Source organism: Falco cherrug, chromosome Z (genome assembly GCF_023634085.1).
Source record: "Falco cherrug isolate bFalChe1 chromosome Z, bFalChe1.pri, whole genome shotgun sequence".
Taxonomy (NCBI): Eukaryota; Metazoa; Chordata; class Aves; order Falconiformes; family Falconidae; genus Falco; species Falco cherrug.
The window spans coordinates 51,166,892-51,227,839 of NC_073720.1; the positions used below are offsets into that span (position 1 = coordinate 51,166,892).

General features: G+C 38.9%; 1 protein-coding gene across 5 annotated transcripts; it reads right to left on the reverse strand.

Annotated features, from left to right (window-relative positions):
* Positions 1-29,754: 29,754 nt before the first annotated feature.
* On the reverse strand, positions 29,755-60,542 carry PRRC1 (proline rich coiled-coil 1). 5 transcript variants are annotated; one of them, XM_055699199.1, is made up of 9 exons: positions 60,384-60,542; positions 53,313-53,429; positions 49,138-49,524; positions 47,702-47,859; positions 43,721-43,823; positions 38,981-39,144; positions 37,733-37,836; positions 35,034-35,136; positions 29,755-31,429 (listed from the first exon to the last, which is right to left on the reverse strand). In XM_055699199.1, the coding sequence occupies exons 2-9, from the start codon at positions 53,407-53,409 to the stop codon at positions 31,220-31,222; spliced, it is 1,326 nt and encodes a 441-aa protein (XP_055555174.1). In that variant the 5' UTR covers positions 53,410-53,429; positions 60,384-60,542; the 3' UTR covers positions 29,755-31,219. The 5 variants fall into 5 exon arrangements, with proteins under 5 accessions (XP_055555174.1, XP_055555175.1, XP_055555177.1 ...); XM_055699200.1 differs by having other exon boundaries at positions 60,272-60,399; XM_055699202.1 differs by lacking the exon at positions 60,384-60,542 and adding an exon at positions 60,074-60,208.
* Between the last annotated feature and the right edge of the window lie 406 nt (positions 60,543-60,948).

Consider the following 60,948-nt stretch of genomic DNA (forward strand, 5'->3'; position numbering starts at 1 on the left):
AATCCAGCAATGAGGGAACTCCCACAGAATGAGAAGTTTGCTCGTACCACTCCATATGCATTTTATATTAAGTAGCCATTGGATTAAAACAAAACAAAACAAAACAAAACAGAAACAATCCTGGGAGTCACCTGGTTAATGTATAAAAGCTGAACGCTGCTGCAACGCCATGTGAGTTGGACCCCAGAGGAGGCTATGTGGTGCTTTTGCTAGGATCTGGTCCCAACAAGGTTAGAGCAGGAACCAAAAATTAAGTAGAAAAGCTCTGGGATGTCTCTGACCAAGTCAATCAGAGAGATAAGACAAGAGGACAGCATAGTGAATTCAAGTAGTTATCAGCCAGGGAGTGTTTCGGATCTCAGTTTCAGAGTTAGGTTCCTGTAGTCCCCTTAATGCTGCTTTAGGTATCTAAAGATTTTGGGTGTTATGCTTGGGTTTAACAGGAGCTATAAGGTCAGTTCCTGTAGAGCTTGCAATAAGGGCATCATATCCTGGCTTCCAAACCCAGAGACTGCAAACTCCTAGATTCTTATTTGATTTGAAAATAGTATGCTTCACATATGCCTTTGAATGGAAATAATGTAGAATTCTGAAATAAATATCACAAATACATTGGTATTTCAGGTAATTTCCTGCAGCACTAGTAATGGCATTTGCATCCCCAGCTATTTAATAAGAAAGTTCCTTTAGTGCACTTCAAAGAAAGTTTTTCTGAGCCAATATCATTAAGATATTTTCCATGATGTGCTTTGCTATAAAGTTGTGTTTTACTCTTAACAACCTTCTGAAAAAGGAGACTTGAAGATAATTATATTTAATATTTAAATGTGCTTCAGTTCCAAAATCAATATCCATTTCAAGAAGTGTAAATAAAGGCAGCCTTTCAGGAAACAACCACATTTTGATTAAAAGCCATAAATGCAATCCTGAGACATTCACGGCAACTCAAGAGACACTCCTGCCAACATTTTAGTGTGCTTCTATTTTTGTCTGTGACTTACTTTTGAGAGGCAGAGGAGGGAGCCCTGAAGTGCTGCTTCTCACCTGTTGTACAAACAGTGACATGCCACATACTCAGTAGCAGGTGTCCCATTTGCAAGTCCTCCACCACCATACGTACAAAGAGGAGAAAGGACCATGCAAACTTGCTTTTTCTGCAGATGCTGCTCTCCCAGATGTTTTTACTGAGCCCCCTAGCCCTCCTAGCCAATGCCAAGACCCTACATTCTGTATTGGGATGGTGGAGATAAAGGAAGGAGAAAGATTTTGGCTGATTCACAGCATGCGCAGCTCAGCCCAGCCTTTCTCTTCTTCCCTGGGAAAGGGGGGTAGGGCAGGTGTGTTTGGCCCACAGGTCACCAGTTCAGTTGCTTAACATACTGGATCTTTCTTTTCCCCTGCATATGGCTTTAATTGCTACTAACATCTGGAGGCATCCTTCTCCGTGATGTGCATTTGGCTGGAAGTATGAGCCAGTTCCAGCAGGTGCTGTGAACAACCTGACTGCAGGCACAGAGTCGGATCAGGCATCTCTTGGAGAACACAGAGGTTCCCATCCCCACTTTTTCTCCCGGGCCCTGCAGTGCTACCACTAGCACTCTCTCTCAAAAAAAGACATTTTGCAAAATAAACCCAGTTGCTATATTCCTGCCCACTCTGAGTCAACTGCGCTTTGTTTTCAGGGTAACTCCATTGCTTTTCTCATTTTGTGCATGCCCGGGGAAGTTTTCTTTGGCAGGCACGTGAAGCTGTATGAATAACCTCCTTAGCATAGGTCATTCAAAATAACAACATAGTTTAGACATTTTCTGAGGGTAGTAGGCAAGCAACATGACTCCTAACTTCTTATTAGTAAAACTACCCGGAGTTTGCTCACAAGACCTGCCATGGCAAAACCTGTTTCCCTGCCTTGTCTATTCAGCACACTTTTACACTGGAATTTAATCTCTGTGATCCATATATTAGCCAGCGTTTTCTATAGCAATTGCTTGAGCTCTCCCACATAAGTTCAGTTTGGCACATCAAAAATATTTTTGTGGGACCAAGTAAAACTGAACACAATAAAAATGTGGAGCGTTTCTAAAGGGCGTGTCAGCCTGGGTGGCAAATATCTACAATTGCCAGGGCAAAATGGGAAGGATAAAATGTTGGAGGTAGTAAAATATAAGGAAAAGTCATATTAGAACTGATACTTACTTTGAAGGTTGTGTAGCTTTGCTGATCTCCTGTCCTAACATAAATGTTTATCTCATGTTTGCATCTACTGCTGTAATCTTTAGCATCAACCAGTGTGTGAAACAGTGAGCCTGGAATCCTGGCTTGGCCAAAGAAAGCCATGAGAGATCTAGTTTTTCATTCAGTGTTAAGTACCATGCACATACTGATGATCAACGTTGACACGTTTATACAATCCTAATCTACACACACTTCTGAAATCTGGCTAAGAACAAGGTGAAAACGGCAAACGTTTGGGCAGGGAGGAAGGTTGTATCTGAAAAAGGGAGGGGGAAAAGGGAACAGGGATTAACTCTGGAGTGACAGCACCTTCTTTGGAGGTATCTAAAGCATCACTATGATATAGATAGCTTGAAATCAAGCTCTCACTTTCCTATTTGTATGCTTCTTTCATGCAACTGTGCCCTGTGGTGCCCATTTCATCTTCCTAAGCATCTCCATTATGGTTTTGACACAGAAGCTGGCAAACCCTGTCCTGCTTCAAAATACTGCAAAATGAAAATCGAGTCACTCACCTCTGAGTGCCTTTGAAGGCTGGCACGAATGGGGATCAGCCACTGCAGAGTGCAGTGTGATACCTATAAAGTGCCATATGCCATCATCTTAAACCAGAGATGGTATTCAGTGCACTAACTCATGGCTCCCTAGTTCCTCAGAGGCTGTGTTTGCAATCTACGTCACACTAATATTGACTTATTTTTACTTCATTTGCATTCTTTAGTGTACACTGGAGCAATACCAAAAAAGAGCAAAATCCCTAACATCATTTACATAACTCATCACGAAAGCCAAGCTTTCAAAGTTAATTTACTTCCTTTGCATTTTTCTCTACTTCCCAATTTTGTCTTAATGCAGCCGAGAAGTGACACCTAACATAGCATGACAGCACTTCTGCTGCCAAAACATAAAGGTTTGCAAAAACTTCTCTTCCTATAGTTGATTTATGCAGGCAGCTGTGCAAAATTCAGATGGTGTCTGCACGTAAAAGACTACTAGGTATTTTGTGATTGGCAGCTCCGGAAAAACATTGATTTAAACTTATACCTTATATATAAAAGTTTACATATGGTTCTATCTTTAATCCATAGGCTTATTAGTCATTAAACAAGCTATGTGCAATTTTACTGTGAAAATGCTGATTAAGAGATTGGATTAAGATGCCATCCAAAAGACATCACTGGATTAAATAAGAATTGTGATTTGGTATAATGCAGTTCAGTAATGTCAGTCAAGGCACATTTTATGTCTAAGTCTTTAAAAAAAAAAACAGCAGAGTAACATCACTGAACAGATTTTATTGTTTAAAAAATTATAAATGCTACTTAACATTTCCATTCCCACATTAGCTAGCTTGCCTTAAAACTAACCTCAGCATAACATAAAGACCTTTGAAATAATGAGTATGAAAAGACATGTGAGAGCTTAATGAGCAGGATGCTGGGTTTCTTGCTGTTTGATTTTGTCCTGATTTTCAATAACTTTGCAGAACTGAGAGCTCTGCTGAGAAGCGAGACAGGATTGTCTCAGCAGAGAGGCTGAGTGTACCAGTGATATAACGGTTGACCTTTAGAGCAATTTGGGATGATGAGTATGTTTTTCTCTTACAAGAATCCTCCTTCCTTTACAAAAGCTGCCCCTTTTCACAGTGATGTCATCCTTTGAGAGTGTGTCATGAAAGGAAGAGGTAGATCTCTTAAATAAACCCAAACAGTTAAAATTTCTATACAATGTGCTACAGAATTCCAGTCAAGGAAGCTGGTAACGCCCAAGTCATTCTTATCCACTCTTTTGATTATATTAGGACCTTAAAGGAATGAAAGTCATCCTGCTGGCTAACCCAGAAATGCCAAAGTTGACTGTTTTTTGAGTAACAAACACAGAAGTTCCATAATGAATATTTTACACACCCAGTAGTGCAACAAGTCAGAGTGTCAAAATGGAACTTACTTCCCCACAGCTAAATGCTATCATTGATATAATGTTATACACAAATACTATGTATTTGCACCAGAAAACAACAGAATATATTAACAGGTAATCTAAGTAAATGTTCATAAAAGCTGTTACTTAATGTAAGAGAATACTTCTTGCGCAAAGGCTGAAAACAATATATTTCACATGTGGGAATAATGATTCCATGTCACTAAAGATTAGTTATGCAATTCCCTTTTCAAAATACCGTAATAACTAGCATATCATAATGCTACCTTTTACTATCCTGTCTCACAGTATTTATAATACTCCATAAATAAAATTAGTCTTCTTAATTAAAGTTAAAAGCATGTGAGCCCATATAAAGAGACATACAGACAGACAATACAGATATTTAACCTTGCAGTTAATTTACATTCACGGTACAGTCACATTTTTCATGACTGAGGCAACCGATTTAATTCTAATTTAAAATCTGGTAAAAAATGAAATTAGTTTCCTTTGAAAGGCCCTTAACACATTAATTAAAATTAACCTGAAGGATTCAGGTACAAAGGAAGCATGCTCCTGAACTGTGACAAGCAAGGGAAATGTATGCCAAGTCCTCAAGTGTACATTGGAAAAGATATTTCAAAAGCATGAAAGCTTTCCTATGTACTACTATATTTTTTCCTGTCAACAAATCTGTCATTTACTAACAGAAATACACCTAAAAATTTATAACCTTAAATCAGATTATAACTGCTAATACAACAATAAACCCCATTGACATTCCTGTTTTTAAGAGCTTTATTTCAAAAATCAACAATGAACTCAAATGATGCTATTCTTTCAGCCTTTTTCTTTTGCTTCAAAGCAGTTATGAAAAATTACTAAAATCACGAACAGAATCTAATCTATTGTAGACGGCTTTTGGACAGGCAGCAGTGAAAGGAAGTTAAGCCTCCTCTTGTCCACTTCCTCCTGCAATGTCTCACTTGGTGCTTTCTTCCACTGCAGCCACCAGGCACGAGGAACTGATGACCTTCTCTCCTGGGAAAATCTGTAGCCAGCCATTTATCTTGCAACTTCTTGCTTCAAGAGAGACTTTTGACACTGCAGCAAAGTCAGCGTATAAGCTACTCCCCAAAAGAGGCAAACTCTCCACCACCCCACCTTCCAGCCTTTAGGGTTGCCAGCATTCCTTTTGCATCAGACACAGCTGTTATGCAACTACAGCATAAATCAGGTTCGGAAAATTCATATGGGGAATAAAAAACGAAACAAAAAAAAAAAAGTCCTCATCAGATCAGTTAGCATCTCAAGACAGATGGGCACAGAGGGAAGAACCTGAAGACAGAGGAGCAGCCTCTTTCATCAGCAGCGTATTATTAGATTGGCTTAGCTGCAGCTTGAAACTGCATCCTAAGCCTTCCTGCCAATCTGGGGAGGAAAATGTGCAGTCACTCTCCTTAGAGATGGACAAAGGAAGAGATTAAAACAGATGGCAGGATCCACGAGTGTGCCACACCTGTGGTTATCTCCAGGACCAGCTACGCAGTAGGACTGTAATAGATCCAGGGTGAAAGGGAGCTGATGATAGACCAGGGTGATTTCAGCAGCTCACAGTTAGGCTGCGTGTGTGAAGAGGGCTGAAAAGCAGCTGTGGAAGGAGATAGGGAAAGAAGGCTGAAGAGGAAGGAGATTTGAAGGACAGTTAATTGCAAAACCATGGTTTCAGTTAAGCACACGTGAGAGCAAGAGAAGAGTCTAATGACTGTAAGGAAGGGACAGGAGTCTTACATGTATCGAAATACTGGGGAAGAAGCCACAAGAAAGCCCCAGCTAACAGGATGTGTGCATATATGCAAACACAGATGTATATTAAGGTTTTCAGGTTGTAATCATGGCATAAACCAAAGACATTTCTGTTAAAGGAGCAGAATCCTTACGGCAAACTGCAAGACTCCCAGACATCCATACCCATACTTCTCAACACGCTTTGTACACCCCCTGTCAGCACCAGCAGTCACATTGCCAGCTGTGAAGTGACCTGGCCCTGGTGGAGCTGTCTATGTTTGCTATCATGCAGAATAAGAAGATGGAAACTCACCTTTTCCTAGAGGCTCCATTTTCCTTATGTTCTTACTCTAAGGTCACAAGTACAAAACTGAGGGGAAAGATCCAGTGCCACAGTTTTTGGAGGTGCCTCCTCCATCACATACCAGCAGAGTGAAAAATGGGATTGTGGTGTTTTAAAATTTATTATGATATGCTAAATCTAAATCCCCAGAAGGTTGCTTAATACATTTAAAAAAAAATAAGAGGAGCATCCAAAGGTCTTCCTCATGCTCTCTATCCTTCTTAAATTACTTGCAATAAGAAATGTAAAAAATTTCATCTTGAAATAACAAAGATATTTTTTACATTGAGAACAATACCTCACAGAAACAACATTCCCAGGGATGTGGTGGAGTCCCCATTGCAGGAGGTTTTAAAGATGTGATTGGACAGGATAATCTCATCAATGGTCCCTTTCCTACAGAAGGCTGGGCCAGATGAGCTTTTGAGGTCCCTTTCAGCCTGGGCTATTCTGTGATTCTATGATTCACTTGATACAACTGATATGTTATAGATTTTTTAAAAAAAAGGTAAAAAGAGAGGGGCAACAAGCAATGTTCTGGGAGATCTCATTACTCATCATACAGCTGCAAAAATGTCCACAGTATTTTTAAAATCTTTTCAATACACTTAAATTGTTCTGATTAGTCTTAACCACTGCATGATAAAGTATTTTGAAAGCCAACTTCCAGCACCTTGACCTTCATCCTTGTAAAAGGCAGAGTGCAGGAAAGTACTGGGGCAATTTCTAACTGAAGCTTCCCGCAACGAACACCGAAAATGATACCAGAAGCGTGTTTCATTGCCCTCATTAGCAAAGCCTCCATAATGCACAAGCTTTTATCAAAAAAGCTTTCTGATTACCTTAGACCTTTGTAGTCCTTAAGTATTTCCAGATGATAAAACCACATTTAATGAATTGCATTTAAACCTAAGATAAAATAATATTGAAACAATTGTGAGACTTCTGGAAGAAGCTGGCTTAACAGAACTGGAGACTGTAAGCTTTTGTGTCTTAGGCTTTGCAGTGGTATCACAGTATCTGTCTCATGCTGCCTATTGAAGTGACTTTGATCTGGTTTGGTGGGACATCAGATGGGGATGAAAAAGGGTAATATTGATTCAATAACTCTTGTTCTCTCCTTTATTGCCAGCAAACAGCAAGACATATGATATATTCTGCAAAATCCTCATGCACCTTCAAACAAGAGATCTTCGGGTTTTTATTTAATGCCTTTGCAGCACTGACACTGCAGGTGACCTTACAGTGGTATTTGAGATTTCTCAGGGAAAGCTCTGAGGAAGCCAGTACAGTTACTGCACTGGTTGCACTTCCCCTGAACTAAGACTCTCTGCTTTTTAGCAAGGCAATGCCCTTACACCATGAAATACAACCTTGCTTTGCCATGGCTGCAATAACCATAAATATTAGAAACAGCTGCAAGATCATCTGTTTCTGTAGTTTATCCTGCCATGCTGCTTGCCTAATTGTCTTTCATTTCAGTGAAATCTAACTGCTTACACAAATACTTTCTCTTTGCTTTAAATTTAACATTTTTAAATTCCACCCAATTCCTTATCACAATTGCCAGAGCATATTATGACATTCTCTTTAATTGTTTTTCAATTCCAGTTCAGGAAAAACCTGCTGTGCAGGTTTCTTGGTAGACGAACTATTTTTTTTGCACATGTTCTTGTCAAAATATTACAGAGTGAAGGCCTCTTCAGTAAGAAGGGAAGGAGAATCTATTTTGACAGATATTTATAATGAGAAACTCTAAGATTGTGTATAAATAAATCAAATGTCCCTGAATTTACTTTTATTTCAGGAGAACTTGGTTTCCTGCAGGGAATTCTGATCCATCAGAAACTGTATTTTCTAGTGAAATTAATTTCTCTGAAAATTTTCAAAAAAGCTTTCACGCTTTTTCACTAAAAATACCAAAACGACATCTTCTGTAAAACACAAAAATAGGGATGCAAATGTCATTGTCCCATTCACAGCCTATTCCTGTAATTACAAACAAATCTCGAAACTGATGTCTTTTCAGCCCTCTTATTTGAAACCAGCATGAGATTCTCCTAAGGCAGAACGAATTACACTAACAAAAACACTAACACCAATTACACAAATTATTCTGGCAGATGTTTGTGTAACATTCAATGAAGAATGCTGCTTCTCATCCTCCTCCTTCGTTTTGTGAGCCAGTTGGATCCTGAGCATCTGGATCCTGCTTGCCCTGCTAATTTCTGCGTTTTGATGGCTAGAACTTTCATTTTTCTATAAGCGGAATCTGAAGTTCTCACATGGTGACATGCCAGTAGGAACTGAGCTTTAAGTAAAAGATCGAATAGCCATAATTAAATTGCTGGATTTGGCAGCGCTGTCTTAGCTTGCTGCGAAGGAAAAGCAGGTGAGTTTTTGAGTAGCTGGAGGCTCTCAAGTGGTGTTCTGACTCACACAGAGAGAAACCACATGACGTTATTTCGAGAGCTTCTCTTTGCACCTTAATCTAATTTGGCAGTCCTGGGGCTCAGCTGCTTTTCAGAAGAGCAGTATCATAAATCACTGTCATTGCTGTCCCTGTCCACCAAGAAACACAGACACTGTCTTACACCACTTCTTCAGAGACGTTTATTTGAAAGTGCTCTGAATTCCACATCAGATGTCCTATATAGTACAAATACAAGCTTCACACAAATATTTAAATAAGAACTGTGTACTACTTAGTATAAATCACTGAATCTGTGCCTCACTGACTGTAAGATGTAATTCTAATGCTCCAATGAGAAAGGCTGTGTTTTTTCTGCTAAGATATCTGCTGGGTATCTGTGGATATGTTCTCTGTTTTCCCAGTGTCCTTATGACCAGAAGTCATAAATATACTTTTGGATTCACCCAATATGGTTTTGAAAATGTACTTCCAGAAGAGTACTATCTTTACAGAACATGTCATAGTTTCTTGGGAGTTAGGGACAAAAACCAGTAAGGACTGCTAAGGCATCACAAGCCAAAGAGGTAAATGGACACAGATCCTGCAGGGCATAGGTCAACCTTAAGCAAGTACTTGATAAAACTGCTTTTCCATATAAGCATGTTGAAACTCATAGGCTCAGGTGTGACCTCAAATATAGTTGGAGAGAACAGTAAACTAGATATGGGCTTGAAGATGTGATGAAGAAAATGATGAAACTTAACTACAGATGCATCCTCTCATCTGCAGACAACTGTTGTTTCAGTGCACAGCAATAACAGAGAAAATAACTTTTGAGAGAAAACAGATCACAAAGCCAAAGAAAAGTAAAAGAACAAGCAAAGCCAGGAAACAGGTTTGCTGCTCATCTAAGACAGTAGCAGCAACTGACAGATAGCTATGCAACAAGGGAGAAAAGAAAGGAAGCAAATCTTGACAAAACAGAGATTAGGGCTCAAGAAAAGGGAACCGGGCAGACAAAGGCTCAAGAGAGATCTCAACACAGAATGGCTTTCTGAAAAATGATGTTGAAGCCCCAGTGCTGCCCCAGTGCTAGGGAAGAATGTGTCAAACACAAGTGTGTTGTGGAGGATGGACAAAGAAGATTCAGGTTATCTCCAAGGGAAGTCATTCTCTGCTTGGAGGAAAACAACAAAAGCAGGGCAACAGAACAAAGGTCAACAGGTTGCTCTGTGTTTGGATTCCTGAGAGGTGGATAGTATTAAGCTTTATCTTCTCGATGGATGAATTCTACCTGACTCCTTAAGTCACTTAAACTAAGCTGATGGATCTGAAAGAAGAACAATCTAAATTTATTTCCTGTTTTCAGCTTATGCCCTTTCCAAAGGCAAGTTTAAGTACAATGGCCTTTTGGTGGCATAACGTTTGATGAAGAATAAACCTGGATACTAGCCCTAGGAATAACTGAGCATGATAGTACTAGTAGCATTTCTTCTCCAGTCCATATACGAGAGACAGTAAGAACACAAAAATCTGAAATACACTTATAAAATAAAACTAATAGGAGAGGCAGAGCACAAAGATATTTGTGAAGAGAGAATATGATGTCCTAATAAGAAGTGAGAAAACTTGATGACACAAGTAGCTGAAATGGGATGCAATTGTAGAACAGAGACCCCTGCTATGCACACAGGGACAAATAAAAAACTTCTTGTTGGAAGCTGAGAATTGGCTAAGAAGTGAAAGGAAAGACCTGGGAGTAGGTATCTGATTACAGAATGAGTACAAGCACTCCAGATAATTACTTAAAGCATTTAAATTAGGTAGTCAGTGTCCCTGTATATGGTTATCCATCTCTAGAGATCACAGATGAGCCTCTGAGTCCCACAAGCCCTTTTTGGTTACGGGTGAGCCCAACATCAAAAGATAGTTCAGATGCTTACTTGAACAATAAAATCAACCAGTTAAATCTTCCTGATTATCTGTGGGGGGAAATGTTAAACAAGCTATCAGAAAAGGCTATGCAATAAGTCATGTTGGTTGCTATATTGATTTTTCATTGTTTGCTACTTCCTCAGAAAGTCCATGTAGCTCTGGAAAAACACCAGATGACTGGAGGAAAACATTGTTCTAATTTAATATAGAAATGTAAACAGAACTTTAGCATTAGGAGAGAGCCAACCTCTCTAGATCCCACAGTCGCATCTGCATCATAACCTGATTAGTCTCATTATTCTAGTTTTACCTATGAAATTGGTTGAAATTCAGATTGTCATAATTTTAATATGTTGAAAGCAAGCTAACATAAAATTTGAGTTGCTGATTAGTGCATCTGAATTTTATACTCATTATTGTAATCAATGAATGAGAGATCAAAAATTCTGCAATGTGAACATGTTAAATATAGATATTTGGGGTTAGATATATTGGTTCTTTTTGTTTTAAGATTCTGTTAGAACTATTTAATCTTCATATTTCTCTATTTCAAATTATTGGAGTACTATTACTTCCTTATTTAGCATTTCTTACCAGTACTTATATGAAGCCGCATTACCAATTTCTAATGACAAACTGAAGAAATGTGCTAAAGGGGGTAGGATGACTTCTTCATAAAATGGTTTCTGGGCTGAAAGTGTATGTGACAAGGCATACACAGATTTCTTAGTATAGATACATAACCAGCAGCAGAGTGAATCATTTAACTCATAGCACAAAATTCTGCTGGAATAGAAAATTTATAGCAAAATTAATCTCTCTTCATGTATTTTGATTACTTTTATTTTGGAATATTGCTGTGAAGTGTATTTTTCTCCCAAAACTTGCCTCTGTAGTGGATTTCAGACTCTGGTTTTTGTGCCTATTCAAGACAACATGAAAAACTGACTGGGGTAGAATGTGACTCCCATCCTCCCTGCAGGTCCCCTCCACTGTATGCCACCAGGGACACATGAATAGATTTATAAATAATAACAAACAAACCCTCCAGTTTGGCATGTAATGAAATTGTGTGTGTTGGGCATGGTGCTCCCTCTGGAGAGATCCCTTCTCAATGCATGATCACTGGCATTTTTCCCATAAGGATGGTGTTAGGAATAGGGTTTCCTCACAACCACTCAGGGATCAGGCAGCCTCCCAGCATTTGTCTGGAATGGACAAGAGCCACGTGTTTCCTTACTGGCTGTGCTTGGATCCAGGTGTTTCCTCTTGTTCAATGAGTGTATTGTGACTGTTTGTTAACCATAACTTATATTTCCACGGCAATGACAGGATGGGAGTAAATGCCACAGATAGCGTCTGAAATGCTCATTTTTATGCTGCTTCCCAAGAGTCCCAGCCCACACTGAAGGAAGTGGAAGTTTTGTATCAAAGTGTACATTCCTGAGCAGGAATAGGCATGGCATTAATACCAACAGAAAATAACCTGAAATTTACTTTTTGATTAACAGAGAAATAATTTGCCTAGGCTGATGACTAAGCTCTTAATAACATTACCAGATACATCTAGTTAAGTGAAATGAATGGACTATCTGTAAGCTAAATGCACACTCTATCTAGCTAAATGTCTTTGCAAACAGCCACAACACTGAGATACTAAATAGACCTGCCTTTTCCTATACATATTCCCTGAAAATACTGAAAGCTGATGATATTTTCTTCTCCATCTAGTTCAAAATCTAAGGAAAAAAAAGTGTTGTATAAGAGAGGGATGAGGTTTGCAAATTTTTTGCATATTATTTGACTGGCAGAAGAACTGAACCTAGCGAGGCTGATATTGTCACAGCAGTTTGGAGTCAGAGTTGGAAAAAAGAGAAGTGATACCTATAAATATAGTTAGTGGAAGAAATGGGCATGACTTTTATGTGCTAAAGCCTCTATTTAAGACCTTCCACTAAGTAAGCATTATTTCCAGTATTTTCTCCAGAAGTCTGAAACAGAGGGCTAAATACTCAGTTGTCATAGATTAGCTATACTTCCCTAATTTTATATGCATTTAAATTACCTAAAGATCTACAAGGTGGCACTTGGGAGTGCGTTAAATCTGAGATACAGAGAACTATTAAAACCAGCTGGTTTTCATTAATCTCTTTAATTTAAAAAATACCTGTCTACTGCTGTTGATCCAGTGTATTTTGATTTCTTTGGAAATACATGCTACAAAATCCCCTCCAAAATAAACAAAACAAAAAAAAATCCAAGGCGGCAAAAAGAAGCAAAAACTTCTTTGAGGCCTTGAAAAGCGCCAAATGTTTCAATTAAAGAAACATCTACAGAAAAAGATTCCCTCACAGAAGGAAGGATAAGAGAATTGGAGACATATCTTCCCTGCTAATGGGAAGTTATAACATCTTGGGGGTATGATCTGTTTGATTTTTTAATCATTTTTTTGGTTTGTTTAGCTATAAAGCAAAACTGACTAAAAGCCAGTTCTACCTGTAAGACCCCCACAGCCAGATTAAAACTATCTGCCCAAACACTTTCAAGTATTTCTGTGTCTCTTTCGACCAAAACTCACCCTCTGAGCGTTTCCAAACAATTTAAGAGAAATATTTATTAAATAGGATTTTACTACATTCCCCTCAAAAGGTAAAAGTACTTTGTACAAGTAGTTGACCTTGGTTCCAAGGCACAGGAGAGGGCATAGATAACTGGGCTGTCTTCAAGGTATTGTCTCAGGACCGACACATCCAGCAGGAAACAATTTTCGAAACACATCAGTCTTGGGCAGAAGTTACTGCACTGCTAACATTGAAAGAAGCTAAATGTACTTTTTTGTTACTGTTACTAAGCTCTTTTGTTCAGATTCATGACTGACTGGAAGATCTCAGGTTTTTAAAGCATGGTTAACATTTATTTGTCACATCGCAGACAGCTTATCTCCCTACAGCCAGTTAATGCAAGTCATTTACTCCTCACAGAACTAGACCCTGTGGTCCCCTGACTTCCAGTGCCATCATCTGGACGCATGAACCATTACCATCTGGATACCCAGAAGCATTGAGAACCATTTGCCCAAAGGCCCAGTGCTTTTGTTCTGCAGACACAGAGATCCTCAGGAAGGATATTTGTGTATGGCAGATCTCCCAGATTTATCCTTACCACCAGCCAAGACCTAAGGTCAAAGCAGTACATTTACTTTAAAACTTCTATTTGCAATAATGAAACCAACTTTGGGGGAAGAAAAAATTTACATTAATAAGATGCCTGGCCAATAATCTTCCTTGGCTATTAAGATCATCCTTGACACTAGAGACCTGTTCAGCTAGCTGCTACATCTTCACCCCTAGGTTGAACTATAAGAACCCCTTCTTAAACGAAGATGGAGTCTCTTTTGCTCTGTGTGACATGGTGTGAAAGCATCAGCCTCTAGACTTTACTGCGTACTACACTTTTCAGTGGTTTTCCTCAAGGACAAGGCTACAAACTGCCTCCTCAAGAAGGAAAAAAAAATAGATCTTTCATTAGTATATAAATATACACACACATATATATATGCACACGTACATCAACATGCACACAAAAAAAAGGGGTTAACTTTCAGAGAGAATTTGAGGGGGTGTTGGTCTTATTGTGGCCACCAGCCTTTTTGACTTTTCTGAGCCAGGATTTCAGCCTATGTGGGCTCCAGAGTGATGGTGGCCTAAAGAAATATCCATGTGAAGAAGCAGAAATAAAAGAGTAAAATAGTTTGTGCCCACTTGCAAATTGTCAGAAGTTTTAAGTTTTGAATGTTCAGGTGAAGGGGCTAGAAAAACAGGTGACAGTTAAGTGTCCTATGAGCAAATGTCAGGTACTGCTATGGACTGACTACATTTTGGCCCTTGTGTGTCCTGTCAGAGAACACACGCATTTGGCTTTTGCATAGCAAGTCTTCTAAGGAGATGAAAATTCAAACAAGCAGCGTACCAGTATTTCTTTAAAGCAGATCCACGATGGGTTTTCTTGTCAGAACGCATTATTGAGAACAGCAACAATGCATTAACTATATTCAAGCTGACAACCTGTGGTCTGCCTAATTACTATGGCTGAAACATTCAATTTGAAAATATAAACCAAAGATGATGAATGGTTATGTTTCATCAAGTGTCAAATGCACAGAAAGTAACCACAATTTGCCAGTGACTTTGGCAAGAGTTCTTTTAATTAACTAGATAATTAATTAGCATCAAATCCATATTTTGAGAAAAATGAAATCTCAAGATTCCTGCTGCAAAGCTTTCTGCTCCCTGAACACATATGGCCACTTTGTGGAATGTGCACAGAAACAAGCAGAAAAGAAGTAACTCTATGTTTGTCTTACTATATGTCTCCTCAGATATGGAAGCATTAACTATCTCTCGTGTCAGAAGTAATCATGTAAACAGGTTATCATCCCATTTAGCAGCATCTTAATCAAACCAGTGGGACACTTCAAGGATCAGTCTTTCTTGCAGTGCCAAAACACTGTTTGTATGTCCACGCTAGTCTGATTTAACAGAGGAAAAGTACAGCAAAGTCAGCTCTTCTTCCCATCTGCAGAAACCTTCCTTCTTCTGGAGCCCAAGGCACTATGAAAGGTTCTGTGTTACAGTTTAGAACTGTGCTTACAGTGCAATCCCTTCCACACAGCTCTCATAGTCTAAGAGGAAAAAATAGGTAAAGCATTCAGATTAGAAGGTTGATTTCCCCTCTTTACACATACATATTTTATATACTATAAGCAATCTGTGAAATATTTAATAATTATTACACATACACATGATCATATATATGTATATGTGTGTGTGTATATACAAAGTAACAGAAACAATCAGATTTCTTGATGAGATCACAATTCCTGCTCTGTTTTGGCTAAGCTCCTACAGGTTGGGCAGCTATAGCTTCTTCATTTGGTGGGGCAGTTTAAACCAGGCCAGTAACTACCAGGTACCCAGTGTTGTGTCAGTGAACAGATCAGGTGGATTCTTTGTTAAAAGAGGCATCAGTAAACTGGTCTTTCAGCAACATTTGTATTACAAATGAGGAGAATCAAGGAAGAGGCTCAAGCACATCCCTACAGCATGTTTAACTCCTAGCACACTCACAGGCATTGCTGGCTTACGCCATACTGCCTCATGATGCCTGGCACATGAGGGCCAAAACAAAAAGGTGTTTTTGATGTGACCGCTCTGTGGCCAGGAAAGCCTTGAAATGTTATTTTAGGGCTGAGCTTGACAAATGAACAGGCTTGTGTGGTATGACCAGAGAGGAAGGGAACTGACAGCTGCCATGCCACCCTCAGGCTACACGGTCCCATGTTGCAACAAACCGATGGCAATGCTCATCACACCAGCATCCCAGAGAGGGATGCCTGACTAGTTGTCCTGCTGTCTGTCATCTGTCCTCCTGCCTCTGCCTCCCTCTTTCCCACAGCTGTTCTGTGGGTTTGAGTCTACACACGCAAACAGGAGGTGTGTTACCAAACTTCAGTGGCTGTAAGAGTAGGCAATATATACTTTTCCTCTTCTTCTCCTAGTCTGTCCCTGAGCCGGTTTCTCACATCCAAGGTCACTTGACCCCTTTTCATGCCCTCCCTCAGCCCTTTCACATTTCTTTCTTCCACTACTAAGTCTCTTGTCAAGTCGCCAAACTCAGACCGCTTGCCTGTGCTTAGTATCAGCCCTGCATATATCCCAATTTTTTTTATACTATGCTTTATTTATCCTGATACATCCTGAATGCCTGCCAATACCTTTTAGCAGTCCTGTCTGATGGATATATTTCCATAAATATTTATTTTAGTGATAATTTACTAGGCCTGGACATCATTTCCCCCTGCTTACTGCCCAAGTAACTGACAGTACAAGACAAGTCTGTAATGACTGCAATTTTGGCTGGTTTAGGGAACTGGCACTGCTGAAAATCAAGGTCTGGATTTGCTGTACAACAGATGGGCTCAAATTATTCCCCTCCACAATAAAACTGAATAGAGCAGGATTGCCTCCTGGAGTTCATCCTCCAAAATCTCACTGAAAACGGGAACCATTTCTTTCCTTGATCCTCCTCTAACACGGCTACTTTCCAGTCCACCACTGAATCTCCATCCATAGTGCAACCCTGCAGGAATCTGAAATCCAAGAGGAATGAGGCACAACCTAGGGCACAGGTTTTGGGGTGCAGATTTCTTCTTTTACTTAAGTTGCTTTTTTGCTATCTCATCAGACAAGCATGAGAAGGCATGAATGGAAAGCACCAGGCTATTTGGTATGCAGTGATAAAACCCAAATATTTCAGGTGTGGGCAACTTGATACTAGCAGGCAAAAGGGTGAACATGAGAAAAAAAAACCCAGGAAGAAGCTAGGAGGCATTTTCATAAGAAAGGAGAGAAATAAATGGCACTACACCAGAGTTTGTGGTCACGCAGATAGAGATATTGCTCTATGGAGTGTGGTAAAGTTGAAGAAAACAAGTACCTATTAGCTTCTTAGTCACTCATGAATAAGAACTAGAATATAGGCTGGATGAATATTTGATTTCTAGTTTTTAAGAAACTTATGAAGAAATACTTGAAAACCCATTTTCTTATTCAACCTCTAGAGAGTCTTAAGAGGATTTTGTTAACAGCTCTCTTGCAACATAAGATCACAATAGCCATGCCAGGTCAGGTCAAAGATCCCTCTAGCTAAACATCTTATTTCTGACACTGGTCAAGAGCAGGCTCTTAGAAAAAATGAAAGAATCACTCAGCACACAGTGATGCGTCTCGTGCTACAGCCTCCTGTTTTCTAGCAGATGTAATTTAGAGATACAGTTGTATCGGCACCTTTGTGATTAATGGCATTTTGTGCTTCTCCGTTACTCTTTTTTGAACACATTTACACTTTTGGACTTAGCAGGATTCAGTTCACAAAAGGGTATTTGCTTTGACTGCAGCTGACATATACTACAGTATGTACAGCTGTTAGTTCTGCTGGCTGCTTAGTGGAGCTGTAACTTGACAGCAAAACAAAACCACAATTTGACCCTTTCTACCACCTTACTTTTCAAGAATGATACAAAATAAGTCAGAAAATATCATAAACATAAGCAGAAAAACTGATTTTTGGTAATTGAAATAATGACTATGGTTCAAAAGCCATCCAGCCAAAGATTTACATGCAACTGCTCTGGAAGTCCTCAGGTTTTACCTTCTGGCTCATTTGGCAGGCTTGAAGCATGGGAGACAAACACTAACAGGAAACGTGTGAACATAGTAGAAACTTTCCAAAAATGATGTTTTGAAATCAAAGACGTGTTTTGGACTAGAACCTCACACTGTCTCCTGTGCATACTCTGCTGTGGTGACCATTGCATGAACAACACTGTTCCCCTTTTCATGAAATCACTACTCCTTAGCTGCATGTCCCGCTCTCAGCGGTTCCTGGCTATATACGAAGACTTCCTCAAGTGCACAACAAAAAAAAAAATCACACAGGAAAACATCAGGTCAACCTGAAGCTGTAAGCCTCTGTCTGTGACTGTCAGATCAGCCTTTCTCGCTGGCGCTGTTGTACACTGGCACTAGATGCTGAAGGCAAAAGTAGAGGGCTGAAAGAGCACGGAGCTTTGACTGACATTTTGAGTTGTTCTTGAAAGACTAAGGGTAGGCTGAAACAGCGTCAAAGACTGGAGCAATCCACAGGTCCCTAACAGCATCCAGGGGGAGGAAGACAGGCCCACCATGGTGTCATGGTTGAACCCCAGCCAGCAACCAAGCCTCACACAGCCACTCGCTCACGCCCCGCTCACCCAGAGGGGTGGGGAGGAGAGTCGGAAAGCAATGTAAAATTCGAGGGTTGAGATAAGAACAACTTAATAATTTAAACAGAATAGAAAGGTAAGAATAACAACAATAATAATAATAATAATAATTATTATTATTATTATAATGGAAAGGTGGGGAAAAGGATAAAATACAAAGGAAAAGGGAGAAAGGAAAACAAGTGATGCACAGTACAGCTGCTCACCACCTGCTGACCAATGCCCAGCCAGCAACGATCCCTCCAGCTAACCCTCTGAGTTTATATACCAAGCACGACGCCCCATGGTATGGAATACCCCTTTGGCTAGTTCGGGCCAGCTGTCCTGGCTGTGTCCCCTCCATATGTCCTGTGCCCCTCCAGCCCTCTCGCTGGCAGGGACCAAGTAACTGAGAAGTCCTTGACTTAGTATAAACATCACCCAGCAACAACCAAACCCATCAGTGTGCTGTCAATGTCGTTCTCACATCAGATCCAAAACACAGCACTGCACCAGCTACTAGGAAGAAAGTTAACTCCATCCCAGCCAAAACCAGGACACACAGCAGCAGGACTTCCCCGAAAATGGAAGAAAGCCAATTAAACTAGGTGAAGAGAATTAAAGAAATGGAGGTGAGCTAAGGGAACGTCAGTGAATCAGACTAGGTTGAGGAGAAGTTAACAGCAAGATAAACTTGTTCGGCTGAAATAATACAAATTGGGAAACTACAGAAGCACAATTATTTTTTCCTTGTGCTCTGCTGCTTGTTGAAGATGTTTTCATACAGGTAACAAGAGTTTGAAACTAAATAAAACACAGAACCATAGAAGTGTCCTGGTTAAAAGAAAAAACAACAGAACCAACCCTGAAAAACAACAAAACCAGCAGTGCTGCATTCTGAGACAGAACAACTAGTGCGAGAAATTAGGAGCCACAAAGACTGCATTCACATAATAGTCATATGTATCACATGCCTCACGTAATCTTTATTTTGAAGCTTTCATCAGCTGTGTTTGCAAAATAAAATCAACATCCACCCAGAAGAAGCCATTATAAAACCTTCTGCCCTTGGCTTTGGCTGGAGCAGACCATGGCAGGTTTATGCAAGCATTCATGTTCAGCAGAGACACACCAGGTACATGCAGCTGCACTGGCTGAAAACCCCGACACAGGGGTCTGGCACCTCTTGTGTTTTCCCTTGCTTTCTTCGAATTGGTTTTCCTGGAGTGGATAATTACAGGCCTGATTTCGGAGTAGCTCATCTCCCCTTCATACAGAAGGAAATACACAGTAAGGGATTACACTTCCAAAATTTAAAATGCCGAATGCTTTCAGCCCAGTTACACAGCATGGGCAACCCCGAAAATTCATACAGAAGCCCAGCACCAAGGCTGTCATATGAATAGTGCTAAATGCATGCAAAGAAGGAAGGAAGTGAACACAAGCATTTGCTCCATGGGAACCTGCCATTACCAAAACACGCACAGTCAAACTGAAAGGGATTGCTGTTGCATGTACAGTGATCTGGCTTGCTCAGCAAACAGCCCCATATCCCATTAGAGGAATGTCAAACATTTGGATTCTTTCAGTGGTAACCTCTCACGAACATTACATCTTCACTGAACAAAGTAAGAGATAAAAAAATAAAATCTCTAATGTGTTCGGGTACTTGAACACAACGGGATGACTGTAAAATACATGGACAGAAACACTTCTCTTTTGCAAGCAACAGTCACTTTGTAGTGATACCTTTTATGTAGATACCTACATAAAGTGTGCAAAACCATATAGTGTTTGTGTTTGCTTACGGATGACTGTTAGGTTTTCTGCCTCTGAGTGTTTTCCTAACAGTGCCTGTGGCACTGCACCATTACATTCTTTATTGAGAATTTTTTTCCCCACTGTACAAACCTAAGTAAATAAAAAAATAAGCACTGAACCTATATTATTTTAAGAGTTTTATTCATACTAAGATATGAGGAATTTGCCAGAATTTCCTCTACAAGTAGGAATTTTCTGAGTAGATGCTTTGAAAGGCTTCAAACTTCAGCAAAAATATGCCTTGCTTTTATAAACTAAATTTAAAGGTAATTAGGCAATTCCACAGTTAGAAGGATGCTGTGTTGGCAGATGCAGGATGTTCTGCTCAACTTCATCCTGAAAACATGTGTCAACACTGACTGGAGGGATCGTCTCTCACAAAACAGTGTCTATTCAGCTCTTCTTTTTAATGCCAGATGAGTTCAGCTAGCACTAACTAGAAGGGTGGTTTTGATCACAGCCAATGAGTAGCCAGATTCGTTTCTGAGGCTACAGCATAGTGGGCAGCATCTGAACTCTCTTCATTTCTGTGGGAAAATCACCTTGAGGAGGGGGAGAATTAGAGAAAATTGGGTCCTACTAGAAGTGTAGTATTACAGAAAGCTGTTCTAGGGTAGAATACAGCTATCGCCTTCAGGATGGTTGGCATGCACAGAGTCTACATCCCCACGGCTCCCTGAGCAGCACACCCTGCCAGCTCAGCACCTGCTGATGGGAGTGACGGAGGCTGGAGCGGAGTGGAGACCCCGTGGCCGGGCTCTGCTGTGCTCCTGCAGGAATGGGAACTGGATGGCACCACACAGCTGATAAGCTGCACAGCAGTTGTCGCATGAAGAATCCATAAGATGTCTGTTGCTGAGCCAAACATTGTGGAGAAGTTACTTTCCTCAGATGAAATAATGTCATTGCAATACTAACACACACCTCCATCCCAAAGTTACATGAACAAGTCAGTCAAATCACCCTCCGATCCAGCGGGACTGTTCGGTGAAGGGTCTCTGTAATGGGACGCTGACAGACCGGTCGGGTACAAGGGTCTCAGCTTTCCTGGGGTGCTGATAGACAGACCAAACACCCAGGGTTGAGGGAATCTACACACACACGCATGCACCCACTTCCATGTGACAATTTCCTAAAACGGTAAGACATTTGCAAATTTACGTTCCTGTAGTTTTTTATCTGTGGATTCAAACCCATTTTGTTTTGGTTTTGCCAAAAAGTCAGAATAAACTGCAAAGAGAGCATCTTCTTCCATTCAATTAATTGTATGGGAGCAATGGTTTGGAATTACCCAGTTCTGCAGAACTCTGAAAAAGTACCTTATGACCTGTTGACTTCAAATGAAACCAGATCAAAATCATGAAAACATGGGGCTACCTCTTCAATCTGCATGAACTGCTGTTTCCACTTACATTGATAAAACAACACTGATTTAAGCTAGCGAAGGACCGAGAGTTTGGCTAAATTCAGTCATGTTTCATTCAACAGAAATGGGACAGAGAGGTGGGCTTCCGCATCAAGAAAACAGAGAACAAATTGTAGGTAATATAAATACGCTGCAGTGAGAAGTAACTAAGATTAGCAAAGAAAATCAAATAGATCACTCAAAAATGTTAGAGGTCTTTCACGGGCAAAATGACAAAACCTTCCCTTTCATACTAGGAGGAACTTTACTACTAGAAATGAACCTAAAAATAGGTAGCACTGTTTCTGTTCCTTTTGCACAAAACTGTGTGCATTCACACACATGACTTTATGCAAGGATTGTATGGACTTTGCTAATACTGCTTCATGTGTGTCAGATAACAGCTAGTCTTCATTCTGTTTCAGTGTACCAACCTAATCTGTAAATGCATATGTTCAACCATTTCCATCCCAGTATCAGATAGTCCTTCAAGAATAAGTAAGAAAAGCAAAGTTGCTCATGTGGTGGCTTCCGAAGTTATTTTGGATAGTTAACAGTGGCAAGATACGATACAGCGGCACATACCATCATTGAGTGACTGGATTTCGCACCAGCTCTGATCCACATACTTCTACCCACCTTTACTTCACACTCTGAGTCCCCAAAATACAGTCTGAATGCCTCAACCTTATCATTTTACTGTATACCATCTTAAATTAGGTTTATATCCCTCCGTGCCTCCTCAGCTTCGTGCTACACACTTCGTCATGGGATAGGTCTTCCATAGCTTGCTATGGCAAAAGTACTTTTCCCACCACAGGTAGACTCCTATACAGCTGATGGGAACTAGAAACAAGGTCTGAAATCCACCTGAAGTCAGCCATGGCATCTGCAGGCATCAGGCTTTTGTTTCTTGCCTGCACTTACGAACTCAGCAAGCAAGAAGAAATTGGGAGCTCACTCCCAAATTTACAGTGGTTCAAAGTTGCTCACTTAGTAATTTGGCTATCACTGGTGGTAAGAGAACCCGCCCTCATAGATTCATGGGATTTGTAGCACTTCAAAAAAATGAAACCAAATACTTCCTCCCTAGTCATAATTTTCTTAGCTTTTTTATGAATCTAAACCCAAATTTTGTATCTCTGGTATTACTGAGTTGCAATGTCCAAGAAAATAAGCTCTGCAGATCCAAAGGACTGCATCTACATAGGACAGAGAGAGTTTATAAAACTTACATTGTCATGCTTACAACCTTTAAGTAGTGGGATATGCATTTTTATAAATAAACTGCAATCTACAGATGAAAAAAACCCACGTAATAGTGTGATTATTGATTACAGTAGATTCCATTACATTAAAAACAAATATTCTCCTGTCCTTTCCTCTTCAGAGACAAGTTTGTTGATTTTGGTTGGGTTTGAATACATTTTATCAAAACCCAAACTGCAGTATCTGCCTTGCATAGTGTATAAATATACTTCTTCATCCCACAGCGACATCTCAAGTATACTGCTGACTGCAGGATAACTATCTGACCAGCCCGGAATGACTTTCTACACCTGTTGCTCTACAAGATAGTGTTTTTTTACCTCTTGTTGGATGGCATAGCTATTTCAGAATCCCACTACCGGTCCAAATACTCTTTCTTACACAAAATACAACTTCCTGCACTTTTCCAAGAACTTACGGAACGATCATCACTTATTTGCAATAGATGTTCCTGCAACTAGAAGAATTAGATCATGAAAATGATTCTTAAGTACTATCCATTCATGTGTGGTCTATTCTAAAAGCAGATAGAACAAGTCTCCTGTTTGATACTCGAGGGAAAAATAAACCAGGGTGCTCCTCACTGCAGTTTAGCACCGTTCTTCTCACAGCCTATCCCAAGTTGGTAAATACAGGCAGTCAAGAGAGTTTAATTAAGCCTGTACCTCTTATCTACTCATTTTCTCAGCAGAAGACATAATTACTCCATTTTTAGCATAAAATCAGGGCAACAGCTATATTCTTTTGTTCCTGAGATGAAGAAACACCCAAGTTCCCTCTAGTATCCTGTTAAGTGTTTGCTTCCATTAGGAAATAGTCCTATAACATTCAGAGCAGAATTGACTCAACTGCACAAGATGTAAGGCATGAACATACACATAAACTATAAGCCTTTTCAAGTGAAAACCTTGAGAAGTTTTGATGAAATACAAGAGAAAAGTGAGAGGCATTTGACTCAGTGGTGCAATGCATTGTTCACAAGAAAGCGACTGCATGAGTTAATTTCAAGTTTGATCTTTAGCAAATACATGCTGTTTGCACTGAACTGGCAAAAACAGATTAAAAGAAGTTTGAAAGTCTCGATGCATAATTTCTAGCACCAGATCTTAAAAAAATTAATACAATTCACACTCACTCCTGTTGCAGAATATGCTTTTACAGGAAGCATGTTTTTGTGATTAATACCACAAAACCCTGACATAACACAGAAGTGTCTGTAATTTTGTACTAATGAAAGCCAACATAACCTTGGAACTTACACTCTCTCCTCTACTGTATGAGGTACTTCCCTATTTTATAGGGAAGTCCATGGCTACATTCACTCATGCTTGAAGAATGCGAAGACAGTTGGAAATCACCTTCTCAACACAAAATATTTTAAAATTGCCTGTAACCTTTTTAAAGCTGTATCTGTTTTGATTCTAGTACATGAAAAATCACTGCAGTAGCTCAGGAGCAGCAGCTGAGTGTTTTGGATCTGTTATTCCTCTGCAGCACTGTGTATTCACAATTTAATTGCCAGGTCACAGCCTGGCTGCTTTACAAGTTCAATTGGCTGGAATATCTAAAGCTTTTGACAGAATTCTGCACAATAAGACTATAAATCAAACCAATTGGCATTTTTTCCTTTTAGGAACTGTAGCTCTATACACCATTACTTTTATGCAAATAGTTTTTCCTTAATTGTATAACTGTGGATGGAACAGAGCCATGAAGTCAAAGCCAAATGGCTCCAAGATGCAGGATGTCAAAATGTGAGTCCTTGGTAAATTAGACATACTTAATTGTTGAAGTTAGAATCCACATTGAAAAATTAACCAAGTTCAAAGCTATTTTATTCTGGTTTTCAAGTCTGTTAACAACTTTTGATGGGATACAGAATGTTCTCATTTGCTACTCATTCCAGTGTCTGCTAACAGTAGAAAATTAAGAAAGTTGCTTTTTTTAAAAAAATTTGCTCGGTCAAAAATTATTAAATGAAATTCTAAACTAGACCCACAAAGTTCTATCTTTCAGAGTGAAACTGTTCAGTGATAAACTCATGTTCCATCTGCAAAATTTACGTTACATCATACTGTTATGAAAAAAGGCTACTTTTACAAATATCCTTAAGAATTTTTATTAAAATTCTCGTTTTCACACATTTATACTTACAGAAGTTCTTCAAAAACCTGCCACTTGAAAAACTAAAAAACCTACCCTAAGCTGCATGCAAGGTTAAACATCAAAGGCGACTTGTAAACTTATTAAACACAGATACTGAATCACTATTATGTTAAGGGTCTCTACTGCAAGACGTGTGTATGTTTTGGTGCTCTTCTAAAGCTGGCCAAAACCAGCAGTAGCAAACATACCCAGGTTATTCCATGTTCCCACCTGATTTTTCAATGACCCTCTACTATCTCCTGCATCCAGGGCATCGAATAAAAGATAATTAAGCTGCTGTACCTTTTCCTCCACTACCCACTAGACATTCCTACTTCTCTGATACTCCCCTGATCACTTTCATATCCTTTCATCTTAAATTCTTTTGTCCTTTTCTGCCATGGCTCACTATCTTACCCAAAGTGAACAGGTGTCTAAAAAAAAAAGACTAGTACTGGCAGGCATTTCTAAAAACCTTTTCTTAAAGGAAAACATTCTGGAAAGTGTATGAGCAGTCATCAAGGCTGTTTTGCCTCTGATTTTGGATAAAGATGTTCCAACAAACTATATTTGCTGTCTCAGCAGGCCCCACGTGCCCCATCCTTTCATCACAGACGTTTATGGCAAATTTTGAGAGGGGTAGCTGGATGAAGCTTATCAGATTAGTTTCAACAAATGTGTGGGGAATCTATAACCAGGATTTTTCTAACAGAGCCAGCATGCTGTTCTGAATGGTGCCGTGATAAGAAACTGAGGTCAGGCCCAGAGCAGTAACATTTCAAGTCATCCTAGGTACAGCCAAAACAGAGCGTAAGAGCAGCCCCACGTAACTTCAGCTGACTGAGTAGAGAGAGCTTATTCTGTTAGGCAATCTGCAGGGGCAGAAACCTCCACCAACAAAACTGTAACATCTTAACCCACTACAGCTGCCTGTATAGTCAGTATCTGATTAAGGGGTAAGAGATGGGATAACCGTATACCAAGGCAAGAGGTTGTTCAGGCTGCTGACTCTGCACATGAAGTCCAGAAAAATGTTTCATCTGAGCAAAGCAGTTTTTGCACTTAAATTTTCAGACCTTCTATACCAATAACCTAGTCGCGCCTTCCTTCAAAATCCTTATTTCTGACATGATACCTACAATTCTTCTATCTAACCCCACAGAGAAGGCATGCCAGTGTATTTGTTTTAAACATTAAAGAGTTGAAAAGAGTAATAGTTACTTGCTCTTATTCACGGCTGTTGTATCTTCAGTGAAATCAAATCAATTGCAACTGGACTGAATTTGACCCTGGCATGTATTTGCACCTTACATCTCATTTTAACCTTTGTTGTTCTATGCTATGTATCCTTAGGGCAGGGCACTTGGATCTCTGTTGGATAACTTTTAAGCAGGCCACAGGTATTTTGAAAAAATACGGAGTATCCTTTTTCTGTACCGAATGGATATACTAACCATGGGATAGTGGGAGTACTGGGAAAAAAAAAAAACCAAACCTATGTCTAAACATTTCATTCTCATCTGAACACTCATTTTTGAACCAGACAGGCGGGCAAACAGTGCTTGCAGCAAGCCTCTGAGAATCCTCCTTTCTCAGTTCTGGCCTCCCAGCTTCCTAGTCATGCAGTCTGGTCCAATGTTCACCATTCACTCATTCCGCTTCTGGGAACCTCTCAGCCCATTTCAGTTTTCAGCCTCATCACTGCATGGGAGTATTTGCAGGGATACTTCTTAGCTGAGCCATCCTTTTATATTTTCTGCTTATTTTCTTTAAATGTTATACTTTCATGGAGGGTTACTTGTGAAGCTGGACCAAATGGACAGAAGACATTTATTTAAAAAAACATATCAGAATTTCCTACTACCCAAAACTCCTGCTACAAATGGGAAAGCTTGATAGTGGCCACTAGGAGTAACTGGTCACAGAAAGTGTGTGACACAGAACATCTTTTTCAGAATGGCTGTTGCCATAGCAGGTTTACTCCCCTTCAAGTAAACCAATTAGAATAAAAAAGCTGAAAAAACACCTTCAGCTTCTCTGTGATTTACTAAAATGTCACTTGCAGAAACCAACAAAAATTCTTTCACTGACTCTTACGAGTTGGTATCACATACATATAATAAAGGAATTTCAGAGGGTTCTACACTCACCAGCAGGTGCTAGCTCTCACTTCTTTACACTGCTTTCTTAAGTCCTGAAACTATTGTTCAGCCTCAGAATAAAAATCCAGTATCCTTCCTACATATAAAACCCTTGTGTGCTGATTTTTCTGAAGCTCCATCTCTTACTAGCCTAGATCTTAAGTTCAACCTGAATTTCTCACAGCTCTGTTAAACACTACTTTTACCTCTGCTAAATACTACTTTGAATAACAGCTAAAATCCTCCCAATGTGCAACACACAAGTGAGTTAAAAGTCACTACCTTAACGTGTATAAAACACTGCACTTGAACACTTAGCGTAAGGAGCTGCACAAAAGCAGCAAGGACTGCCGCTTAGGGTACCAGGCAACAGCAGAGCTAATGAGCCATCTTCAACATCTTAAAGACTCTGTCTCAGTTTAAAGATCATGTAGATCTGCTTCCATTTAACGCAAGCTGAAGAGTTTAGCTGCATCTAACTGAAACACACCTTAAAATAAGTAGTGTAATGGACATATTTTAACGTGCATGCAGGCATGTAAAGGTTTTTAATCAGGACATCTTTGTCAGTCATGAAATAGCGATTAGGCAGTGCCTGAGAAGCAGTGCTGCAATCACCTGTCACAGTCTGGCCCCAAGGAACTGAACTGACCATGTGCTGGCAGCGAATGAAATTACCGTACCATTAGAAAGAAGTGCGGCAATAACAATCAATGCACCACCACCACAGCAGTGTGCGCTTTTCACTACATTTTGGCTTACCTGCAGATGCAGACCATCTCTTGCAGTCTGGCCTTCTGCTCCCTGCTGACTACGGTGCAGCAAGGCAAGCGTTTCAACAGAAGCTGGTCAGGCCAAATTATATTCTTTTCACAATGTTATTTATCAACATGATCTCCTTGCTGAGGCAAGTACATCCAAAATGTCGTAACAGTACTGAACAAGCCCATGGTCATGGAAAAATTGTTTTAGTACCACTTGCTACAAAAGATACAGTAAACAAAACAATTAGAACAGCAATTACAAATGTGGAATAAATATACCACAATTAACATAGCTAGTCTTCCTTTCTGGATGTATCCCCAGGATGATTTTCAGCAGTCCTCTATATCCTCCATCTTCAAATGTGGGAGCTTTTCCAGAGCTTTTGTTTATGACACCCATATTTGAGCAAACTTACCCATTCACAAAGCAGAAGAAATGGCTTCTGCAGCTGTATCTACACTGATGACTAGCAGTTTAGAACTGTCTTTACATGTCCAAATGTTTCCTGCTATCTGTTTTTCTAAGTTTGTTTCAATATAAATCCAACACAGGATGCCAGTTGAGTTTCCTCGCCTATTATAGCCCACAACACAATCCAGCAGATGGTAAAAAGCTGAATGTTAACTTCCTCCAGGATTCATAGAATGGTTTGGGTTGGAAGGGGCTCTAAAGATGATTTAGTTACAACCCTCCGGCCAGAGGTAGGGACACCTTCCACTAGACCAATGGAAATCATCCATGCCAACTGCAACTCAGACCCTAAAAAGGGTCTTCACTCAGACATGGAGTCATTTCAAATTTTGTTAGCTTTCCAGAGCATACTGCTGACATTTTTCCTTTCCTTGGCTTCTCAAGGAAGAAGCTGAGCTCCTGGCTTTTATGTGAGGATGTTATTTTTTATACATAAACAAGCAATGCTCAGTAAAAGGACGGAACTCATCAAAAGTTATCAAGTTGAGCCATTTTAGTGCTTGGGTGAACAGTCAAAACTACATAAGACCTTCACTGAGCCAGAGAATCTGAATGGAGAAAGACCAATTCACTTGACCACATCATACCCCAGCACTCAACCATGAGGAGGAAAGCGTACAGACAGAAGATCAGGTGAGGCAGCTGCTCTCATTTTGGCATAAAGCAAGCATTTTTCTACATGAGAATAGAGACCTAAAAATTCTCTAAGGCAGGCCATGGCAGCTTTGGAGTATGCCACATTGGCACTCCTCATGAAATAGCTGGAATGCTGGGCCAGTGTCAACACAATGAACCTCGTGCTGCAAAATGAGAAGCTGCCTTCTGCCTCTACTCTTTCCACCTCTGAGAAACAGTGAAGGCCAGGAAAGGAAGAAAGAAAATAGAAATTCCTCTCCAGTTTTAATTGTAACTCATGCTGGGACACAAACCTACTGATGATTTCATGTCCTCTTCTTTTACATCATGGTGGATGCTGTAAGCAGGGGATAAAAGGGAAGCATTCAACATATATACACTGCAAACTGAAATTACAATAAAAGCAAAGATGCCTTTACTTGATAATGTAAATGTACTTTACAATGATAAAGGAAAGTCCCCATATCATCCTTCAGTTTATGACACAAAGAAGTGATCCCAGAAAGAGACCTCAAGACCACAAGAGTCAGGTTATGTTTGTTTCGTTTTTTTCCCATGCAAGACAGGCATTTAATTTGCCAAATTTGTAATCTGGCCGTGAAAACGTAATTTCAATAACAGATGTTCGTCAGCTATATTAAAAAAAAAACCCTTTAAATTAGATATAGTCCTCCATGAAAAACATTTATTCAACTAATTTACAGAGTAAGCCAATTAAGGCAAAATATATTACTTGGAAATGGGCTTTCACTGGGTACAAATATGAGCTGGCTTAACAGTATATTGCATATAAAAATTCCTTTGAAAGCATCTAAGAAAGGTAAAAGCACAGCAATATAAGCTGAAAAACTGCTTCTTTAAGGCAAACAAAAAGTATTTGTTTATTCTTCATTTCTTAAAAAAAGGATTATTACCAAAATATGTTCTTCACAACTACTTCCGTATTTCTAAATAAAGATATAAGATTGTGTGAGTATGGATAGAGGGTATTTATAGGCATGAAAAAATCAGACACCACTGAAGACTTATATGAAAAGCAATGAGCTCATGACATCAAAAAGGCATTTAACACTTAAAAATGTTTAGAAATCTCAGGATAGCAAAGCAAGTGATACACATTGCACCATTTTCCACATCAAATTGCTGACAACCATAACTTGACAGAAAAAAATTATAGAATTCCATATAAAGTTTTTTGACAGAAAAAAATTAAAGAATTCCATGAAGTTTGGAATCAGTGGAGTAAATTATGCTGTTGAAATTACTGAGAAAATTTCATGGGTATGTGGTATGTGATCTAAAACCCATTGAAGCTACTCAAAATTTGTCTGGTGTTTTACCTGGACATGAATTTCACTACTGTTACATAAGAATACAGATGCAGCATGGAAAATGAGATTTCAGAATTATTTAGCAACAACTTTAACTAATGGAGCATGGATTTGTGCTCTTCTTCAGCAGCTCACTGTTATGTATTGTAAAAGTTACTCAGCATCACTTCTGAGAACTTTATATATACCGACATCAAACCTATGATGTGTTTAGGTATCACCTAAGCACAGGCCCCAAGAAAACATCTAATACAGAAAGCAGTCTCTCTGGATAGAAATGCATGTATAACATAGATGTTATGCAGTCAGCATGTTTATATTACTAATAGAATTGAAATAGCTGAACAATTAACTTCTTCTTTGAAAAAGTATGCTAACTAAAATATCCCCACAAATGCCTAGTATGCAGTCAGCATGTTTATATTACTAATAGAATTGGAATAGCTGAACAATTAACCCCTTCTTTGAAAAAGTATGCTAACTAAAATATCCCCACAAATGCCTAGTAAGATGTCAAATAATAGCACATTCCACTTTACAAACTGTAATGCTATTTGTCCCAGTTGTAAATACGTCTTTGTTCTGATTTCCTGTTTTGTGAATCATATGGGAAATCTTATAGTAATTAAAAACTGCAACTGCTCATTTCCACTATTGGAAATCACTTTCGCTTCTTAAAAAGCTTTACAGTTAGATTACAGATCTGTGCTGTATCCACTAAGATTCAGAGTATGTAGCTTTCACTTCAATTCTAGAATCAAAACCAGTACTGCTTAGCGTCACGGATCAGCCTTCTTTCAAATGGTCCTGGGTGGTAAGTGTTGTTTGTACATTCCTGCTAGAGCCTTAGCTGCACTGTAGATCATCTGCCGACGGGACATGCCAGTGAATACCATGTGCCAATCAGTCCTGTTGACGTTCAGTATATTCCTCTCAAGCACTTCACCCACGGTCACCAACAGGCCCGACCATCTCAGATTGTAGTCCTGAGGAGTGAGACTCTTAGCCTGTGTAACATTGTGAGAAGTGATTATTGAAAGAGTTTGAAATGAGTAGTTTTCTTTCTGTCTTCACCATTACTAACTTTCGTACGTAAACATCTTACAACAGTAGGACTACACAGGAAATTAAGAGTATTAGAATCCAAATTTCAGACTGTCCCATAATATGCCTAGCCAATTATACTTTTTGTATTTATTTGCATGTACCATGATCCAAATAACACCTGCACAGTATAAAACTAAAATATTATGCTTAAGAGAGTAAAGACATTCTGCCATTATAGGAAGTAGTTTTCTCTTTTAAAGTAGCCAACAGATAGAATCAATAATGATACATATTTATACAATGACTCTTACCCTCCAAAGGTTTTAAAAATCATGAAAATGTCCCTCTGAAGCAGTGAAGCAGCCAAATACAGGAAGATAGCTCAGCCTGGCAGAAACAGAGGCCTGAGCTATTTACGTGGGATCACAGAGGGACTGCATACTGCAGTTGGAAGCTGAAGGAAACAGTGCAGGAAGTATCACTGCATTTATCTGATCTGGCGTTCATCCTAGGCAACCACCTCTGGACAATGTGGTATACAGTGAAGGGAAGACTGTTCTTAGTTCTCAGTTCTTTATAGCATTGCACATTGGTTTTAACTCTTCATACAGATTTTAATTTGACAAATATTGGAGTTAGTCTACTTCCATTGCATGTACGGCGGATCAAAGTTCATTAGTATGTTCCAGCCTTCCTAAAACTACTGTCTTGCAACAATAACATAAATAAATGTGTTTAGAATATGCAGTCTGCTCCAATATTAAAATAACTTGTTATTATCAAGAGGTACATAAAAAGGCAGATTTCTTAAGCAAAGGAACAGGAAATTTTCCTTATTAGTCAGAACATGTTGGCAGCAAAAGCAACTAAGAGTACAGTTAGTTGCAAGCAGGGACTGAATATCTGCTTATGATATCTCATGATCCACAATTGCATGTAACTTCATAAATCACTTGTTATTTTTACTGCTGAAAACCAGTAAACTTCAAATAAAATTTAAAAAAGCCAACCAACAACCTTGCAGTAGCTTCCCTTTATGTTTACAATTTCTGGCTCAGCAATAAATGAGGTGACACCTGGTCTCTCAACAGAAAAAGGTTCTCAGAACAAGCCCTCAAATCCACCTTTTCACCTCCTCAAATCAAGCTGTATTTAGCTACAAGTAGCCAAGAGTCTCATATTATGTGCTCAGAAAATCCATGCCATTGGTAAAGACATTAACAAAAGAATTATCTATTCTATACAGTTTTACCACGATTTCCACTACACAGAACAACAAAACACATAGCTAAATGTGTCTCAAAGAATTTTGAGAAGCATAATTGTTTTTAATGTTGCCTCTATTAAATAGTTAGTACTATGAATAACAAATAACATCACCTGTCCAAAACGTATTTCTTTTCTGTTCTCAGTCTGAAATACAACTATATAATTGCTGGGTTTTTTCCTGCCATAATCTAGATTTTGCTTAAAGGTATTGGATAGGATATATACAAACACGTATTTCTTGCACACCCCTGAGAGAAATCCACCTTGATTCTAAAACAGACACAACAGGAACAAAGGTAACAACTGGCATGTACACAATCAAGAGCCCAGTAATTCACCACCACACATTTTGTGTAAGTTAACTGAAATATGTAATAACAAGACTAGGAAAAAATTAACTGTCTGCTGTTGATGATAAGAACAGTTTTCTTTAAACAGGAGAGTAGAATTTGACCTCACTCAATTTAAAGGTTTATAGTTCCACAGAATCTCTGCTATACGCCAAGCTATGCAGTAAATGGGTTGCATAAAAGTTAAGAATTTTTTCTATTACAAGGTAAACACTACCTCTCAAAGTTACAAAGTATGCTTACTCAAGATAAAAAAAAAATCAAAAAGTTAAGCTATTCACTGTGGTTTTTAAATGATGAAATAGAGAATTCTGTGAAACAAAAATTGAAGATACCTGTTGTACTTTATGTTTTTTTAAAAAAAAATTACTTCATATCAATGCTCCATAGAGAATGTGACAATTATTTAAGTAGTAACCTCACATTGCTCTGCCTGTTTTCATAGCATCCTAGAATGGTTTGGGTTGGAAGGGACCTTTAAAGATCATCTAATCAATGAAGTTGTATCTGCTTAGTATTTTTTTCCTGCAGCTTCACGTCTTTCTCCAATCTTTTTGAAAAGTATTCTGGAAAACTTCAGAAAGACAGAGCAATATTTCTCCTTTGTCATCATCAGCTTTTCAAAATGGTAAGAACTCTGAAAAATAAGAACTAAAACCAATCCCACAAACACTCATTCTATTGGAATTGGTACTATAAAAAAAAAAAAAATCAAAACAAAACAACTAAACAGTTACTATTTGTTTTCTCAAAACAACTCCTTGAGGGTCAAACCCCAAACAGTTTTGTTTTGAAATTCTTCATGGAAACACTTATTTACAATGACTTTTCAGACCAGAGTTAACTAATACGTGACTCATATCTGCTGTCAGGCAACAAGCAGTGACTGGAGTTTAGAGTAATTCCTAGTGTGTGAGCAAAGAAATGTAAACAATCTTATGAAAAACTTCTATTGGTGATATTTAAGAACTGCACACTACTGTGTTATTTTCAATGGGATGAACTATGATATTTTCAAGATTTAAATCTTTCCTTTTCAGAAATTTTACACTCTTGTCAGAATAGCACAGTCAGAAGAATATCAGCCTTGCCTTTTAAGTTCATGGCGGAATTAAGTCCAAGCACAGATCTGAAGAAGGGGTACCCTTTATTTATTTACTTATTAGGAATGAGTTTTTAGAATACTAATCAGTACAGTATGCTGCCTGATTGCTGGTAATCAACAACTTTATAAGCTTTATTAAAAACTGAGTGGTTAAGATCTCAATTTATAAACTTGTGCCTAAATTAAGTGTAACTTGACTGAATTGCTAACACACACACGCTTCATCATTACATAGTTTTGTTGGCATTAGATGAAACTACAATACATATGTATAGCAAGTTAAGGAAAGGAAACCAAGCCTTCAGATGGGTAAGAATGCTTACTGCACTTCCTTGGTGCAACGTTTAGTGCACTACTTAAGCTGCAAAGAACTCCTTCTACACCTGAGGAAGAATAACTATTCTTACTTCATCCATGTCAAGATTCATGAGGGTTAATTTTGAGTCACTGAAGCAGACTGATGACAATATTTCAATGATTAAAGTTTTACTTCCTTTTTAGGCGAGCACGTCTTTGTGATTAGTTTCTTCTGGGTTAGTATTTCCTCTTGGTTAATTTCTTCTTGGAATATTTCTTCCTCATTAATAGAAAAGTAAAACTAGTATTTCCAAGTGCCATGTACTATAGAGTAAGACTCATGGATCAAGAATTGCTTTGCCACAAATGCCTGAATATTTTTACGTAACACATAAACATGAATCAAAACTAGTTTTTATCCTCATTTCATAAATTAAAACATTCAAGTGGAGCAATTGTCATTAAAAACTGACATCACAAATGAAATTAAAACCTAAGTCTTATGTCTCAACTGCTAATCCAGTAAGAAAACAGAAAACTCACCTGCTGAACATATTGTAAAGGCACTGGTGTTGCTTGAGTAAAAGCTTCCAGATGAATTCCATGAATTGGATCCTCAATAATCAGACATCCAATGTCAAACCACCTGCAATGACATGACTTTTGAGTACTGAGTATCGCTCAATTAAAAACAACATGTTAGCAGTTGAATTATGACCATTTTACAAACCCTACTAGCAGATATAATAATAATGTAATAATAAATTTCATTACTGTTCTAGGTCAAGTAAAAATCGAGTATCGTGTTATATATATATAAAATTATAGTCCACGTGTATGCATGCAAATAAACAATATACATAAAAATATGTAAAATACATGAAACTTACAGATCAAAGAAACAAAGAAAGCTGGTGGGGTTGGCACGTGTGCAGATACATTCTCTTGACCCTATTTATTATGCTACAGTTCCCATTCAACCTTTGAAAGAATGTTCCTCTTTCCCTAACAATTAAAAAAAATAACCTATGTCTCACTCATGCTCTATATTGAGAAGACTTTTGGGTATGTCTAATTCTGTTAGAATATTTTAAATTATTTATTCAGAGAAACACTTCTGCGCATTTCAGAAGAGTGCCTGCTGTAGCAGACAGAGTAAAGGCTACTGAAGCAGTACCCAAAATGACTCCCCATCTAGCTTGCAAGAACATTAAATCATTTCTCCCTATCAACAAACTAGTAACACTGACATGATGCAAATAAAACCAAGGGCAATGCATCATCACCACTTCACTGTATTCAATTTCTGTTACAGTTTTACAGTTGAGCTGCCACAGGAGAAACATACTCCAGGGAAAGCATAAACACAAAAGCCAAGGCCAAGAACTGTGAAAGATTTTTAAAAGGAAAACATTATTTTAGTTGTTGTTTCAGATGTCGTATATATGTGTCTACATATAAATTGTATTTTATTCTTTAAAGCATGGGAAGCAGGGTGGTTGTTATAAAAAAATGCAAGACTTCAGTTTCAAGGAACAACTGGCTGGGCCACATAAGCATGTTAAAGAGTTCAGTGGAGCAAGACAGGAAGAAATAATTTCACTTGCATCATCTTCATAGCAGGGAACAGAGCACTGCTATGTTCTGTAGTACAGGACTACCTCACTTGCACTTATGGAAGACTGTTAAAGTTTCATGGTTAAATGTAACTTGCTTCTAATTAATAAAAGAGTCAGAGTCTAACGGATAAAATATACATAAAAGAGTTTGCAACCTTTTCAGCAAACGGTATTCAGGACATGCAATTGGAAGGGGAAGTAATATCCTTAAGCTGTCTGATGGACAACTGAGTTGGTTCAGCTAAACAGTGTCTGATGCTAAGTATTAGTTGCAGAGCTCTTAGTATTGGTGGGTGGTTACTTGGAAAGTCCTCTCCTTTGGACAGGCAACAATGCATCCCCCATATTAGAACTGTAACACCATAATGGTCACTTCAGAAAAGTAAGTAATCAGTTACTAGCACCATGACCTATCATTTCATTGCAGAAAAAAACAAGGGCCAAAAATAGTTTTCTGTAACAAATGTTTTCTAATTTCTACTTAAATGTTTTCTGTAACACCACAAGTTTTCAATGCAAGGAGGCTGTCAATGTTGCCTACTGGATAAAAATTAAAGCATGCATTAAGTTAGTATTTGGTTCTACTCTAATATGGAAGATTAAGACATTCTTGAGGCCTGTAATGTGTGGACAGAAGAGCTAGCATTCCTTTCCATAACACTGGTCCTGGGTGAGCTCTTTCATGTCAAGTACTTTAAGCAACATTTTCAAATTTAGGAATGAGTAAATGCAAAGGACAAGAACAGCAATTACTGTGAAAAAGAAATCTCATTGTCATAGTTTGACCTTTATGGAAATAGAAAAAAACATCTAAATCAGATAAATAAACACTAAACAAAAATTGAAGCATTTCTGAAGTCTATTTACTTTAGAAAATTCACCAAACCATCTTCCACTAAAGGATACTAAATGTAGCTTTAAAAATGGAGCAAGAGTAGAGGATGTGTCAAAAAAATAAATCAGTCCATCACATGAACAAAAATGCAAACATTAGGGAAAAAAAAATGAGTTTGCATTAAGAAAAACGTAACATTGTCCTTAATGTTTTGGAACCTAATTATAAAGCTACTTCAAGAACTGTCTGTCAAAATGCATGTTACAAAATGAAGTTGTAATGTATTTGAGAACACCATTGCTATGTCTGTGCAGTGCAAATTAAAAGTAGCAAGTACATTCTTGGTGAAAGGAAAATGAATAATACATTATCTGATAAAACTGTATTACTATAAATACCAGAACATCTCCCAATATACTTTCTGAACTGAATACAATTTCAGAGAAAGAGAAGAGAGAGTGCGCACACAAGTGTGAGCAAACTGCTAGCCAAATTCCAACTTTTACAGCTTCTTAATTTGGTTATTTCAGTATAACTTCATTGTGGTTTTATCCTGTGAATCTTGAAAAACTTGACAAGAATTTTGTATATTAAAGTCTCAAGATGTCTGGACAAACAGCTGAACATCATCACCAAAATCAAGTCTGCCAAAGCAAAATGGAAAATACTCTCTCCTTTCTTCTGCTCAGTGATACTGCCAGCAACTTCTTAGTGGCCCCTCTGAGTCAACAAAGAATATTCCTGTTTGGTTTTTTTTCCCCTCCCAGGCATATATTCAAAGTTCTCACTTGTCAGGAAGCAATTCCTCAATGAAGCTTTCTACTGATACAGCAGGCTGTTTTTCATGTATTACTCCTGTCCGACGCAAGCTGTCTATCCTTTCTTGGGCTCCCTAAACAGTAACATAAGCTGTTAGACAACATTCTCTTAGAATGACAACATATTACAACGCTTACAGAAGAATGTGAAACGAACTCCAAAATATACTTTTCATGTTAATCAGAAAATATAAAAGATTTTTTTAAATTACTCTTATTTCAGCATTAGAAAAACAAAAAAAGCAAGAAAAACCATAATGGAATCCCAAACTAACAAAAACTATGGTTAAATGAATCAAATATTTTTAGCTTGTTAGCTTTCTATGAAAGAAACCTAGATTAGCATGCAAAGAATTCCTAACCTGTAACTGTACCAAGTTTCATTATTACTTAAAGCATCAGTGTATTTTTCTGTTACTCACACCGGCATTTTTGCCACTTAAGATTTGTTGCATTTAGATCCTTTAAGAGCTTTGGACCAACTTTGTAAGATCAAAGGAGAAAATCTTTGCTTTGGCACCTATCCAACTAAAATGTAGGAGTCATTCACTCCAAACCTGTTCTCTCTGAAGTTGTAATAGAAATACTACTACTACTACACTGCAGTAGCTAAACTTGTAAATGTAAGGTTTGCTTACATTTAAGGAACAGAACACTAAATAATTGTTTTCAGGGGTTTTAGTTATTGACCAAGGTGGCGGCTACACCTAGATACACCTGATGAACATACACATTTTTAATTGCAAAGCTGCACAGCAAATTCTTACTTTTTAAACATAACACAGACCTGTTCAGGAAGATCCCTGACAATCATTATCAAACTGTCTTTAATCTACAGAATTAATGGGGAGACAATTCAGTCTCAAAGAGTCTCTTAATTTCTAACATTCTCAACATGGCATGCTACTAATAGACTAAGAAGAAATGCCTGATATACTCTGCAATTATAGTAATATCACAATGTATGCTAGATGTGATGGTAATCTATGACAGTATAAGAAAATTTACATAAATGTTCTTCATTCATTATGAATGCGTTTGCTAAAAAACCCAAAAACTATTTCAAAAAGCTGCTTTAAACTTACCTAATGATCCAGATGGCAATTAAGAAAAAAAAAATCACCTTCCCTTTATGGAAAATCAGATCACTCTGGGTGAATGTTTCCACACTCTCTCTTTGCACTGGAGGTACCTTAGTACTGTTATGTATCAACTTACTTTTAAACCTGCAGCATAGCCCACAGGTTGGGGCGCGATGTTAGATTGTGCAGCCTCTCCAGTAACAACAGCCATTCCAAAGACTTCTTGAAAGGCATCTCGGATTGCTGCGACTTTTACCTCCTTATTGGAAGTAACAACTATGTCCAGTTCTCCCCCAGTTTCTGTAAAATACATACAAATAAATATATCTGCACATGTATTTTTCCTCATTCTCATTATAAGCTAGTTCAAATACACTCTACATCTTAAAAGTATGCTTCAGATGGTCTTCTTTTTCTCGTGCACTGTACCAAAGTTCTTTTGTGAAGCAGAAGTAACTTAAGTTAGCAAGTAAAAGTTAGATGATCAGCTAAATGGTTCACGGATGAAAGACGGATAACAGGAACTGACAGTTGTTCAGCACTTGAAAAAAAGCAAACCACTTATTTATGGTGACAATTCATGGGTGCAGGCGAATAACACAGACATCTGTTTCTAAGGATGTTCTGGTATTCTGGGAAGTGGTAAGGAACGTTGGTGTGACACAGAAACTCCTCCTTATGAGAGGGACCAAGAACACAGATGCAGTCCATAAACCCCAGTGAACAGCTGTCAAATTACATGAGCTTTAAATGAAAGGATCGCATTACGTTCTAGATGTCCATGGACTGTGAATTTCAGTGTAATTTTATTTTTATTGCTTGTCTGCCTCCCTACAGCTTTACTTTGGTTTTTTAGATATTAAATATCTATGGAACCAAAAAGTATTTTTGTACATTTCCATATGGCAGTATCTCTATAAAGAATGATGAGTCTCCACTAAGCTTTTTTAGAATAAAACAGAACAGTTAATTAATTAAAAGAAATCTAAAACTACTACAAAAGATTGATGAGCTTAATTATATCTCACATCTGCTTTTATCACAGCTGGATCATTTTTATTGTCAGAATTTATGCAAAAAACCCTCATCAAACTTGCCCCTGCTGTGACAAGCTTTCTTACAAACAGCTTAAGCTTTTTTCAAAAATGGAATATGACATTTGAGAAAGCTGCATAAGTAAATTGCATCAGCAAGTGTAAAGGACAAATTAATGGACATGTCCACAAACAGGCACTACAAGCAATAGGTACGGTACATGCCTCTTGCCACCCTTAGGCCAGTGGCTGTGGATGATGGAGGAGTACAAGGAGAAAGCACTACAGAAGTCAGGAGATCTACTGTCATTTACCATACAGCATCTCCTACCGCTTCTGCTGAAGACAGAATATTAGGCTAGATGAACCACTGGCACTAGAGCATCTCTTCTATGACTAAAAACTGACAGAGTTGGGAATGTCCAGCCTAGAGAAGAACAGGCTCAGGGGAATCTTACTGATGTGTACAAATACCTGAAGGGAGGCTGCAGAGGATAGAGCCAGATTCTTTCATGTGGTGCCCAGTGACAGGACCAGAGGAACAGGCACAAACTGAAATACAGGAGGTTCCATAAGAGAATCTGGAAAAAATTTTTTATTGTGAGGGTGACAGAGCACTGGCACAGGTAGCCCAGAGAGGTGGTTGAGTCTCCATCCTTGGAGATACTAAAAAGCTGCTTTGACACAGCCCTAGGCAACTGGCTCTAGGTGGCCTCACTGAAGGAGGGGGATTGGACAAGATGACCTTCAGAGGTCCCTTCCAACCCACGCCACATGATTTTGTGAACCAGAAAGGCATTTATTAGGACAACAGTAGCAAACTAGTGAAGAAACAGCCTTTTTAGCCTGTCATTTCCCAAGCCAACTGACTGTAGAAAAATGTTAAGCTACCTCTTAAAATTAAAAAGTCCAGTGGTTTTGCTTCTAAACACTAACACTCCACTAATTACAGATGCTGACAAAATCAGTATTTATCCTGATGTAACAAAAATTCCTCCATTGATAATAATAAGTCTGAAGCTTAAATTTCAAAGAAAAAACGTTTATTATTTTGCTTGTATTACTTAGCAGACCTCAGTTACAGGAAACATCATCCTTTTATGAAGACTCACCAGAGACAGACTAGAAGAGTAGTAAAACAATCTATTTGGGATTTAGGCTATTTTGTAGCTTCTTATTTATTAATTGCTTTACTAAATGGAAATGGGTGTATACTGAACTTTAGGCAATTGTTTTAAACACTGGGTAACAACCGGGCTAAAAAAATTATTGAGAGTATCTTTTTTCATTGATTCTTTCTTGATAGAAATCAAGTAAACAAGTAAAAATACAAGTAAATAAGTAAACAAGTGCTGAAAACTGACTGCAGGTTTTTGCTTAAGTTAGCCTTGTTTGAATGCCCAGGGCCAGAAAAACCATTAAAGAGATTTTTAATGCAACTGAAAAGTAACCTGTAACACACCTAGTAAATTACTGCATGGGCACTTAAGAATGGTAACTGTGCCCCATGCTTGTGTACTGCAAGAGCAGGATACAGATTATGTTCTTTTGTATTAAGGATTATCATGTATCAAAAGCTTATCTTTGTTCATTACAGATACTACAGAGGGGAAACAAAGATATTACATGCATTAAAAGAAAAAAATTCTGACAAGATCTGTCACACGCTATGGTAATAGTAAAACCTAAAATACAAGAAATTAGATATACCCTGGTAAATTCAGAGCACTGTCACATTAAGTTAAGCTCTGGCACTCGAACATGGAATTGCATTGTATCTTGTGTAGTATAAACTTAAATGACAGTTCCCCATACAATTCAAGATTCCCTGCTGCCTTGCGTTACAAAAGCATTGATGATTATGCTTAATAAGGTGACCATTTTCCTGTGCAGACAAGAATTTTCTATTCCAGGTGCCTGCCTCAGATGACATCTTCACAATATGCTAATGAAAACAGTTCAGCTCTTTTCAAGAAAGAGATTACAGAAATACATTTTCTCACATGACCAAAAAAAAAAAAATCAACCACCTCATCCAGAAGTTTTGGTAATTGCAGGCTTTGCTGTGAGGAATCTGAAAAGTGTCTGGAATTGCAGCAGTGGAGATAGAGAGAGCAGAGAGAAGTGGGGCCACTTGTTGAGGATGTGGCTTTTGTTGATCCCAGAAAACATTTCTAGAAGGAGGTGAATACTAAGTTTACAAATCTCTGCCCTATTTTCACCATCTGCAACTACAAAACAAATGCAATATATTAACAGCCAAGATGTATATAGATACTTCCCCTTTTAACATAACTTTAGAGAACTTTGAGATAAACACTGAATTTTCTTACACTAATTGAACCTTACATTTTATTAGAATTACTTCCTCCTCTAGGTAATGTTCTCTCCAACGAATACCATGGCAAACTATCCAAACTGTTACTGGATACTGACAGATCCTATTTTAAAAAGGGACAGTCACGACTGCAATATAAACCTTAAATACAGCTCTCCAAATTGTGCATAATCAACATTTACTGAAGCTTTGTGTTGCATCCTGCTACTCCTCTCAAATACTTTCTTAGCTGCTGGCTGGCCTTCTCACTGATTTCATATCCCACTATCTCCTCACTGATCAGCTGCTGGAGTATCTTCCCTTAAATGTAAGAGAATTAACTACTAGTCAATAATTAGGTCAACTTCCCCTTTTATTCCACACACTGTCCACTGAATTAGTACAACAGTGCAGCAATGTGGTTAGCTGGATCACAGAATAGCTCCAGCTGAAAAACAGCCCAGAAAAACAAAATGCAAAAACATTTTAATAGTTTCTCCTCAGCCTTACCAGTTTCCTGAATAGCTTCACCTACATTCAGACAAAGTGAAGTACTGGCACAACTAAGAAGGATGACTGCTTACCAGACTGCTGGAAGGAAAAAAGAAACTAACCAAAAAACCACCAAACAAATAACCTCCACCTCCCCCCAAAAAAAACCCAAACCAAGCCATCACCTTAATTACATCTTTTGCTTCCCTATTTTAATGAAGTAGAAATCTCAGGTCAGTTATATGTGACATGCAATGTACTCTAGTAAAACAAAAAATGGTGAATACCACAATGCTTCTCCTTCCTATTAATTTTCAAGTTGTAATTGAAATGCTGTGCTCTTCTTTCCAGGTTCAATCCTCAGCAATACTTCAGACTTCAATAGCCCATTTTAGAAGTTTAATGTTACTACTAACTGATTCAGGAACTGCTTCAAGTTTGCCAAATTTCCTAAAAATAGTATAAATACTATTAGGCTAGAAAGGTGGAACAGCTGGAAGTCAGAAGAAAGCCTCAAAAGCTATGTAAATATCTCTGTCCTATGCCTCTCTGAGTATGTCTACCTTTTGGGTTGTTTTAACTTTAATGTCATGGCTTACACAATAGTATTTAAGCATGTGATCCAACAGAACACATAAAGTGTATTTTAAACTCAATTCTGTAAGGCTTAAATACAGACAGTGGGAGAAAACAGTACACAACTTAGAGATTATAGACAAGATCTCATCATCTTTTTTTTTTTTTTTAATAATGTCCTCATATTTCACAATCTGAATTAAAGGGTATTACTATGCCACTATCTGAACTATAGCAAAATACAAAGTCAAATGAACCTCAAGACACACTAAAAAGTCATCCTACAGAGTAAGAGTTTGTTTCACTGGACAATACACTTCAGAAATCAGTACGGCGTTGTCAGTTTGAATTAACACACTGCAAATGCAAACTGTTAAAGTGTACAACTAGTGTGCCAATATATTAACCTCTCTAACATTTACATGTATTACTCTAATGGTTTGTCACAAATACTTACTGATATATGGAACCATGCCAGGATCCAGTGTTGTGATCATGGTCTCCACTGAATGTTTGGTTTTATCAAGAACAGACTTCACCATGGGATTCTCAGCTACACCCTAAATTTAAGCAAATAGATTTCCATGTTATCTTCTGGGGTTTTTTTCCCCTAGAGACTCAAAATGTTACAGTTAAAAAACAAACAAAACCCAAATATTAAGCTACTTTGTGTTTTTACCACATTTACACTTTGTAACACTTACTGTATCTCAGTCCTCAGCAAAAATGCTACAGGATATGGCTATCTGTGCTTAACTTTTCAGTTACAATGAAGTTCAAATCTCATCTTTACCATCTTCAGCATTAACGCAGAAGCAACCCCACCAGTGATGATGGGCAACACACTTGATGTAGTCCTATTCTGGGACCAGAAGTATTTAGCAAAGTTGTAGATTCCCAATGCTAATTATAGGTATCATCAGACTAGGTAGCTAGATTTAGACAGTGATAATTCAAGCTGAAGAGTCTTTCTTTTCTAACATTCTTAAAGACAGTGGGATCTATTTTTGAAAGGCCCATTACTAACAAATGTTTCTAGTGCAACTGAGCTGAAAGTCCTCAGTTTATAAATAGATTCTAAACACTGCTGGAAAAATGTTCCACAACCTCCAGCCAAATCACAGGTGGAACTGCTAACAGACCTAAATGTTCATTAAATATAAACACAAACACTGTACTATGTCTTGCAAATAGTCTTAAAGAATGTATCTTGTCAAAATTTTGTTTACATTCAGATAAGATCACAGGGTAGAAGAGGAAAAATACCAGTGCTGAATCATTGAGAGACCAAGCACTGGAAACTATTTAAGAGAAACCTTCTTCAGTAAACAGACTGCTTTCAGTCTAATATTAAAACTGCACATGCTTGTATTTGTTCCACTAAATGACAAGCATTACACAGGACAGCACTGTTCACACACATTTTTCCAGACAGTTCTTACTTGCTACACCTACACAGTATTTCAGAGAACTGCAGAATCAGATTAGTTTTAATTATCTCAGAATCTCTTGCTCAGTAAAGCTTCTTTCCCACAAATCATAGAATGGTCTGGGTTCTAAGGGACTTCAAAGATCCTCCGGTTCCACCCCCCACTGCTATGGGCTGGGATACCTTCCACTAGATCAGGTTGCTCAGAGCCCCATCCAACCTTTGAATGCTTTCTATTTCTTCATAGCAAACTTAACAAATAAAAAAAAAAAAAAAAAAAAAACCAAAAAAACCAAACCACACACAAAAAAACCCACAAATTCCACACCTCAATTCCTGGGATATTGTATGGCTACTAAAAAAGGATTATCTTATTCCATGCCTCACACTGAAATAATTCACTACTGGGTTCAGGTACTCTTCTCACCACTATGCAGAACACTAAGTCTGACTGTAGAATTCAGTAAGGAAAACAAAACAATTACAACTAAGCTTTTTCAAGCCAGAGACCACTGTACCTACTTGCTTCTTATGAATATAACACAAGACTTCTCTGAATGGTAGCATTCACCAAGTAATACATATACTCTTGTGACTAGTCATGCACCCACAGAATGCTATCAAGAACAGGAAAATTAATATTCCTCCCTCAGCTCTCTCACAATTTGAAGTTTGTCTATTGTTTTAACAAAAAATGAGTAAATGCTATGAGATCCTTAGAAAATTTTAAGTAGGCATTTCCAGTTCTAGCATCTCTCCAGTAATGCAAAGCCAAGCAGCACTTCTCCAATCAGCAGACTGGTTGCCTAACTAACATGAAGTCATTATCCATTTCCAGCAGATATTCAGGTTCCTAAGCAGCAAGAAGCTGCTGCTTCTACCTGTGTAAGATGCCTTTACTTTCATCAGCCCAGCACAAGCACGGAGAAATAATCCATAGTTATAAACCAATGAAAAACATGAAGTTATCACAACACTGTGAACCATAATGCACCTAAGTTTAGAATTTCTACCAAGTCAACTCTAAGTCAACAAAAACCTGAATTGCTCAAATGCAGAATCTTCCACGTCGGTAGAACACAAACACAAATCTTTTGAAAATTCAGCTCATGGCTGTCTTGCTCAAACAGTCGAATATGCAAGCTGTAAGGTGCAATGAATGCAATAGTATCCAACTTTGCCTCTCATGTATTACAAAGAAACTGACCTTGGAACTTCTATGAAACTCTCAGCCACCTTTGACATATCAAGGAACTGAAACAGTCTCATTCGATTCTAGACCATTAATATGCCAATTTTAGATTGTCACAACCTTGGATATTCTCTAGCTTGAAGGAAATTTGGAAGAAAGGTGCATGATTTCTCAGGAACACCAGTGGGAAAAGGGTAGTTCAAACTACTTCAAGAACAGAAATAAAGATAACAGCTGCAACTACTGTGTAAGCTTTTCAACAGGGACTCCAGGATGCACTTCTGTAATAAGTACCAGTTTATCTCCCAGATTCTGGCTGATTTTTAAATAACCCAGACTCTGATGTGTGCTTATAAACATCAGGAACTTGATGGCTTCAGTATTAATGAATGATTCCTCATCCTTCCACCTAGGAAATTCTCAAAAACAGGTCACTGAACACACAGAGCACATGTAATGCTTAATAGTTCAAACAAAATCTAGATTTTATTAATGAAGTCAATGACACAGACTTTCTCCATAAATAGAAAGAGGACACCTTTTGCATCTTACTGGTACAAAGGCAACAGTAATGTGCATGAGACCACCTTTAAAACTAATTTGCCATTATAAGCTCTGGTACTTCAAAGCAGCTACAGAATCATGTTACAAGAAAAATGTTCTCTTCTGGAACATTACTATCTACTGCAAATAGTAAAAGGAATAACATCTTCCGAGAGAAGAACAGTATTATCTGAAGGAAGAAGTGTTTGTATGATCATGAGAAGACATCTCTCTTTGAAAAGGGCAACTCTGCTCTCACGGTACTGATGGAGGATCCATCTTGCTCTTTAAGCCTGTATCACTGTCAAGATACATATCCCTGGAATAAGTGAGGGTTCAGTCTGTTGTGTCACATAAATATTTTTTCCCCAGCTTTTCACTTCAAAAGGACTTGAAAGTCCCTCTAAAACTCTGCAATCCCATTGGGACATCAAAATTACCAATTCTTTCTTCACACTTATAGTATGAGACAATACAGAAAATGTTACTCACGTAGCAACTTTCACAGCTCTGAAAAGGGTACAGGTTAATGAAATTCTGTTACTTGATGTTGCTGCTTATTTCCTCTGTATGATTAAATCACACCACAAGGAGCATCTGTTCTGCACTGTATACTCCATGCCTTCTAGCAGAATAGAAAAATCCTACAAAATATCTTACACACTACTTAGGCAAACTGTTCTTTGATTGAAGAAACATGTATTTGTCTCTTCTTGAAGAGACTTGTTTGTTATAGAACAGGTAGGATTTGCATCCCATAGAAATCAAACTTAGTTCATCTGGAAATGATAAAGAAATGGGATGTGCAAAGAATTCTGGCGAGGAAAAACAAGACTTTTTCTGCATCCAGTGGCTGTGAAGTAAAAATTAGCATTCAAGTCTTTAAGAGGTTCTAAAGCTTCAACTGATTTAAGAAGACGTGATAGAACCTGTTCGGTACGCATATCTTTCTATCACAAGCACTATTTGTTATAATAAATTAATTTTTTTATTTATATTACAATATTTATTTATAATATTATAAAATATAATATATTATAAATATTTTTAAAAAAATTAACCTAGACACCTGCATTAGTGTACTCTTCGCTCTCTATAAAGAGGAAGAGCAAAAGCATAGTTTCAGCAAACACCACTATTAAAAAGAGCCACCATGCACGAGGCTGGTGAAAAGAGGATTTATAGCAACGTGCATTTAAAAAATCAGATACTTCTTATTATAATAAGTAAAAAATGGTAATTCCTCATGAAGGGTAACAGAGAAAAACCCATACCTTTATAAAACCCCACAGTCCTCCAGCAGGTACTCCACCTTGGAGAGTAGATACTCTGGGGTCTTCATGCTCCTCAGGAAAAGTGATTGCTGAACCAGTCCCAGGAGCCAAAGGTGATGAGAAAGTTGCTTGTTGAGTAATAGGATCTGCCAAAACACCTATTAAGAGGGAAAAATAAAACACAAGTGTTCATTTATTTTATTGTGTTTAATTTGTTATACTGTAACAACATGCAATTGTTTAACAGGAAAATGAGCAGGAAGAACAGAAGAATACTGGGCTGATTCACTTCACTTCTTGAAGACCCCAGAACAATTCTGCTTGTTAAAGGTTAGCAGATACAACCACTGTAAATGAGTTCACCAACATCTGCTAATAGAACCAGGACTGCCAGCACATTATGTATAAAATTAAACAATATTTTTTTTCTTAGCAGATTACTTTAACAGTGGTGCTTTTTATTGCACTCAAATTTTCATAATAAGCCCTCAGTAGAGGAAAAGGAGGAATGGGTGTTGCTCTTAAACAAAGAAATAGGAATGTTCTCATATATAATAAAAGAAAGAGAAGTAGGAAATTTTCTAACACTGAGTGCTGGAAATCAGTAGCAGCAGAAAAAGGAGCAAGCAAATTAATAGCTTTAGATATTTTAAAGGAAAACAAAAGAAACTCAAACAGCAGAATAAGCTTGAGTCTTTGCCCCATCACACAAGCCTATTTTAACAGATTCTGCAACACTAGCCTTAATAGAGAGTTATTTTTATTTTACATTGTACAACTGATAGGCCTTTTTGGACATTTTCCTAATAGAGACTATTTAAGGGAGGTATCACCAATAATAGTAAAAGCCTGGACCAATTGCAGTTGAAGAGCCAAGTTTCCATTCCACTAGCAGAAAATTCCATCAGTTCAGCAACTGCAGCAATTGCTTGCATGGAAGGTATGTATTATTAGCTGTTCTAATGCAATTTAGTGGCTGGAAACAAAAAAATAGAAGCTGGTGTCATGTGATGAACAGCTTATTATAGATAGCTTTTCAGAACAAAAAAATGAAAATTATGAGACTACAGCCTAGAGATATCATATAATTCTGTGGAAATCCAATGGCTGAAGTTGACTCTCTGGTCTAAACAAAAGATAGACATATATATTCAGCCAGGCTCTCCTGTGCACGTTGAAAAATAAAGCTTCTCAAATTAATATTTTCTTTCAGCCTAAATGCCAGCAGAACTCTAACTAAAAAGCACTCTCCGTCTTAGACCAGGACTGTATTTTAAAGGCTACTCTCCCTTCTTCTGAGTGCAGCTACATTAATTAAATGTACCCAGAATAATAAAGCAGGTGAACTTGCAGGACTCCATCAGAGTGGTGGGAAGACACCCAGGAGATCCCTCATCCTGTCTCACAAACACAAAAGCATATAAACAAAAAGTTACCTGTGACTGGAGGTGCAGAGAACGATGGCATCAGTGGGCTCTGCGGTGCTCGACCAGCATGACCTCTGGTAATGTCATAGTTTGAAGACATGGAAAATCCTGAAATGGGGGGACCAGTGGGAGGTGCAGAAAGACCAGGGCCAGTAGTAGAGCTTAATGGAGGAGGTGCAGAGAACTGGGATATGGAGGTACAAAAAGCTGAAGGGACAACAGGAGGTGGGGCAGGAGTTAGAGGTGGTGCAATAGTAGAAACTGTTGCAGAAGGCACAGGTGGAAGAGAAGCTGAAGTCATCACAGGAGACGGAAGTGGAGACACTCCAGCTGGCAAAGATGGCGAGTATGCAGGAGATGATGACATGCTTGGTGTAGCAAGGGAACTGGACATAGCTAGGAAAAAAAAGAGGAAAAAATGAATTTAAAAAAACCTGAATCACAGATTCAGTTATGTAATTGTTCAAATATCTGACAAGTTTTGACCTGGTCAACTGTTTTAGTTCTGCTTGAGTTTGTATACAACAGCAACTGCATACAGTTTTTGGTAATAATATCTCATAAGCCACATTTTTTTTCTTTCATGATCTTATTTATAAGCTTAAAAAGATGTCAATATTTGACTACAGAATTTATAGCAGCTGAAGCCTGCCTCAGAAATTTCTAACTAGTACTGTTCTTTCTGAGTGACTGCTTAATCAATACAAATAATGATGATGCAGGAAGTGCCCATCTTTAAGAATAAAACCTACACATGTAACATCTGGGAAAGTGGGACTTACTTCAGAGGTATGGTTCTATGAGATGGACTGAGCACCAGGCTGTCCTCTCCTCCCTGTCATCCAGCCTCCTAGTCCTTCTGCTTCCTGTTTCAGTCTGGCCCTCTGCTGATCCTTAGATAAGCCAGTACTGCCCTCTAAGCCAAGTTTAGCTGGAAAAATTAGGCCAGAAAAACAGAAATTGCCATTTCTGATAGCAGTAAACTGTTGGATCAGCTCAAGCATCTCACTGACATCAGCCTAAACACCAAGGGCAGTCAAATGATATGCCAAGTTGCACAAATGCAGTGGTCTCCAAACTTTATCACGCACACCTATCAGTAAAAAAATTTTTGGGATGCACCCTGCCATGTAAATTTACTTATTTTTAATCTATTTAAATGTATCATTGTACTAGTGTGCTATGTATAAAACATATACAATAGAAATTTTAAAAGTATTAAAGATGAAAGGAAAAAATTAAAAATAACTTTATATTTATGAAAAGTATAAAAACTTTTCTGCTCCCACTGAAAACTGATTTATTAACATACTATTGAAATAAAAAAATACCATGTTAATAAGGGTCAACATAGTATATAATACAATTATTATTAATAACTTTTTAATATGAGCAATGTGATTAAAGAAGCCTCATTATTTTTTAAATCTTGGTTTAGCACCTCATGATACAGCAATTTTTGTATTTTGATTCTTGGCTTTAATGGCTGTCGTAGCTGGAAAAGATACCACACAAAGACACATAGATCCAAATGGAAGAAGTGCATTGTTGGCTGTGCTTAGTAAATCATGCTGTTTTCCATTCCTACACACCAATTACGCAAAGGTTCTTCTGGATATTCAGCTAGCAAATTTCAATCTTCCCTGATGTCAATCAATTGTTTTTGCAAACTAATCAGAAGATGTTGCACTTTGGAATTTTTAACAAATGGGTTCAAAAGCCACTGACACTCTTATGTCTAGAAGATTTTTATACAGGTCAGGAAATTCTCTTTGCAAGTTTATGTGTATAGACCTGACAGGTTTTATATGCAACATTTGCATTGTTTTCAGCAACAGGGTTGCATAACAATTGAAACATTTCCAAATACCAATTTTCAAAATGCTGTCTCAAAAGCATGACTTTCTTACAGTAACTACTTTTTCTATCAAGCTTTGTCAAAATGTCACCTTTACCTTAAAAGTGCAAATTATGTATGTGTATTTTTTTAAAAAAAAACTACTAGGTAGCACACTGCTGTCAACCTACCTGTCATCACAGAAAATGTCAGCAAGTCTGGGAGACTTGGCTTTTTGTAAAAGAAAAAAGTTCACGTCATCTTTTAAGTTCAACAGCTCTTTTTAATGCCTTGCCACAGAAAAACTAGCAAACATCTGTGCAATACAAAAAAAGTCATGGTCACTCATTACAAAGTATTGTTAAAAAGAATCAACTATTTAATGACCATTTTTACAAAATCAACCACATTGATGACATCCTCTAGCACTCTGTGCACTTCTGGCTCCAGTTTCTTTGCTGCAATAGCTTGCCTATGAATAAGGCAGTGAATAAGTTTCATGTGTGGTGATCCCTCTGTAACCTCACTCCAGAATCCATTTTTATCCTAGTCAAAGCAACTGCTCCATCAGCAGTTACGCTTACACAGTTTTAATAAAAACATTGCTTTTATTAAAGAAATAATTTACTGTTGAGGATATAACTTCTCTGGCACATCCTCCTTTAGGATTTGAGCTTAAAGTGTTCTTTCTGTATTTTATTATTGAAACAGAATTTGGTAAAAAAAGTAAGCTGAAATGTTAGGAATATCTGTACTTTCAGGCGATTGTGTAGCAAACCTCCCACATTGTGTAATTTGTTTAATACTTGATTCTTCAAATCTTCAGCCATGTTTTTTATGCGTCTTCCAACACTATTTGCTGATGAATGCATTTTAGTTTGTCACCATACTGTTATTCATGTATTATTTCTGACATCTTTGCCACGTCATGAAGAATGAGAGTTTCGCCAATGCACATAGCTTTTTGTCTTCATTATTAGGTAAGAAATCTCCAAAGAGGCTTCTAAAGATTTATCATTAAGTTACTGATTTATTTATTTTTCTTAAGTACTGGAGTGAGTACTGTATCATTTGAAACATTACAAAAAAGGGTTGTAGAAGTTTATTTGCATGTTCTGCTTAGTTTTCAGATGTCTTGCTAATCATGGTGACTTTGTACTATCCTTAGCTAATACCTCAAGGCACAATATACACTAGGGCAAGGTTCATAGTTAACAGCAGCAGACGTAAAGTTTATTTCAAAATGGACCTCTTGAAAATTCTGAATTTTTTTTGGCCAACTTTTTGTCAGATCTGATTGTTAGCCATACTATGCAGTAAAAACAATGGCAAAGAGGTTGTACTAGAGTCAGAGAAGTGTCAGCTCTTCCATTTTCTTGTTGGTTGCTCATGCTCGCATTATCAGTAGTATTTTCAATCTGTGGTCTCTCTGCAGAAATCTTTTTTAAGTCAGTTTTCCATATTGGGGGGGGTTAGTTAAAACCAGATACCATAATCCATAAATCCACTTAAGCAGGCACACAAACTGCAAGGCACTGCAACATGATGAAAGTGATCAAACATGTGAAGATGTAATTGTCATCCCCTTTGCGTCACGGAACACTCATTCTTCCCTCAGGATGTGAATATCCAACTTAGGAACCAACTGAGTGAGTACACGGGTGTCAAGCAGTATATTAAATATTAGTAAAGCTTAGTTACTTTTTCATTTTTTAAAGGAAAGTAAATAAAAATGGAAGTTCTATTATTTTCTTCCCGCACCTCAATGGACTGCCTCGCACACCCCCTGGGGTAAGGACACTCCACTTTGGAGTCTACTGCACTAGTGTGACTCAAGATAACACCACCAGATATGTCAGAAAATTAAATATTTGGTATTTAAAATACGGTGTTCAGATTCTTGATAACATGTGTTCAGATACAGTGTTCAGGTAAAGTGCTTTAATTACCACCCACAATATTAAAAACCAAGTGATTATCCAGGTTTGCCACTATCCCTGACAAGAGTGTAAATTTATTTTGGTTCTGACCCCCTTCTATGCTGCTCATCTTAACTGCGCACTGCATTAGAAGGTATTATTTCTCTGGATCCACATCCTTAAAAAACCACAACTCCATTCACATGACTTCATAGAAAAGTTTCAAGAACAAAAAAAATTTAAAATACTCTGTGTGCCAGGTGCACATCAGATAAGCAGCACACTTCCATGATTAAGAAACAATTTAAATTCTTCCAATTAGCCTGGAGAAGAGCACTTAAATTATACTGATTGCAATGTTTTTGGACGAATCACTGTACTTCAAAAGACATGAATAAATGTGACCAAGTTGCTGAGAAGTTCTGTACCTAATGAGACAGGTGTAGCAGTGGCAGCAGCAGCCTCTGCTGGGCTCAGTGGGGGCGTGCCAGGTGGAGTTGTCTCTATTCCACTCTCTTCCATCATTTTCCTTCAGCTACAAAAAGCTGTGAGAAAAAAAAACCCAGACACATGTATCTTGAGAAACAGGGGAGAGGATTTTAAGTTAGAATGTAAAGGCCACAACACAGTGATTTACATTCCTGAACAGAGCAGGTAATTCAAACTCTTGAAAAAAAGAAAAAAAAATTGACTGATCTCAAGTACATAATTACCCAGTATGTCTCATTTCACCCAGTGTATACTCATTTCCTGTATCTTCCCTTTATTTTTAGTGCTGTGATTAACAGCTTAAACTCCAAGCCCCTTTCTAAAAAACCTTACTGTGCATGCCCAGTTACTGCTTCCAATGTATACTCGTGGTACTTAGATGAGTAATAATAGAGACGTAATTATACATCACAAACCCCATATCCCATTGTAAGAAAAACTTAACTACAAGGTAGTATTTTGCTGTATTATTGAGCTGTAGTAACTCAAACAAGAACCTGTTATTTTCAGAGCTGATACACGACAGGATGTAAAACGTGGCAAGAGGCAAGACAGAGGACCAAACTCTCCCCTTTCTGGCTGGGAAGGTCCCCAACTACTCAAGAAGTTGTAGCTCTTTTGGGCTAAAGCACTTTAGCAGGTAACTCCTGAGCACCACACCTGAGCACAAGCACCTTGCTAAACACCATGAACTGTGGCATAGCTGCCAATACCCCAGGAGTCCTGACTCTGTGACCTAAGCTCTAACCACGACCTTGTCTACCTTAAAGCAGAAGCATTTTGGGGTCAGCTAAATAAACCTCCAGAAAAGCCAGAAACCAGCTGAAATTCACTTCCAACATGAATAAAATTACTTTGGCTGAAGGCCAGATTATGTTTCAGATTATGTTCAAAGTATCTTTTAACAACTTTGAGTAAACCTTTAATATATACTAATTCTGGAAAAGTAAAGTTATATACTTATTTTAAAATCTTAAATAAAAGGGCTTAGGAGAAGAAAAGGAGAGGGGGGAAATCAAGACTCATGAACACCTTGAGATTTTTGTTCTTCACTGCAGAGGCAGCTAACTGGCTTCCTCCCAAGTCTGGTAAACTAGACAGCAACGATTTGTACCACTCCCTGAGGTAACAATTGTTAAAGAATTCTTAAGGAAATAAAAGTCCCATATAATGTAATCCTACGTATGAAAAATAGATGCATTTTCCACCACATCCATTACATCAGCAGCTACTGAGGATTCCCAGCTTATTCCCTTTCACAGCTTAGAGGAAAAGACTTAGATAATGTGTTGAGTAAAAATACCCAAGTGTAGATAACCAGAACTCCACTTACAAAAATACAGTGGGTTTCCTGTCTTTAAAAAACAAAACAAAACAAAATGCACCAAACCCCTCACTGTTGTTTTAAATGTATATACAACTCGTTAAGTTTGTATGGATGAAAAAATCATCAAACTGTTATCACCAAACTGAAAAATCTAGGAAGTAGGATGTCAATGTTATGTCTTGACAGGCTTACAAAGTCTCGAAAACAAATGAAAGTATCAAAATCACACAGAAGAAATTATAGTCCCTCTGACAAACCAGTAGATTTTGCATAAGTAATTCAAGATGAAGCATTTGAGCCCAGCCTCAGAAAGGAAGTAGATATGGTTTATGTGCAGCAGTCTTCATGAAACAGTTATGACAGAGGGATTTTAGGTTCTGAGTACCTCTTCAATTCATTTAAAAGCTTCTCTTCAGATGGGTCAGCAATTGCCTGGTGAGGAACTGACTGTCCTTGCAGAATGAGTACATCTCATCATCCCTTAGAAAGGAACTGCAGTCTTTCATCAGACTTCACTAAGCAGAAGAATTTGTAATAATAAGATTCTGTCTTTTAATCAAGCTACACACATTTACACTCCCCCTCATAGAAGTATTTCTGAAGTCACTCTTCTTCCAATTACACAATGCAAAATGAGAAAGAATATTCCTTTGTGCAACTAAAGTATTTGCTGACCAAAACCTCCCAGAAACATTTTATTTTATCATAGCTTTTTTTAATTTGCTGCTTGGTATCACCTAGTGCCATGATAAAAAACTGCTGAGATGTGCTTACTAAAAATAAATGCCATGGCCATGTAAAATGACTGAAAAAGTTCCACAGTGTGGCTTTTCAAAAACTCCGTACAAAGCTTTTTGAAAGCTTCACAGAGCTATTAAAGTTGGGGAGGGGGAAGCAGGGGACAACCCCCAAAAAGCAACCTAACTGACATCTGGAAAGTTAGTAAATAGTAGAAATGTAAATAACTCTGTAGTTGCTTTTCCGTATTAACTTTACAATGAGAAAAGTGAATTAAGCATTAAATAGAAACAGCAACCCCAAACCTGCAAAAATTACCACTATAATTCAGCAGCTGACTCCAAAAACCACATGGAACTGTCTTAAAATTTGAATTTAAAAAAAAGCAAAAATCAGTAGTGTCGCATTTTCTCCTCTGACTTGTAAGCCTCTCTGGGAATGGCAACCATCTGCAAATCCCGCCTGGCCAGGAGATGGAAGCTTGAGAGAGGAATCCTGCCAGTCACAGGGCTTATTTCCGTTCCCTTGAACTTTGTGGGTCCAGGTACGCACCCCTAGGCACCGCAAGCTGGATACCCTCAGAGTGATGCCCAGTCAGAAGCATACTGCTACCTCCCTTCTGTTCTGGCTTAAATTTTAATCCTTTGACCCTAAAACATCCCATACTCTTTCCTACATCATCCACTACAATAAGTAGAGGTTTTGCCACGAGCTGGGGAAAAGGAAGACTTCGCCCTTCCTTTTCTTGGAAGAGTAGACAACCTCCTCTGTTTCAAAATGCACAATCACAATTTCCCTTTCTGTCTACTCACCCCGATGCCAATTAGAAAACCCTGAAGCCTAAATGCTCCTATATTCTTTTCCCTTTAGCTTACCCATTCCTTCACACAACCATCAATCTCATTGTGAAGTCCTGATCTGGTAGAGACTAAGATGAAGCCTGCACAAATAACAGTTTTCTATACACTGAATTCTTAAGATAATAGTTAGTTTGCATGTACTGCATGAAAAAACATAGATAATTTTTTTTAAAAAATAAGGCTAAGGAGAAAGATAAGACATGAGGGAATACACAAAGGGAAAGGAAAGCAAAGTACAACAGGTGTGACAGGAAGCTAATAGCTCATTGTATTGAAAGAATCCAGCACTACTTATAATAAAAACTGATCCTACAGGATGTATGGTTAACACTTTAATCTAAATGACCTACCTGAAACCAGTTATATGTAAGAAATATGAAATCACTGGGGTGAAACAAGAACATGGGGGAAAAAAAACCTCAAGCAATCTAGAGACTTCAGTCCCCAACATTTCCAATGAGGGTTTCCAACTTCCCTTAGGGTAGTTGCAGGAAAAAAGTTCCCCAGTAAGACCAGTCTACAAATCCTAATGAAAGCTGGGTGTCAAACTGGACTGCCTTTTCAGTGATTCTTCACAGTCCAAGCCACAAACACATAATTTGCTGCTAACACCTAAAAATTCAGCCTAACTTCTTAAAGAGAGATTTTTGTGCATTCTTGCAAACTAGAACACTTTGTATTACTAAATTGAAGAGACAAAGGAGAAACCTAGACCGGCAAGAGAAACATATGCAATTAGGTGAAAATAACAGCAGTAGTGCCATCTAGTGATTTGTGATCGTGAATTTATTTCATAGATTTTGTAATTTTGCCACATTTAGCTACAATGAAACCTTTTTTTATGCTTACATGAAAGTAAAACAAAGGGATATGGAAAAGCAAAATACAGAAAAACACAGAAAAAACACATTCCCAATGATCAGTCAAGTCATCCTTAAACCAACCCCTTTAAGAAACAGAAGCACGAGTTTTGTGAGGCTTTCATCAATTATTAGTATTATTGAAGAGTATAGAAATGAAGTTAAACCCCCAGATTACAAAGAAAATATAGCATATCCTCAAGGTCTTTCCCTAGTTGACTGGTAACTATATTTTACTGATTTAATGATTAATTTCATCAATTAACCTAAAGCCGAATCTTATCCATTAACCTAATTCCCAAATGCAAGACCTGTGTAAACTGAATGGAAAACCAGGCTAAAATTATAACTGACAATTTTAACAGGGTTCATGTTAAAAGCAGGAATGAAATAATTTTATTGAGAGACTGAAAGGCTGAATGGGCAAATTATTCATCTTTTGACTTAAGTTTAATAGGAACTAACTACCTTTGTGCCAGTATTTTGCAATAATCTTAATGACATAACTACACTTCAAAAGCATTCTTCAACTCATTACTCTAAAATATAAAAATTCACAGTTAATGATAAGATTACCTTAAAATGGAGATTAGCAAATTTCACATGGATAAAACCACATTATCTAGGAATTAGCCATATTTTCAGTCATCCTTAATTAACCCCTTCTTGTATTTCCGTAGGTGTTCCTACTAAGAAAAAAACCTCCACAACATACTTCAGAACCCTACAAGGCAAAACTATTCTCTAAACAGAGCCTAAAATGAAACAAAACCACAGCTGCAATACTAAATTCAAATGCTAGTAAACTTCTCATCTTTAATCTTAATAGGTGTAACTATTTCAAGTAAGTGTGTGGACCAGTAATGGTTATACACATTGTTAATGGCTAAGCACAAGTTGACAACTGTCTGGAATAAGGACCAGTCATTTATTTATTTACTTGAACAAAGCAATTGTTTGGAGCTATTCCCAGTGCAACAACCTCTGGAAATAAAATGTTACATCCCAGGTTGCTGATAGACAGATTCACAGGCACATACTTCAATTCGACAGAAGTCAAAGAGAAAAAAAGCCCCCGAACGCAAAGATGCAAACAAGAGATTAAAAACATAACCACCAAGAAAAAAGAAAGAAAATGACAAATGAAAAACCTTCAGCTACTAAAGATGAAGTGAAGCTGACATCAATAAAAAAAAGATTAACACTTAAAAAAACCTAAAACAAAAACAGAGTTAACTGTCAGTATATTAAAGTTTCATCTGGAAAATTGCTCACATTGGCTTATTCCACTTTAGAAAGGGAGAGAACAAAGTCAGGGGAAAAAACTTCTTCCAGGCTCTGGTCTGTTAAATGCAGGTAGGTTCCAGAGGGCATATAAAGGTTCAGTGAAGGTAAAGGAAAGGCACAAGGGGATCATCAGTTTAATTACATTGTGTTATTAAATTACTTGTTCTGAAATACAAAGCCTTAGACAGGTAATCGGGAAAGGGAGAGGGATGGGGGGAAAGATAGCAAAACCCCTCTATACCCGTTTCATATTCATAGCATAAACACTGTTAATTGCACCACCAAGATCACTTTTTCACCCTTTAAAAAAAATTTAAAAAGGTCTGTTTACCAAGCAGAATCCAGTACATCTCACACCTAATGCAGTACCCAGACAGCACGAAACACCAGGCATGCCAAGAAGGGGTTCACCTTGTATAAGACTACTGCAGATAATCATAGGCCATAGGTACCATAAAAAACTGGCAATCTGACTTTTCTAAAAACTTCCCAATCCCTGGGAATTGTTTCCCACATTCTTAGTGCCATTGCCAAGCCCTGGGATTTGGTCCAGACCATACACACCCTTACTACCAAATATTTAAGTATCACAGTGCTTACCTAGCTCCACGGACCACGTACTTCCGTATCACTGATGAACACAGTCAGAGAACTACTGATCTAGTAGGCAATGTTACATATGACTACAGAAAACCATCAAAGAAACAGCTAAACAAAGCCACATACATTCTACCAATTTGCACCAATAGCTGTAACATGTGATGCAGCAGCTCCAGCAGTGTTTTTTCCCCAAAATAAATAATGCTTTTTTCAAGTGACAATAAAAATAAACAAATCACATAAATAGGGCATAAATCACTTCAACAATGCCTCCAGAGACATTATAATAACTAACAAACCTCCTGAAGCATCGCTTCTATCAGTAACTAACAGACCCTCAAGTGTGTGATTTCCACTGTCAATTGCACTAACTCAAGCTGAAACCACACGGGTTTACCCAGGCCAGCATTTCCAGACCTAGCTGCCAGGCTGGAACACAGAGCCTTGAGACACAGTGCCTGTCACAACATATGTGACCTAGCAAGGTACCAGGACCAGCCAACTGGAAGTTCTATGGAGTGCAGGTCCATGCGTGTGTTTGCAATGCCAGCAGCCACTGAGGCAGCAAGGAGTCCTGCTCACAACCCCACCTTACAAAAAGCCCCAAAACGTGTTCCTGTCAGCAGGGAGGACAGGAGCTGCTGCTGCTGCCCTAGAAGGACAGGATGGTTCAGAACAAGTGGAATATGCCAGAGTGTCCACAGCAGGGTCAGGCCCCTGGCTGCTCTCCAGGACTGAACCCGAGGAGAGGCCGACAGTGCACCCCCAGGTATTCCACCCAAGGGGAAAGGCGCCCAGGCGGGAGTCTCAGGACGGCTCCCGGAGCTCAGGCCGAGGCCTCTACGCTCGCAAACACACGCAGCCGGGCCCGCAGAGCCCCGGCTCCAACGGGGCATAAAAACGGCGCGGCCTAGGCCGCAGGCCAGCCGCAGCGCGGGCTCCCGGCACCCCCCGCCCCGGGAAACACCTCTGCGCGCCCTCACAAGTCTCCCGCGCTGCCCGCAGCTCCGCCGCCCTAGCCCCCGGACCTGCCCGAGCCGCTTCGGGCCCCAGCGGTACCCAACAGCCACAGCCGGCACCGGGAACGCGGGCACTCCGCCGCTGCGGTACAGCGCCGCTGTACAGCGCCGCGCCCAGCCCGGCCCGGCCCTCCGGCCGCTCCCTCCCCGCCGCCGGGGGCGACGGGAGCCACGAGTGCCCCTGCCTGGCACGACGCGCGGCCTCACCCAGCCCAGGCGCCAGAGCCCACCGCCTCCCTTCCCGCGGCCCACCCGGCCGTGACCGCTTCGCGGGGAAGCCGAAGCCCAGGCCCCGCCGGCGACGGATGGAGATACCGACCGGCTCCGCCGCGGACTACAGCTCTCAGCAGGCTTAGCGGCGGCGCGCAGGCGCTGCCCGGGCCCGCCCCGCGATGCCACGTCTCCCGCGGAGCTGCCGGGCGCGGAGCGTGTCCCAGCCCCGCCTGCGGCGCTCGCCCTGCACGGCGGGGCGGCTGCCGGGCGCGTACCTCCCGCTGCTCCGTCCGAAATGGCGTCGCGGGGCGAGGGACGGCCCTTCTGCCACGTCGGCGGGCGGCGGCGGGAGCGCAGAGCGGCCAGCGCGTGCTGCCGGGCGCCGAGGCGGGGGGCGCCGAGGCGGGGGGCGCCGAGGCGGGGGGCGCCGAGGCGGGGGGCGCCGAGGCGGGGGGCGCCGAGGCGGGGGGCGCCGAGGCGGGGGGCGCCGAGGCGGGGGGCGCCGAGGCGGGGGGCGCCGAGGCGGGGGGCGCGAACCGACACCCCCCACCCCCCGTGTTTGCGGGCTGTCGCACCCTCACACCTGTGCGAGTCACCTGCTGCACGGATGTGAGCGGCCCCTCTGCTGCCTTTCTTTGGCCACCGGGGAGAAAAAAATGATGTGACGGACT

Coding starts and splice junctions, on each gene's coding strand:
- PRRC1 (XM_055699199.1), bottom strand. CDS start 53,409: ATGATGGAAGAGAGTGGAATAGAGACAACTCCACCTGGCACGCCCCCA. Junction 35,137..37,732: donor GAGGAATTGCTTCCTGACAA/GTGAGAACTTTG, acceptor ATGTCATTGCAG/GTGGTTTGACATTGGATGTC. Junction 31,430..35,033: donor CTTTACAATATGTTCAGCAG/GTGAGTTTTCTG, acceptor AATGTTACACAG/GCTAAGAGTCTCACTCCTCA.